Raw genomic sequence first — 72,089 nt, forward strand, 5'->3', positions numbered from 1 at the left:
TGTAGTTATATGATCATAACAACATGTATGATATATGTGTTGTGGAATGTATTTCTTGACTTGCAGTTGTGTGTTACAAAGTAAATGCAGTAAATCCAAGCATAGCATAAAATTCAGGATGTAGGGAAGAGGAAGAGGGAAGGGTGTTCTCAAGAATTTGATACTCTCCTAAAGTAGGTTTAATTTGAGGGTATAATCCAAATGATAATACTAGAAGATGAATATTGTTTAGGATTATTTTTTATAAACTTGATTACTCTGCTGATGTACAAAACTGAATTCTTCTTAGAGGGATGATGTGGTGCTTAATAAAAATAGTAGTAACTTTCAAAGCTTCCTTGCTTCTAAGAGTTAAGATAATCTTTTCTAATATATATTGCTCTGGTTCTATACATGATTCAGTAAGATTTTCAAGATTTTCTAAAATTCAAACACTTAAGGAAATAAACACTTACGAGTTGTTGTTGGCAAAGTTACCCTAGATTTTGTAGGTAAACTGAGGAGTTCTAAAAGTATTGAAACCTTTTGTAGATATTTATCAATCCTATTGAATAGGGTTTTAAAGTTATTAAGTACAGTATTCTACAACAGTTCAACAAATGCAGGAATCTAAATTCTCATGCATTAAGTTTTCCTGAGTGCTTAGTTCAAAAGTGTTTCTTGGTGTGTACATTTTATTTAGTAATTAACATGAAAAATTTGTTTTCCCATGTAGATCTTTGAGAGTTAAATTAAGAAAACTTTTTTTAAAAGTTCACATAGTTCACAAAGACAGTACATACGAAGTGTAGTCGCTTCTAATGGTCGCCCATCTCTGCAGTTAGTCAAAATGGTGCCCTTAAGTCTCCTGCTTTTGGGATTGTGCATATGTTTTAAAATTAATGGGTTAAAGAGGGCACTGCTCATGTTCTAAATAAACTCTTGTTTTTAACTGTTTAAGGTTATTTTGTTAAAATAGATATTTTATTTCAGAGTCTGAAACACAAGGTTTTTTTATTATTATTTTGTATCTGTAACATCTGATATTTTTAAAAGTAGATTTTCTCAGCAGACAAATAACTTTTGGAAAAGTTCTTAGACTAGTTTATCTGTTTACCAGAGGGGAATATTTTGGAAAATATGAAGTGTGTTAGACAATTGTCAGATGCAGTGTAGAGTTAAAAGCAACTAGCAGCCACCTCCACTGAAGTGATAGAACACTTGGTTTCAAGGAGATACTCTCCAAATATCTGCAGCTAGTGAAGATTTCGCTTGCATTACTTCCGAGATAAATGTACAGTATCTATGCACTGAACCACTAACCATCTTTAACCGATTACCAAATGTTTAGGTAGCCTTAAAAACTATTTTTTTTAATAATTCACATATGAGAACAAAGTTACATTTTGTATTGATCAGATGTAAAGTGTTTTAATTTCTGAAGTATAAGGGAATTTTTTTGCATTTATCTGAGCATCTCAATAATACAGAATTGTGTATTTTTCCAGTTAATCAAAAAATCACATCCAGCACTTAATTAAATGTGTATTGATTTTTAAATTGTGTGAACTTGTAACTTGAATGTAAATCACATTGATTAACTCTCATTAGAATCACTTGTGCAGCTTTCTATATTTAATTTCTATTTTTTCAAGGAACATAATAACCCTTTATCTGAAATTGAATAGATGTAATTACTGATGAATTTAAAGTGAGCTGTTGTCCATCAGGCATCAAATATGAAAAGCTCTAAGTTATACAGTTATGAAAACCTGTTATTGAATAGAATTGATCACCAGTACTGCAAGTTAAATTTTACTTTTATATAAACATAATTACTGCAAATTAAATTTTACTTTTATATAAACTGGCTTGTTAAATTATTTCTTGTCTACTTTAGTGTCAGTGTTCACCTACTAATATCTCATCTTATTAGGGATGAATTAGCAGAAATTAATAGAATTACATTTTTTAAAAAATGTTGACAGGACATAGCATACTTTCAAAAATAGTTATGTGATAACAGTTATAAGTGATGGGGCCTTCTCATAGAATATATTAAAATAGTTAGTATTTAAATAGTTCCTGGATGTCTTGTAAACAGTTATTGCAGGATGATGGCATTAAAAGTAACCACAGTATATAGTGGGGATTTGAAATGCCTATGTAATTACTTGAACAGTGAAGAGTGGGAGAGCCTATATAGCTATTCTCATGCTGAAGGAATAAATCAATTTGTATTACAATCTTCTCTACAATAGCTTCTGTTCCTTTTCTAATTCACTTGCTGTTCAGAGCATAGAGAAAAATTCTTGAATGTATTAAAATATGTGGTCATACTGATGGACTGATTTATGTATGCCCAAACCTGATGGTTTCTATAGATTTGCAAGGGCATGAAAAGAATAGAATATGGCACAGTGTACATAATTGTATTTTATTTATTTAAAGCAAAGATTTAAAAAAGGAAGTAAACTGCTGTAAAATTTAAAAAAATGAGATAGATAAAACAAATGAATACAGACAAATGTGGCAGTAATACACAGAGCAGTAAGTCAAAACTCTGAAATAAAATAGCTCAAATCCGTTTTGAGAGGTTGATTGGGAATCAGGAAAGCTAAACCTAGAATAGCCATCAAACACAATTAGAAATAACTATGTAGAGTAACTTGGAAAAAGGCAAAAGGTGGCTGTTACAGTAAACTGAATTGCTATAATCTTCTTTTGCACTTAATATGCTAAATACCTCTCTCAAAGGAGAATATCCCTAGAAATCAGATTAGAAAGTATTTAAAGGGAATTATTTGTCAAAGTTGTTTTTTTTTACTGAAGTTAGGATAACTAATAACAATCTCTCCCATATTGTTGTAAATAATGCTTTATTTGCTATCATTTAACTATACAGGTTGCACATTGACTATAATTTACTACATATTATACAGATAATTCACCTGGAAGCCTGACAATGTGTGTTGCTAACTTCCATCCTAAAAGTTTTCTTTATGGTTATGGGTCAGATTACGTTTTTGAGACTGCCAAATCAACAGTATTTCTCATGAAATAAGATGTAGCCAGCTGGTTTTGTCTTATTCCCATTTACTATGAATTGTCGTGTAATCAAAAGCAAGGAGAATGTGTCACAAAGCTTATCTGCTCTGTTCATTCATTGAGTAATTCGTATACTACAGGATATCAGATTTACTAGGGCATGATTTCTTAAAAAAGCTCTGCAAATCATTTGAATCTGAATTAATGAGATCTCATTACACTAACTGTTTTAACAGCAAAAAGACCCTGTATATGCAAATGAGAATATTTTACTATACCAGGTATTTGTCAAGTCTAATGAAACAGTGTTTGTTGTGTGGTGTATGTATTTATCATGAGTGTTACCTATATATATTTATATTTAAAGGCTTGTTAGGGAGAAAGTCATGTCATTTGAATCAGCTGTAATAGAGGAATTGTTTAGAAAAGAGACCCTTTTGAAAAGAAATCAGTGATCTTATTACCAAAAAAAACAAAAATAAAAAAAAAGGGGGGGGTGGGCAGAAAGAAAGATTCTGGCAGCATACTATTAAATTTCAATCAAGCCTGTATGGTTAGTAATAAAATGTTTACAAATGTGTAAATACTAAGTTTCTTCAAACTTATTGTCACATGTGGAGTTTTAATTTATAATAATTGTGCATTTAATACAGCTGCCTACATTCAAGGCTTAACAATAGTACAGTATTTATCATACCTAAGTAGAGATACAATATAAGTATGTAAAAGCAGAAATTGTCTACAGCCATTTTTACTTTTTAATAAGGCAGTACACTACAGAGGTGTAAATCTGTGCTGTTCGCTGCCTGTTACCAGTTACTGGAGCTCTTTTCCCCCAAAACATTTTAAGCAAAATGGGTATTAAACTAAAATAAAACAAAAGTAAAAATTCTTTCAGGGTTTTCTGCTCAGTTTAAAAATAAAGATTATTGAGGCTATTTTTTTTGTTCCTTGGATGTTACTGTGGTCAATACACATTTAATTCATCTCATCTAGGACATTAAGAAACTATGAACAAAGTAGCTTAAGAAGAGCTTCGACATTAGCAGGTAACAGTAGATGGCAGTTAATTTGAATCTGGTAGTTCTTTTCTTCTTCTTCTTCTTTGACTTGACACGGTTTGCTTTAGTTCTTCAGAGTGCTGAAATTGTGTTTAGACTAAACCACTTCTAATTATACCCCAATGCAAACATATAGCTTATGGCTATATTTTAATCAGTTTCAGAAAAAGTAATAAAAATATTATTGCATATGTCAAAGGATGGTGTTGCTACATGCTATTTTAAATGGTGTTTAAGTACAGTTAGAAGCATACCAGTACAATGAAATCAGTTCTATTCCTAAACACCAAAGTTACATTTTTTTGTTACTTAAGAAGTTACTCAGAATCATAATGTGTTAATTACCCTAATTATTCAGGCTGTTTTTAATATGTATTGAAATTCCTTTAAAAACTATGTATGAAATATTTATATTGAAATAGTTTAATTTCTCGTTACTTGTAAATGTAATGTTTTCCAGTTGTAATTTTTAAAGAATTTTTGTCTTAAATGCATGAGTGTATTCTTTTCTTTTGTATCGGGACCTAACTGTTTTTTAACTTATTTTAAACTCTTGTTCTCTCAAAATCAGTTTATGGCCCATTAAAATGTTGATATTGATCATTTTTTTACTACAAAAATTGTGCTGTGGAGTAATTAACTTATGCTGCTGATGATACAAGTATAAAAATAACATACCATGGAAAACTTAATCGTAGTGGTATTTGAATGATGGGAACAGCCCCAAACTGGGTGACTGTTAAACTAGCCTGTGAGGAAAGATGTCAGGCTTTGCAGTATTGTAGCACTAATCAAGTATGTGGTGAGCAGTATCACTGTTTCTCATAGGAAATAACCAAACACATGTGTAGCATCGATTGCTGTAGAAGGCAAACAGAAATCTAGATTATAATTTCAGAAATGATAAACTATGAAATATGTTTCTTTGGAAAAGATTGTTTTTAGAGATCTCCTCTGTAACACAATCTTATTTTACCTTTGAGAACTTAACTACTTCAGATTATTTGAGAACAAGTAAGTTAAGTCCATCTTGAGTAATACTTTTGAGATTTCAGTGCAGTTTTTATCTATGCATCATGTAAAACAAACTTCGTACTCTTCGTTATGGTTAAGTACTTGTACTGAAAGGGTAGTGCATTTGAGCTGATTAATTTGATTGGAGTAGAAAGGTGTTTTGATTTGGGAAGGGTAAATATATGTGATTCTCTTCTATTTTTCTGAAGTTAGCCTAATATCAGACATGAGAGGAGGCTGGATCTTTTCTCAAGCCTTGAGTGAAAAGGGAGGTGCAGTTAGGAAGGGACTCTGCTGACTTAAGTTGCTGGCCCTCAGTCTCTCCAAGTATCTGCCCCCTGTGAATTGGTAGTTTCAGTCACACAGCAGTGTTGCACCCTTGAAACGTGTCATATGTTCAGTTATCGTGAGATAAATTCCACAGTTCTTCTTTAGGCAGACTGAATTCACTAAAAGTTTTGTCTGAATAAGGACTTGAGCTTTGTGTTGCTTGTTATAATATAGGCAATGTTTCTATCAGGTGTTGAGCTAGAGGAAGTCTCATTTCTCTGAACAAACCCACAGAGACTTCACAGATGCCCTAAACTACCCTTTGAGGTCATTCCTGTTACAGTTCTAATTGTTACACTGCACTTGTAATCCTTTCAATAAAATCTCCATGTTTTATCATAAAGGATGGTTTTGTGTAGATGAGTTAACAAAGAAATGTAAAAGCAGGGAGAAGTTTGCTATCACGTTGGAAGTGCTCTGTAACTATTAAATTAATTAGTGTTTAAAACACATTTGTTTCATTGCCGTAGTGAGACCTGTAGTTTGAAGAAGGCAGAGCTTAGCTGATTTGTCATTTCTGCCTCCCAAATATAGGTTAAAATTTGTTACAGCTTTTGCTGCCTAATAGTGCTCTGAGTATTCTCCATACATATATAGGCAAACATTTTGTAACTTAGGCCTTTGTAGGAAATTCAAGAGGACTAGTGATGGAGCTCATGGGATGTTTGTATCCCTCTTGTGGATGAACTGCATTTAGCAACTTTGTAAATTCGTGATGTGGTGTTATATTCAGGGGTGTGTCTGAGAGAATACATAGTCAAAAATACATATATTCTCACTGTGTATAGCAGAGCTAAGTCTTAAGAAGTATTCTACCCTTCTGCTTTGGGTATTTAGACAGGTTACATGGAGATAAACGTTTATTCAGGTGTTGAAGAAGTCTATTTCTTGAGTTTTGTTAAGAAGTACATAAGAGTGCCTGGCAAAGTTATTAAATGGCCTAAACTACAGAATTGGTAGATGTAAGAGGGAGACTTTTTTTCCTGACCTTGATCAGGAAGAATTTTTGCATGGTTCCTTGGCCTCTTCAACAGTGGCTTGTTGCAAGTCAGAACAAAGAAAATTGAAGAAATATTCCAAAAAAACACACATTGCAGGTTCCTCTGGCAAAGCTTAAAAATCCAGTTGAGTGCTGATAAGTCCTTCTTCACTGTGACCTGCAAAATATTCAGCCTATCCTTCCTGCTCTCCAAATATGATCATTTCCATCTATCAATTTCTAGGTAGATCCTTAGTAACTTCTGTAGAAACTGCATATTCTGTATTCTGTAGACTAATAATTTCAGCCTGTCTCAGAACAGGAGATTCATGTTAGAGTTGAAACACTTCCCAGGAACAAATGGTTTCCTTTTCTTTTGTTTGTTTGTTTTTGTTTTTTTAATTGTTACATGTCTCCAGACTGAGGTGATTTCATGATGGCATTCATGAAAATGAGTGATCTTTCAGGTTGTCAAGAACGAAGCCATTCAGGACTTTGTAGGTTAAACCTAGTATATTTTAGCACCTTTTTGAAACTAGTCGTCATTCAGGATACATCAAGAACAGTCGTGTCATGTGCTACTCAGTGTGGCATGCTGCTTCATGATGGGACTGCAATGTCCTGAATTTGGAAGGAGCAGATCTGCACTGAAGGTTTGGTCACTCTCCATAGTGTGAGTAGGGATGTGCTTTACTGTGGGTTTTGCAACAAATGAATTCTTAGAATAAGATTCTTCACTCACCAACATATTTTCTTTTTCTGCAGTGTCAAAAATGCACATTTCAGGATGATTTTTACAGATCTGTGAGCTTAAAAGGGCAATTAACGTAAGCCCGTATGAAGTTAGAGTATTTGAAAAGCACAAAAATCCTCCAAGTGAAAATCCTGGAAAAATATTTAAGACTGTCTTTAAAGCAAATAAAAATAACTACCACACTAAAGCAATGATATTCAGCAACCGACTGAATAATACTTAGATGTCATGGGGGTTATGGCTTCATTTAGCAACAGCTTGAATCCCTCAGTAAGGGAATGTTTGTGTAGCAATACATTTATGAATATACTATATAATGTACATTTAGAAAAATCTATTTTTCAGTCATGAAAAACATCAGAACTAAATCAAAGCATTTTTATATGCCATTTCCATATACATTTATGGCATTTTTTGATGTGAAAAGCTTCTATATCTCAGCAGTGTATCTCAGGTACACTGAGATATTCAGAACCCTGCCCTGTTTGGTACTTGGAGATGTACAAACACAAAACTCTTACACTGCATCACTATATACAGATAGTGTATGATAATGTGCTTCCTAAGGTTAGTGAGACAGTTTGTTTTCTTTTTTTGTGACTCTGAATTCAGAATTAAGTGTTATGTAACAATATGTAACTGATTTAGTAACACAAAGCACTTGATAATCCAGTATAAGATGTGTATATTGCAGAGCTTTAATGTAAATATTATGTGGCTTTAGACTTGACTTTCTAGTAGTATAGATTGTACCCAATAACAAAACTATTTTGTTTTGTCAAAATTACTGTCTTCTTGTGGTGTACTTGCCTTTAATTGAATTCTGTTTTTTTTTTTTTCATAGACTTGTGCTCATGATTTTTCCTGCAATTGAATACAGATAGCATTGCGCTTCTGCTGTGATTATTATACTTAGCACCTCTGACTCGGCAGATCAAAAGTTACGTTTATTGAAAGACAGAATTGATATTTCATAATTTTTTTAGATCACTTAAAAATAGCTGCATCAAAAGAGATTATGCCTTTAACATACTAATCCACTAAGCCTTTATACATCATTCTCTAGTGAATGTTTTATACTAGGCAGCTGTCTCTTACTAGAGGCCATTTGAAAGGTTTCAGGTTATTACAGAAATACATCCATAAGCTTGAATTCTTAAGAGGAGAGGCTTCTTTAATATAATGTATAATATGTGCACTACCAAGTTGCAGCCTCTTTTTCCAAGAATTGCTTTATATATCAGTATGGCATGGTTTTAAGTACTCTGGACATTTGCGACAGATTGTTGACAAAAAATGACATATGCTGAAACCTTCTCTGAGAGCGTGTGTGGGAGGTAACAATTCCTAATTTTAATACAGAATATTATGTTGTGGTAACCAAATATCTGAATGGAGTGCTTTACTGATTATGTGAAAGATAAAGAAGGATAAGAATTTGTGTTAGATGCATTGAAGACTTTGAAGCTCATCTGAAGTAGTAGTTCAGTTGCTAATTTTGTCCCAAGTTTGTCTGCTGCTTTGTGTTTTTAGCAGTTGCATTTTCTTCATTCAGTTTTTGTAATTATATACCAGACTCTGTAAAAGAGTCAAGCAAACATGGAAAACAGTAATACTGACTTTGCAGAAAATTCTGTAAAGTGCACAAAAGAGCAACTGAAAAATACAGTTCTGTCTAATCTTTTGACTTCAGAAATCCTTGGTATTATTTGTAAGAATAGTGGATACAGGTATGTATTAGACTGACATTTGACTACAGATTGGCTGCCACTTTGTTCCTCTGTGACTAAAATCTTTTAGTTATTACGGATGAAGACAAATAATTTGCGTATATTTAGGTGAATTATGGTGTGATTACAGTGCAAAGCTTGCTGAGAGAGCTTAGCAATAACCATTTTCCTTTACTTTTACATATGCTAATTCAAAATGGTACAACACGAGATAAACAGTTAGTTAGTTATTACTACTTGATGTTCTATTCTGGCTAGTTGTAGAGCTCTACTTAGTGTTATCTGACAGGTTAGACTATTTAACTTGAAAATCTGCTGCTGCCTGACTGGTGAGCTGGGATATCACCTGCTGTGGTATGCCATAGGCAAGAAGTCTGAGAACATTTTGAGGCAAACTTGGCCCTACTTGAAACTAATAGTTAGGTAAGGATTGATACATTTCTTAGTGATACATTAAAACACCTTCTGCAGTTTAGGCCAATGTATTTTTGAACTGGAGAAGTGTGTTTCATATAATCTGAAAGACTTCTCGTCTTTGGTGGTATTAGCTCTCTAAATTGAAGTATGGTTCTTTTGTTACCCAAGTAGTCTATGAAAAGTACAACCACAGCACAACATTTTGTGTTGTTGATCGCTTACATGTACAGCCATCTGCAAGGAATAGTGCAATAGTGAGAGACAGGGAGTATGTGGGAAAGAAGATAGCAGGTGGGAACAAGTAAAATGAAACATTGTAGGGCCCACACTGAGTATACAAGAACAGCTGAAAGAGCATCATCCTAACTGTGTTCTCTCATAAGGCTGTGACTAGTTGTAGGTTAAGATACTTTCTAAAGAGTGCATATAGATTATATTAATAATCATAGTATTTTCAACAAGGAGTTATGTTTCAGTAGAACAACATACTGTGTGGAAGTAACTATGCTAATCTTTATGTAGATTGATTTTAAATAGACTGTGGAATAAGATTGTGTTCCAAACAGTCACAGTTTAAAATCCTGAAAAGGAAGGAAATGCTGTAAATTTTTTTTTTTTTTTCTGAAGCTATATATCCAGTTTTCCCAGCAGATAGGATACTTCATTCTTCTAAGGCAGTATTTTCACGGAATAATTAGCTGGAGTTACCTACATTCAAATTAATTTGAGTGAAAATGATAATGCTGAAAAACAGCACATAAATCACTTTTTGCAGCTGGGTTATTAACTACATTAGTAGTTAAAGATTTTTAACTCACCAGTTTTAATTAAAAAAAAAAAAAAAAAAAAAAAAAAAAAAAAGGCTGTTTTGTGTGTGATTAGGGTAGGATATTACTCAGTTTATATGTATGGCCGATACAGAAAAGAAGAATGTCTCTAAATTCAGCAAGTGGTGTGTGTTGCTCTAAAGGCAGCAAGTGACTCATGTGACTGTCTTAGCAGCTGGGCAGCAAGATTAGAGAGCCACTACGTACACACTCTCTTACTGAGGGGTCCAAGCTATTGCTAAATGAAGTTGTATTTCAGCCAACAATGGAATAACTGGCATAAGAAAATAAAGTAAATAACCTTATTTACCATAGTGCAGCACTTAGTTTAGATGGTCTTTAAAGTAAAAAAAAAAAAAAAAAAAACTCTTTCAAGATATGTATTTAGCAGATTTTTGTCCTTTTTGAAACAGCCTAACATCATATGTGGTTACATATTAATTGTCCCTTTAAATATGCAGACTTGTAAAAATCATCCTGAAATGGCTGTTTCTGACACTGCAGGAAAAAATGAAAATGTTAGTGAGTGAAGAATTTTATTCCAAAGAATTCATTTATTTGTAGAAGTACTAAAAATATGTTTGTATCATGAAGTATTTTGATTTGAACTGAAATTGGCAAAGCGTATACTTCTTGGTCACTTGCTAATTTGAAGACTTATTCATGATGTTATTCCTCATGTATTTCCTAATTGTAAGAATTTATGAAGTTTGTTCCAAATTGTCTTTAAGTTTTCCTGGCATGCCAGTATGGATTAGTGGAATAGTACTCTTTTTATTTTTTCTTGAGTTTCTCTAATCTATTTTTTTTACACAGATATCTACCTTTCTTAAGAAAGTTGCTAAGAATTTATGAATGCTTTGTCATTTATATTTACAGCTACAGAATGATTTATAACTAGTAGTCATGAATGTAAACTCAAAACTGTCACCCTACAAATACCTCTGTAGAAGTAAACTTCGTAAGAGCTTTCAATCTTGAGGACCAGAAGACATAAGCTTGCGTGTTGCGATCAAGTAAATTGATACAGAAATCAAGAAGACATGAATATGGAGCTCTTTGGTGCTATTTTTAGTGTCAACTTTCAGACCAGAATTATGCTTTAAAGATGAGAATGCATTTACTAAAGAGGAGTTTTTATATTTAAAAAGACAAGGCAGACAGGAGGTCAAGCCCTTGATAAATTCATTATAGTGAAAGAATACCAGAAGAGTGTGTGTTCCTAGCATTACTCACTGTGTCCTACTGCCCTCCAAAAGATTAAACAGTTTGTTTTTCTTTTTGTCTGCTTCAGGGTCTCTGGATTTCTACTTTCTCTCTTTTGCTGTCTAGTAATGACTTGTTTCCTGTATTGTTAATCTCTTTCATGTTTATTCCAAGTATGTGCAGCTTTCCATACTAAGAGTTTTCATTTGTATCTCTGAGATAAAAAGAATAACATAAAGTAGGGTTGTCTAAAATTGTCAGTGCATCTGAAAACTACCCTCTCAAAGTGAGCCATTATTTTAATAACATTATAAAAACATCTTGTTCATCTGTCCCTTTTATTTTTGCATATGTTTATGTTTCTTTGTAATTAAGTCTCTTGTTCATTAGTATTTTGAAATCTTTGATTCATAGGAATTCTTCCATTTCTTATTTCTTTTGATTCACCATTTTCTGAATCTTTCCTTACTACTTTTTTAATACGTACTATTTTCCTGTACCAAATTGCTTTTCTTTTTTTTCCTACTCTGCTTTCATCGTTTTTCAGTCACACATTACTCATCAGTTGCAAAAGAAAAAATGTTTGTGTTATTTCTGCACTGCTTAGTCTGATGGTGCTGTGTGACATAGGAGTACCAGGCAATAAGGAGATACTTGTGTATTGATAAGTAGCTTATGGATAAAGTGCTAGCATATTGTGGCCAAAGATATACCTGCAAAATATATTGATCCTGTGAAAACAGTAACTGCTTGTTTGCTTCAGTGGATTCTTGTGTGCTGTTCTTAATACTTCTCTTGAATTTAAACAACAAAAACATCCATCTCCCCAAAAAAGCTTCAGATCTTGGGTTTTGGTGTTCTGTGTTGTATGTGACAGCAGTTTCTGGGGCTTTGACCTCTCTGGCACAGTGGAGGAACCTCCACAGCTTGTGCTGAGCTGCTTTCCTTGCTTCTTCAGCACGCTCTGTTTGTTCAGCACACCTTTTGCACAGCTGGGAATATAATACACAAACTGCTGCCCTGAGAGAATATTTGTGTGAACTTGGACTTTGTCTTGTTTGCTTGTTTGTACATTTCAGAATTATGCACCAAATTTTTGAGCTACAAATTTCGGCTGAGCCCTGCTGAACCAAAGGGGAAGTGTCTTCTTGTGGTTCCCAAGGAGGAATGCTCTGAAGCTACGTGTAGCCAAAAGTACAGTATTTTCTTTAATGAATTTGATTTCCCAATGGCCAGAGGGAAACAGCCAGCCAATAAGAACAGCTCATGCTTATGTGAGATTGCCTCCTTTAAGCTGGCATCTTTTAAGAAAGATAGGAATTGGAAAGTATGAAATGAATGGGCAGTAGCTTACTCAATACAATCCTTTTCTTCCTCGCTCCTCATGCAACTCCATTCTTGAGGGGGGGATCATCATTGTGTTTCTATCTTAGAGCTGTTAAAAACCATGGATATTTTGAAGGAAGCTGAGGGGTGATTCTGAAGCTGGTTCTGTCCTCAAGAAAATTTTGTGAGTGTTTCTGTGATGGTGTGTGCCACCTGCCCAATATGCTTGCTGACAGAAGACCCACAACTGAGAAAAGGGAAAAAAATGGTTTGGGGAGAAGTTGCCAGCTGTTTTTGAAAAGCTCATCCTCTATTCTGTGACAGCATTTCTAAAGGCTAGAGCTGCAGTCTCACCACTTTCCTTGCACCAGTGGAGATCTGGCAAATTGGCTGAAAGTAATAAGCTGATCTGAAGAGACTCTTTAGCTCTTTAGTTTCTGCTATGATCGCAGTATCTGATCCTTTTAAGGAGTGATGAGCTTCCCAGTGACGAGAGAGAATTTCAGTAGCTGCCTTTGAAAAGAGAGAAATCTTGGTTGTGGTATCCTCTGAGAAAGCAAGCCTTCTGGGGCAAGCTTAAAAATAAAGCCTAGGAAGGATTGAGGCCTAGATAACTAAAGCACTCTTCTCCAGTAACTATAGATACTGTAGTCTTTCACAGGAGGGCAGTGGACAGGAAGAATGTTTGTTTCTAAGCAGTGATGTCTGTGTAAGAATAAATAGAACTAAAGGAGGCCTTGGGAGTTGTGTTGCTTTGTTCCTGTCTTTTTAAAAAATATGTATTTAGTGTCCATTTTTAGGATTCAGGGTACTAGGGCCTGAAAAAGAAAACACAGCAGGCATTTGTCCCCTGACAAGCTTACAGTGTTACTTTGAGAAAAAGAACATGAGAGGCATGAAGGCAAGGGGATGAAGTTAAAATGCTTGCAGTTACATATACACATACTGTTTAATTTTGGGTGTTAATTTAACAGCAGTGGCTGCCACTACTGCTGTTGTATCAAATAGTAAAATCAACTGTCCCTCACTTAGGCAAATCCAAGTTATATTACTCTTAATCATTGCCATGTGCACTCCTGGGCTATCCTGCTTTTCAGGCCCTAGATCACTGAAGGAAAATACAGAGTGGGATGCTAGTTCTCAGAGCTGTATGCATCCTGCAGATGGGAGTTCATAAGCCAGTTTGCTGGCTGGAAACTTATACATGGATCTTGACAATGGAACATATTTATACAGAGTTCTGGTATGCTCTTTAGTATGTTTGATGTTTTGCCTCAGGCTCTGGATACTTTAAGAAATCCTGCCCTTCAGCCAGTCTGTACCCTTGTGAAATACCTAGTTGCTTGTACATGGTTTCTGACTCTTGTGATGGAGAGGCACTGCTTGTCCAGCATACATCATGGCATTTGTACCATAGGCACTTCAATAACAAAACAGGAGAGCCTGCTCTGCATGCACAGGATAAAATGCAGCGTGAAAACAAAATAAATGGCTCTTGTGGTTTTCTGAGAATTAAGTTTCTGTGGCATTTTTCAGGAGAACCTGTTCTGAGATTACCAGGACTAGTTTCTGAAAACTATTGTCTTTATAATCCATTTAGAACACAGGAGCGGAGCAACCATATAGTGATAGCTTTCCCAGAGTAATCTCTCAGTCTCCAGCAATTTGCTGGTCAAGAGTTTCCTGAACCAGACATGGTATTTCTGTGCTCACTAATCCTTAGTGGACTTTTTCCATGAACTCTCCCAGTGACCTCTTGAGCCTTTGTAAGCTTCGAAGTGTCTAAAGACCTTGTTGCAAGAACCATAGCATAAAGATGTGAAGATCCAGCATCTTTTCTTCTTGAACTTGCATTCTGGTAATTTCATTTGATGTCTCCAGTTCTTTTATTGGAAGAGGCAGTTACTACCAGTCTGTTCACCTTCATCTGTCAGTCTCTACCCATTTTAATGCAGATATACTGGCATTTCAGCTGATACCCGTTATCTACATGTTTATTGATTCCTTCAGGGGACTCCACTTGCTTTGTGGAGCTTGAGATCCTATTCCAAAAGTTGAGTTGTCTCTTCACTAATATGTCATACTTATTCATGTGTCCCCGCCTATTCTTATTAAAGTTTTTAATGATTTGACTGATGTAGATGTTGAGCTTATTGTTCTGTAGTTCTTAATGAAAGTTGGGAGTTGTTAGGAAAGGAATAAAAACAGGCAGGGATCCGTGGTGTGTCAGTGTCTTGAATGCTATAAGTGGCTGTTGCCTTGTCTTGTCATAGGAGATATACCTAAAATGGAGAAAATACATGACAAGGTGATAAATACTATCAAAGTAGTGAAACAGCTTCCATCCAAGGAAGGCCTAAGTAGAGTTGGACCTTTCAGTCTGGAAAAGAGATTACAAAGGGAAAATTCATACAAGTTTCATACTGTAGGCAGAAGGTCACCGGGGAATCATAAGCAGTATAGATGGGATGAATGAGGAACAAAATCATTCACTGAGGGGAAGAACAAATCAGAGAATCACAGAATGGTTGAGGTTGGAAGGGACCTCTGGAGATTATCTAGTCCAACCCCCCTGCTCAAGCAGGGTCAACTAGAACATGTTAGACAGGGTTGCATCTGCGCGTGTTTTAAGTATCTCCAGAGGAGACTGCACAACCTCTCTGGGCAACTTGTTCCACTGCTCTGTCACTCTCACAGTAAAAAAAGTTCTTCCTCGTATTCAGACAGAACTTCCTGTGCTTCAGTTTATGCCTGTTGCCTCTTGTCCTGTGGCTGGGCACCACTGAAAGGAGTCTGGCCCCATCCCCTTGACACCCTCCCATCAGGTATTTGTATACATTGATAGGATCCCCTCTCAGTCTTCTCTTCTCCGTGCTGTTCAGGCCCAGCTCTCACAGCCGTTCCTCACAGGGGAGATGCTCCAGTCCTCTGATCATCTATGTAGCCCTACGCTGGACCCTCTCCAGTAGCTCCATGTCTCTCTTAAATAGCAGGTGACAGGTTCAAAACAAGCTGAAAGAAAGTGGTTATTAATAAAACATGTAAGGAAGCTGTGGAACTTCTTGCCATGGGCTATTAAATCCATCTGGCTTAGAAAGTGCCTAAACCACAAATGATGATACTTTCCCAAAATACCACATGCTTGCCCTGTCACACACTTCTTCCTTGTGATCTGCTGTTGGCTGTTGCTGGAGCAAGGATGCCGGGTGGATGGACTCCTGGTCTGCCCCAGTGGGACCATTGCTGTGGTCTGATGAGAATTTAGGGACTCAATCACTGCCACTGAGCCAAATGCCTGGCTGTCATAGGCAACCGTATCTGTCTGTCTGTTTGTAAACTTGCATAGATCCACTTGCAAACTGATTACATTTTTCTGCTCTTCACATCCTTATCTTTTGGCATGTGCACTTAAAAGCAAAGATTTTTTTTTTTTTTTTTTTTTTTTGGTTCAGAACCCTTTTAATTTCCAGCCTAAGCTTAGTCATAGTAAACTTACATTTATTCTTTATGCCGACCCTACCAGTTTCCTCTCTGGTGTATTTATTAAGACCTTTTGTGACTTCTGTCCGCTGTTTTGTTGTGATACACCAAATAAATCTTTTGTGACTATGTATTACCAGATTTATACAGGGTCTTTTCAGCAAGATCTTGCTAGTCTGCCATAATGGCATCTCTGTGTTCCCTTCTGCACTGGAAATACAGTTGCTTTTTTGAATCATCATATTTTCTTCTTTTCTCAGCCAGCTTTCACTAGTGACTTATATTAGCTGTTCATAGAATGATTATACATAGAATTTCTCCTTCTCTATTACTTCCAAGTGATGATTCTTCACCGTTCAGCAGAAATTATTGTCTCTAGGTGGTCTACCCTGCCCTTTATTGTTACTTTCCGTCCCATGTCTGTGTCAGCTATCTTTGGCATTTGTCAGTTTTTCCTGGAGGCTGTTTCAATCTGTGCCGTGCTGCTGATGCCTTGTAGTTTTGTATTTTCCACAGATTTTTGTATTGTTCATTTATGATTTTTTTTATGCCCTTAAGAGAAAATACTGAATCAAAAAGGGCTGAAGACCAATCTTGGCAAAATTCCAAAAATAACATCCTTTCACCTTTCAGGAAGAAATCTGTTCTCATCTCCTCTTGAGCTGCTGCTTTTCCTGCTTTATGGTTCTTGAACTAACCCCTGTCATCTCAGCTCAACAAACTGCTTCTCATGTGGTAGTATATCACCTTTCTTACTGAGTTAGATTAGAACTGTTGCACTTCTTTTGTCTAAAGAATATGTTGTCATGTCAAAGAAAGAAGTTAGATCTTTGACACAGTTCAACTCTTAAAAATCAGCTAGGTTTTGTTCTATTTTCTCTTTACCTTCCTGTTTTCATTCTTTCATTCTTTTGTACTCCAAGCCTTATGCCATGCTACATAATGCATTGTATGTCCAGATCCCTTTTCCCACCTTTCTTTAATATTGAATTGAGGCAAAATATTTATTTGGATCTGATGCTGTTCTGAGGCTCTTCAGTCTCATCACGTGACAGCCATGCTTCTTGTTAAATCAGAAGGTAGATCTGTTATTTAAATGTGAAAGGTAATGCTAATTGCTGTGGGAGCAGTGAATTAAAACAGTTGCCCACTGCATCTCTTTGTTTTTAGTAGTTATTCATTGTACGTATTTTGGTACACTTCGTTCTGACCAAGCTTATTTTGTTCAGTTAAATATACGTGCCTCTGATAACGAGTTTAGTCATTTAATACTCTTGTCACCGCTAGTTAGGTGAGGGCATCTTGCAGTGCCATGATGCTCCTCAAGGGCTGACCCGTTGTGCTCGCTCTGCTCTATGGGGACTGTACCCTTGCCCCGCTCTCGGCTCTTGTGTTCACGAGCCAGAGGTGATGTCAAGTCTATTTCTCTTTAACAGGTACTAACATTTCTGCTGTTCCTGACCCTGGACTGACACGCAATGTGGTCAGCGACAAGAGGTTATAGGAAATCCATAGATGCAGTTTCTTGGTGATTTACGCTTTGAGTTAGGGCTGCAGTAGGCCCTGCTTTTGCCTTCACCTGAAATGGCTCTTCTCTGTTCCTTCTCTCCTTCTGGCACCAGGCCACTTCAAAGGCCTAGGCTGTATGAAACACACCACGTTTTTTGTAGGGTTAACTCTTGGCTACTTTAGCTCCCCAACCTGGTACAGTGTGTGGTCAGACAACTGCCAGTGTGAGAAGGAAAGGGAGGAGAGGGGAAGCCCTGGAGCTTAGTTTAAACTGATTGAATGTGGAGGCAACTCCAAAATAACAATGTTCTTGTCAGCCCTTGCTCTGGGCTGATAGTGTGTCCATATCCAGCCCCAAAGCGTTAGCCAAAGTGCTGTGCCAGAGGTAGCAGAACCTGCCGCAAAGTCGGTTGTATTAGCGTGACCAAGCTTTCGCTGCAGAGCCCAGCCTTCAACTGAGCAGCAGTGGCTTGCACCCAGCCTGCTTGGGGTGATGGCACGGCATGTCTGCCTCTGCCCAGCAGCTGACCTGCAGTAAATAAGACGCTCACTTTAGGTGGAGTTAGCTAGTTGTGGAGATAGCGGCTTTTGCCTTTTTCTTTGGGGATTGGATACAGAGATGAGAAGGTAACTGCTGAGCGATTCTTTAGTGTTTAAAGAAAAAAAGGTAGTGTGGCCTCACAGTGCTGGTTTCTGTGGCCCTGTAATTAAAGTGAAGTGTAAATATGAGCCCTCTCCTTTGCAAATGCAAGCTTTTGGGGAAAAATAGTAAAGTTTTTGTGCCAACTGTGGTGGCAGTGAAATACACAAAATACACATAGCTGACTTATTCAGAGCTCCTATTTGGGACAAAGACCAGAAGCACCTCCCTGCTTCGGTAAGCTAATGATTTTAGAAGGAGACATGTTGAAATCCTCAGGCCTTTGTGCCTGTTCTTGTCAGCACTGAGCCTTTTTTGTTAGCCATTCTGTCCCATAACCTTAACTCTTTCTGGCCAATTTGTACTCATCCCATTAGCAGATGTTTCCCCCAACACTAGTCATGGTTTCAGCTTGTGCTAATTGGCTGTGCTGGGAGAAAACAGTATGTTTGGGGAGGCTGGCAGGTGACATTCACCAGAAGTAAGTGGAGTGTGTGTGCTCAGTAATGTGCAACAAGTGTGGTTTAGTAAGACGAGCTTCCAGCTCTGTGCAGGAGAAGGGGATGTGTACCTTGCTTTACTTCTGCACACGCCTGTGATATGATGGGGGCAGGAAAGAAATGCAGTTTCTGCAGCTGAGTTTGTGTGTTCCTTTCTCCTGAGGTCTTAGTGATGGAAGGCTTGGGTGGGTGCTGGGCTTGCAAGATTTTTTTGTTTTTTTTTGGATTGTTTTTGTTTTTGTGTGTGTGTGTGTGTGTATGTGCGCGCGCGCTTACAAACACTGATAGTGTGGACCTGAGTCTCCACATCTCCCTCACCTGCCCTCGGCTATTCAAATGTGGGACAGTTGCAGTCTGAAATTTGTGGTTATCTGTTATGACTTAAAAATCCTACTAAGACAAGTGGTGTACGTTGCACCAGATCCACTTCAGGTATGTCTATAGTTGCGTGCAAAAGTTAGACCAAGTGTGTTTTAAAGGATTAGAGGATATTATATTTTAAGAGACTGGTTAATGGTAGGAAGTAAGGCTGCTAGGGAAAATTTTTTTGAAGAGTCCAAATGTAAAGATCTTGTATTAAAATTTATCCAGTTGTTCAGCTTTTCTAAACAAAGTTCATAGGTCATAGAAACAAGTGCTATATGAAATTTCAGACTTGGTGATTACCTGCTTTTCTTTTACCGTTTCAGAAGGCAACACAAACTATTTATTTACTGTTCTTTACTGCCAAGATATGCCCCTATTAGTTTTTATTCATCTATATACTGAAGTGTTTGAGTTTTTGTTTTGTTTATTTTTATCCATGCAAGCCAGGACAGCCTTCAGAGGATTTCATTGCTTTTTTTTTCTGGATGCTTTCTATTTCTAGATTTTTTTTTTTCTTTTTTCCTAAGAAAAGGTGACAGTAGCAAGACTGTAAATAATCCTCTCTGTGTTCAAATACCTTGAACAGTGAATGTTACCTTGCACATCATTAGCATTGCTGCCTTGCTTCTGCTTTGCTTCACTTACCTTTTTAGGCCCTCTCCTCTTCTTCACAGTATTCTCTGGATTTAACCAACTTTATCTACCAAAGAAAATGGCAGGGGCCAGGGGTGGGGAGGGGGAAGAGATTTCTTTCTTATAATTGTCCAGTTAAGAGAGCCTTGTTGTTCATAATCCACCTATAATTTGTCTATGTTTCCTCTTCGTTGCTCTTCTTTTGCCCCTGTCCCAGCTCGTCTTCATCCCTGTCCCTCCTTCTTCTGCAATCTTGGTTTGATTTTGGGAGAAGCTGGGGAGATGTGGTTAGTTGCCAGAAGAGCTCAGTTATTACTTCTACAGGGAAACTTCATCCTGTCCAACAAGAATGCTATTCGTAGCCTTGAGGGCTATATCTAAAGGGCACAGAGTTTCCACTCAAAATTTAAGTAAATTAGGTTATGTATACATATTTGTTGTGACTTGGCAAGTATCCCAGTGCCCGAGGTCTTAAAACACACTCAGCTATATTCAAGGCAAGCTCAACTACATGTTTCAAAAGATGCTCTGGAGAGATGGGACACTGCTACTTGGAATTCACAAAAGAGTTATCTTCCGTAGATCTGATATGACATAGGAATTCAGACTACTGTTCTGTCTAGTCCTGTGTGTTGTCTTGATATTAGCTGCTGTCAGATGCTTCAGCAGTCAATATCATTATAAAATACAGGGAAGAAAAAATCTCTCTTAACTCTCTGTTGGTTTGGATTTTGTCCTGGAATAAGAGGATTTGTATTATTTTTCTGAAGCCCTCTTAAAATCATATTGTAATTCTGGATGATCCATTTATGTGTATATGTTGTCTATGTAACTGTGTATGTTGTCTTCTGGCAGTAAATTTCACAGGCTTATACTTTGTTGTTAAAAAATAAAGTGTTTGTGTTTATTAATTTGAGACTTGCTATACTGTGGTTTGATTGAATGTCTTTTATTAGAACAGAAGAAATAATGTGCCCAAGTTACCCTTCTGCAGGTTATTTTAGTAGTATTATCTTGTCTACTTGTTTTTTGTTGTTGTTGTTGCTTTTTAAAAAAAGGCAATTCCAAAATTCAGGTGCTATAGATATGTTGGAGAGAGTCCTGAAGTTAAAACAGCCGTATTTTATGAAATTCTGTTTAGTATGGCACTTCTCCTTATAAGGTCCAATGACCAATTGTTTTGATTATTTAGAGGGAAAAAATTCCATGAGAACTGTTACTGAAAATGACTAACTTGGCATTAGTGATCTGTCGCTCTCTTACAGCATTTGATGCAATACTGAGCTTAATCAAGATAGCTGAAATACCCAGTTAGCCGCTAAGCACTTCAGCTGATAGACATCTTAAGATTCGTATATGGCCAGTTTATTACATTTTCCTGTAAATTGCTAATGATATTTCTGAATAAATACTGGTTTTGTTTGTAGTGGTGTCTTCTTGACATCCAATCCTTAGTAAATAAAGAACAGCCTGTATAGAAAGCTTGAACACTTAATTCACAGTGCAGAACACTCTATGGACTTTTGCAGTAAAGAACTGAAGTGATTGCTCAGGTCTTGCCATCAGAGAGGTAAAACCTTTGAAGGAGGATTGTAATGCTGTGCTTGCTGTTGGACAGTGTGGAGAATCTGCAGTAGCAGCGTGGGTAGAGCTGTGTGTCAGAAACTAGGGACTGTCGTGTCAGATTGCAGGAGAAGAGAATGCTTGGCAGGGAGGGAGACGGATGTAGCTGAGTGGTTTTGCCTCTTTATTTAAGCAAGGTTTGGGAGTTGATAAAAACACTCTAGCTGATGTGCAGTAAATATTAACTCCTTTTGCTCAGAATTACAGAGGAAAATGAGAGAGATGGGACTAGGATTTAGTAGATCTGAAATATCTGTTCACCTGACCTGTTCTTCTGGCACCTCAGTGACTTTGAGAAGACATACTTGAAAACAACTACTACAGTTGCCAAAAAACATTTGTTATCTATTAGAGTAGGCTTTTAAAGTCAGAAGCTGACAAGTAATGTTTTGCTTCTTTTTTTTTAGCCTTCTGCATGATATTCTTCTTGTATATTGAAAGAAAGATTTCCACTAATGAAAGAAACTGCATGAAAGAAATATTACATTTTCTTATTTTACATCCTTTTTTGCTTTTCTGAGTATGGAAGCATAGTATTCACTTAAGCAAATAGTAGGTAGACTTGTTTCATTGTAACAAAAGGGAGGTAACGGAAAAGAAGTTCTAGGCTGTTGATCACTGGGAAATAATAAGCGCAACTTACTATGGCTTTGTCTACAGTAGGACATTACTTTGAAAAACTCCATGTGTCTCTAGGTGACACTCTTACGGTGTCTTGGGTCCATGCTGAACTTAGTTCTCAGGGGTTTATTAAGAAAGACTACTTACTACAGTAAGTGCAGCAAATGCAATAAATGCATTTTGCCATCATTTAATTTACACTCTGAGGTTTCTGTAAGTTAATTCCTGTTAATGTGATGTGATAGAATTTCTATACTGTATTTTTTTTATACCAGCGCATTACCCATGTCCTTCATTACTCTAAGATCATGTTGATTGGAGGTAAATGGTATATAAGTGTTGGCAGGCAGCCAAGACTACTCTTCCTTATGATGATGGTCATAATGAGTTACTACAATTATGAAGAGTCTGTAAAGACCACACACCTCTGATTCATGTATGTTTGACCCTACCCAGATAAGAATCATTATAGGACGGACTTTTGCAGGTCACTGCTTGTATAAAAGAAAGTGAAAGAGCACGCCTAAATCTGGCTCCAGGGATGAACCAACACAAAGGACCCTAAAGGAAATAGAAGACCAAGAAACACAACGGGATTCTTAAGCAGCATCATAAATTCTCTGGACTGTTTTGCAAATGACATTGCCACCAAATCCAGGAATGTGATTTTTTTCGGATAGTGCACAGTGCAACAGCAGGACCCCAAGATACGCGTGTGAATGCCCAGCAATTAAAGCTCGGTAGCATCACGAATGCCATGCAGTCTGACCAGGCTGGGGCCTGGGGCTGCAGGAAGCACTGTGACTCATCAGGTGGGAGCAATACCCAGGAAGTAAATACGGAATCCTGCAGAGGCTGGAGAAAGAAACCAATCCAGTAAGTATTGCATGCTCAATTGCACAATATTTTCACAGCAGGATTAAGCTACTTTTTCTGAGGTAGGGCTCTCTGGGTCAGGTAGTGGCTCTTCCACCTGCCATTGAGCTCAGCAGTCCTCCAGCTTAGATCAGATACCTCTTTATTTAAGTATTGGTTTCGTCCACACTTACACACAATCACTTCCTGGCCATCTCCAAACTTCTGTGCTCCAACTGCTACCCCGATGTGCCTTCATTTCTGTTACCCTGTCATCTGGAACGCAACAGCTTTTACTATGGATATCCCACTCTACCATCCCACCTCACCCCGATCTTGATGTCAAATCTAGTACGTTCTGTTTAGTCTTTACTGAGCTAACTTTGCCCAATTATGAACTTTGGTTTACTGAAGGATATCTTGAAATCTTTATTGTGTCAGCTCGTTTGTACCTCCATTTCTTTCCCTCCTTTCCCTCGCTACCTGAACACTCAATCCTCTGTGTAAGAGATCCATCCCATGGGGAAAGGCAGTAGGTTGTCTTCACTGCCTAAGTCTTTGCAGCTCCATCCCAGGGCTACCTCGCCCTATTTGGTAAGGCTGGAGTTCTCTAGACAGAGCAAAGTGACCCTGCAGGTGGTGCTGATGCAGCCACTGAGCACCTTGCCCTCTCATGATCTTCGCTGGGGAGCCCCAGGACTGCGGGGAAGGTACAGAGCTGGGAGGAGAAAGCAGCTCTGCCTGGCCAGCTAGCCTAACCAGGTGTCCTAACCAAGCCACAGCAGTGCTACTGCTTACCTCTAAGCCTCTGCCTTTCTCAAAGAAAGTGCTGCGCCCCTCACAGGGTGCAAGAGGAAGAGAATTTGGAGAGTAGGGAGAAGTGCGTATCCGGAGGGAGGCACAGACATAGAGGACAGATGGAGCTACATGGGACTCTTTACATTTCTTGCTCCTGCACCTCTTGTCCCTGCCCTCTGCCCATGTGATCAGTCCTTCAGTTCAAGAAATACAAATTTAACCTCTTCCTAGGGTCATCTGTGACATTTGTGCTGGTGACATAAGGTTCTGTAGTTTTATCTTTTCAGTATCTGACCCTGCAAATACCACAACTCTTGGCCACACTTCATGCTCATGCCTTTTTCAGATTGAGTTTCTTCTACTCTTGTTCCCCACTAAGTTGAAATAGTGTCCTTCTCATCAGTCTCATCTTAAAGCTTTAACGCTTTATTTCTTTGCAATGCCAGTTCCAAATATAAGTTGCATTTTTCTGCCTCCTTTCTCAGCTGGGTCCTCTCGTTTCCTTTTCACCAATTGCAGTCACCCCCAGTTTTGGCTGTGCTGCCCCCTGCTCCAGACCTTGGTCGTGCATGGGGTGTTTATAAATCTTAATGCAGTTTCAGATATAAAACCATGCTCAATTTTTTTCTGAGATTGAATTTCAGATTGCTCTACTATTTTAAAACTTTATAGTGGGATTCTGTATATAGAACTACTACCATAGAATTTTCTTAATTTTGCAGTATGGTTTACAGTAGGTGCCAGAAAATGGGTGAAAAGGGAATGTGTGTGTGTGTGTGTGTGCAGGCTTGTGTGGGGGAGGTTTGACACAAAAATTAAAAGGTAAAGCAGGGTTTTTTTTTTTGTTGTTTTGTTTTTTTTTTCTTTTGGAAATGTTCATCTAGCATTCTTAGACTAAGCTTGTTGATAGGTAGCCTTGCAGTGTGTTATCCCAATTTGCCTGTTGTCTTTATAAACGAGGCCCTTGTATCTCCCAGAAGTTTGACAGAGATTAATACCCTCCAGCATAAGGAACGGCAGTTATAAATGTAATGTCTTATGACTTTTTTTCTTTACGAAAAAAATCAACCTTTATTTTCAAATGTTGATCCAGCTGTCTTACCATTTCAAGTTTTAAAACAAAGCAACCAGCTTATCTTGCAACATACATCCCAGAAAAGCCTATAACAATATATGTAGTATGTGAAAATAATTTGAAAAGCATCTTGCATTTTTGAAGAGAACAAGGTGAAAAGAAAATTTGTGAGGAAAGAATTTGAATTTGGTGATGAGAGAAACTAAGTAGCATTTTAAAAATAGAGTTTATAAGGAGTGAGGTGACTAGTAACATTTTTTTTTCTGATTTTTCTTAGCATACATAATGATGCAGCCCATATGAAGAGGGGAATTATTAGCTAAAAGATAGCTGTCAGATTTCAGAAGATAAACGAAAGGTGGATCTGAACCTTGAAATTGTCAGCTCAGCTCAGAAGGAGCCTGCAAAGGCAAAGCTGTGAAAAGAGGGTTTCCTGGAGATTCCTGGAAGATTGAAATGGATTATGTGATTCTGGAAGGAGACAAGATGCAGGCAATACAAAGGTGCTAAACAGTTGTAACAAAACGCTGATCAAGCACTGTACCCCTACCTTGCAAAATGTAAAAGACATTTCATATTGAGACCACTGTTTCAGCCAAGCTAGTTACAAATGTTTCCTCACAGTATTCAGAATCTTATGCACATTATCTAAAGGAGCACTCCTTGTACTGCCTACTTTGTTTTTGTGGCTATTATTTTTTCATTGAAAAAGCACCATCAACTAAATAAATAAATTGGTTTCCTAAATGCCTGTCTGAAAAATGAATTCAGCATACAAATATTGTAATATTCATCTCTTCACAATGTTTAAAAAATAAAATTAAACTGAAATATACCTTTGTTTTGGTTGCAAATTTCTTATTACTGCAGAGCTACTTTCCTTTAGTGTAGAAAGAGCTCATGCATCTTGTTGGAAAGCGCTTTAAAGAAATACATTCTCTAGGACTCCAAAAAGCATCTCCATTTCATGTTTCCATCTGCCCTGCAGGATTTTTTCCCATAACATGCATGAAACATTGATGCATACCATACAGTCATAAGACTGTATTTTTATTCCATCATTTTTGTCACCATCTTCCTTCCACCTTTCTGGAATCCTGCCACACTGGCAGTCTGCAGCTGTTCAAGGCACAGTCTTGCATATGTTTTTTTCCCATCATTTAATGCAGGCTTATAAATGAGGGAAGCAGAGGATAAGCTAAGTTGCTTAAGAAGGGAGAACTCTTCATTGCACTAATGGCTTGGATTATAGAGAGCAAAAATTACCTTGCAGAACAGAGGTCTTTGATCACATACCACGCAGTATTAGTACTGGTGAATGCCTACTGTGATAAACTGTGTCAGGAAGGACTGTTGTTGATGATGTCCTAAGCCTGTGTGTTTGGGGGAGGTGTAGACAGGATAGGGGGGGCAGGTTTGTGTCTTGCAGGCTGTTTTGTGCCAATTGGGAACCCTATCCCTTCAAAGCTATCTGTGACTGCTGGTACAGTGACATGACATGGAGCAACCTCCCTGTGCTACTGTGAGCCTTCCTGATTCAGTTGCCCTGCCAGTAATAGGCTGATTACTCATGACTAATGGTAAAGATGTTTGGTGACTATCTACGCGGTTATGACATTTCATCACGCTGATAGGAGTTCCCAGATTAGTTTTCTATTGGTGCAGCTCCAGGGCAAAAGCTGTACAGACTTCTAGGAAGTTCTACTTTTGCTGCCTGAACCTAGTATTTATTGCCAGTCACCTGAATCAAAAAATTATGCTCCAGGTGACTGTTCTGGATACTAACTGCCTGGCTTCATCTCCTTCCACTATGTTCAATCATGTGTAGCTGTAAATCATGCATGACTGCTTTTAACCGTCCGTAAATTTGACATCAAATCTCAAAATTCTTATAGATTCTGGCAGGCATCCCAAAACACGCTGCATGACAAACGGGAACGAAGCGCTGTGAATGAACCACTTAAAGTACTGAACAGGAAGCTGGAGCCAGTGCAGGGCTACGTACTTACCTCCTTAGCAAGGATGCTCTCCTAGCAGAATGGCTTGGAAATACTCTGTGAAATCTTTGTGATCAGAATAAAGTAATTACGTGTACGTTAAAATCATTGTGTAGACAAAGCTGGTACATGTGACTTGAATTGAAAGTATATTCCATACTGGAGCTGTGCAAGTTGTGAAAGGCCTGTTAATAACAACTTTGCTGCGCTTACCGACCAGTTCAGAAAGGATTTTGTTCTGTCACTGGAGATTGTCCTTTACTCCATGCTCTCTGAATGCTGTCTGCCTGTCTGTCTGTCTCTCCCCCCCCCCCCCATGTGCACAAATAATGGAGTATTACCTGAGGCTTAATACAGCAGAACCCATTGCATCTATCTCAGAATATATATTTTATTTTTACTCTAAATATTCTGTATCTCCAGTTATCCTTTCCTAAGGTTTTTGTATTTTAGCTTGTAGCGTCATTTGATACAATCATCCAGCATCAGAGCTACAGCAGTAGTAGCAAAGGCCATCTTGACTAAATGTAAGTGATGCTTTTTATTTAATGTAAAGCTATAGTAATCTATCAAGTTATTTTCTTTTCAGATAGAGCAGCAGTTTCTCAACAATAGGGTGTGTTAGAAGATTTGCTGCTGCTTGGAAATTGGACATTCTTTCTTACTTTTTGTCTTTTTTGGGGGGTTGGGATGAGGGGCAGAGGAACCGCAGAAATCAAGACCAGCATTTTAATTGGAGTAGCACCAATAAATCATATGAAAATCCAAGGTTACCAAAAAAAAAAAAAAAAAAAAATCCTAAAAAACAAAAAAAAAAAAAAAAAAAGACGGGGCTAAACCTTGTCACAGTTTTCACCCCCAGGCAGTGTTGTTCAGACTGTGTGATTAAGGGCAGGACTGGGCTTCTGCTACGTTCTTTGGACTGCTGTATAGAGTTACCATGTAAACTCAGTATGTGGCATATGTGCTGGAAAGACTCCCTTTTCTCTCAGTGACTTTATATCTCTCCATTTTGAGTTGTATATTTGTCTCAAATGTGAGTCTCTGACCATCTAGCCTAACCTCTCTCCGGCCTGAATGTGCCACTGCAATTTTTCAAACACTTCCTCACATCATCTTGCCCTTTTGGGGGCTTGTGTTAGCGATACAGGTAAGCATTATCCTTGTTTTACAGCAGGCAAAAATTGAGGTAGGATAGAGGATTTGTCCAAGCCCAAATGATCAATCACTAGTTGGATTATTGTAGTCCAATATTTTCTGACTCCTAGTCCATGCTTATTTTACAGACTTTGCTATTTAAAACCTGTCCCTGCCTTCTGGCACCCCGTTAATTTCTCCAGTACAGCCAGTTCCTTTGTGCTGTCTGCATAGCAGACCTTCAAGTGAAATTACTGAGCTCTTTGGTAAGTTTTACTTTTCCAGCTTAACTTGTGAGCACAGCACAAAGCCGTATGACTGGTGGCTGCTTTTTCCTGTGCTATGTCAGCTCTGACTACCTCTAGAATAGAGATTGCTAGCTGTACAAAATTATGTTGTATGCTGAAATTTGTGAGTGAGAGCTTGAGTTCACGAAGGTCATTGTGATTTCCACCTACCAGACTTGAGCACCAGAACCCCTTTTTCTTGACTGGTTATTGAAACTGTTAAAAACATCTTATGTTATAGTTCAAGTTACAGGACTGTCTCAAAAAGCAAAACTTACAACCAGCTTCCTATTCTATCTTGTCATGCTCTACAACCTAATTATATTGTTTAAATTGTACATCCTAAGGGGTGCACATTTAGAAATATCTTCTGAAATGTAGTATGTAAGATCACCATTTCAAGAAAGGCCAAGGGAACTACAGGTCCGTACTAGGCAAATCTGAAATCTGTGTAAGGCTATTTGGTAAAAACTATGATGAAGAATGGAATGGTGGCCACTTGGGCAGGTATGATTATTTGGGAAGAGTTAAACTAGCATTTGTGAGAGAGTCTCGCCTTAAGGTTCTAGTGGAGTTCTTTGGAGGCATCAGCAAGAACGTGGATACTTTGGTTTAGAAAGCCAAGTAAGTTGCATCAAAGGCTTTTAAGGAAACTAAGCAGCCATAATGCAAGTGGGAAGGTACTTGCATGGATGAGTGACATTAAAAGATAGGATCAAAAGGTGTAAATAAAAAGTCAGTTCTCAATTAAGGGAGTGTCCCAACTTTGTTCCACAGAAGTCTGTGGTAGTTCATCCCATTTGTAAATAATATGGATAAGGGGATGAACAATTGTGTAAGTAAGTTTGCTATGAGGAAGAAAGCCAGCTACGAAGAGCTGTAGAAGGACAGTGCTAAGGGACTGAGCAACAAAGTCAGAGATGAAATTCAGGCCAGATAAGTGAGGAAGAACTGGTCAGAACAGTCCAGATTTCTCATATGAAATGATGAATTTGAGCTGGAAATTACCACTCAGGAGTAAGATTTTGGGATTGTGGATGATGATTCTGTGGGGTAATCAGCACACTGGTCACCAAAACACAGCCTAAATGTTAGGAAGATTTAGGAAAGAAATAGAGAACAAAATGGAGAATGTCATTATGACAGTGTATAAACCTGTGGTTCACATGCATCGAATACTGTGTGCCATTTTGGTGCCCTCATCTCCAAATGAGTATGTTAGAGATGGAAGAGGCTCAGAGAAGGGTTAGGTCAGCAAGACTGATGAGCTAAATGGTTTGGCTTCCTTGTGGGGAACACTTATGTGAACTGGGACTTCTGTCTGGAGAGGAGATGACCTGAAGACGATGACATAGAGATCTGGTGTTTGACCAGAGACCTGCAGAGGAAGGGAGAGGATAGTCTGACCACTGCCTTTCAAAGCAAGATCGTGTAGTTACTTAAAGTTAGCTTCAGAGCCTACAAAAGGAAGTGGTAGTGTGCAGGGTGACCTGTGAGGCTCCTTTCTGGAGAGTGCTGTAGGTGTTAGAAATTGATGCGACTTCCAAGGGGAGCCTGAACTATTGCTTGGAATGGTGATTTGCTGGGAGTTGCTGAATTAATAGAAACCGCACCTGGTTCTGGAAGTCCCTGATGTCAGAATAGTTGAAGGAGGGTATTAGAGAGAAATATTAGATACTCATGACCTTTTTCTAACTCTTCCCTATGTATCTACAGAAGATAGAAGACAGAATATTGGGCTAGATGAACCTTTAATCTGGCCCATACGCCTATTCCTGCGTCCTTACAAGATCCTAGGAGCGCCTTGCTTTACTTCTGGGAAAATGGAAAATAATACTTCTCACTTATATCAATGAATTCATCTTCATGATAGTGGTATATAGTCTGATGGGTACCTTTTGGAGGTTTGTTATGTTTACATATCCATGTACAGAATTTGCTTTTGGTTAGGGTTTATAATAAAAATGACATGTTTCTAGATGCAAATTATATAGTAACCAAAAGTTTGCTCTCACAGAAGCATCATCAGTTTAAAAATAGATTTTGGCAGGTTATTCTAAGGGGTTTTTTTTTGATTCAAAAGTATATAAAAGCCCTTTTGCAGATTTTAAGCATTCTAACAGTAATTACACCACTGACGTTATTTGTATCACAGCCTCTCCAATATTTTTAGGAAACACATCTATGCAGTGCCATAGAGATTCTTAAAAAGCCCATAAAACCGCAAACATCAGATGGGTTAATTCTAGGGAGCTCTTGTTTCCTTTAATTTAGTATGTAATCGGGAATCCTTTGGAACATTTATTAACCAAAACTGAGCTCTCAAGCTTTAAAGTGGACCTAAGTAATTTGAAACATGGAAAGCCTACAAAAAGATGCTGGATAGTATTGTGATTTTTTTTTCTAATTACAGAGTATTAGGTCATGATAAAATAAACTTTCATAAATTCCTGTTCTGCATTTCCAAAAATTAAGAAGAAGAAAAAAAGCAGACATGGTAGAGTATTTTTTTAATATTCTGAAAAGGTTATGTAATATTCCTTGTACTGTAGCATTTTATAAAAATAAGTTATTTTCTAATATTCACATACTAGTAATCCAAAATTTTGTGACCTTAGTACAGCTTTAAAAATTGCGAATATTCTTATGATCATGAAAAAGAAATGTTGTTTTGGAGGAAAACCTATATGTATTTTCATAGAATGGCTGTCCCATAGCAGCTTTTTCTTTTTTTTTTTTTTTTTTTTTTTTAGAAAGCAGGCATTGGTTTGATAAATTACTGTAGTTCCCTTTAACCAGATGCTCGTTTTCTTAAATAGTAAGAGGTATGTATATTTTTTAAAAAGTTTAGCAGTGGAACCTGTATACTTACTGCCCAGGTAAAAAATGGTATGGGCCATTTTAGTCCATTCATTTCCCTTGGTACCCCTGTTTGACACTATTTTGAAAGAGATGGATCAGAGTCCCCCCCCCTTGATTTTATGCAATTCCAGAAAGTTTATCTGTTTTGCTAAGCAACAAAGTCTTTGGTAAAATTTTGGTAAATATCTTAATTCTTGCATTTTTCTACTTCATACATAGTACTCTTTACAGCATAATCACTGTTCTGCACACAAAAGAGATTTGTACTGTGCCACTAACAGAAGACTAGAATGATTGCATGCTTCTAGTTTCAGTGGTTATGCTAATTCATTGTGTTTTAGCTGTTAGGCAGTCTACCTGGGGGCTAAGTCTGATGTGTTATTATCTGTAAGTCATTCTTATGTTTATACCTAAGATCACTGGGTAGATATTTTCATTGTTTTGCCTGTATCATTCAATTTTTTACGTTAGTTTTCTTAGGCAATTCTCCTGCTATGTTCTTGATTTTTTTTATATTTTATTTTCCTGCAGTCTGTATGTGCCCTCATTGCCATCCATTCACACTCACTCAGCTACTTATGTATATTGTAGACTAGAATTTGAATCCATGGAAAAGCATTCTTCTGAACCCATCTTCCTATACTCTAAGGAGAAATACTGAAGTTCAAGATAAAATATATACAGCCTTGTAAAAAAAAAAAACAAAAAACAAAAAAAAAAAAACTTTCTTTTTCTGATTAATTTGCATATGTGAATGTGCCCACTTTAAATGAAACACAGCACTGCTCTACAGTAGGGCCAGCACCTGCATCTTTGAACCTTTTACAATAAATGTTGTCCAAAAATCCAAAAGACCAAGTGACTTCACTCATCTCTCAATTCTGTCTCACTACCTCCATGACCCCAGTGTAGATCCTTGGGTTTTTTCACATCTCTTTGTAAACTTGTGAGAGAACAGCACGTAAGAAAGCTCCAGCTGATTCTCTGCTAGTGTAAGGTAATATATATGTTAGCTTCCTTCTTCTCTTTACCTCCCATACAAAAGTCCAAGATGGCCAAATGCTGGGCTCCAAGATTTGAAATCTGTCCCTTCTGCCATTTGGCAGTGCCTCATTTATAGATAGTCGTGCCAGGTGTCTTCTTTGCTTAGGGGAGAAACATGTGTGTACATGTTGCTTACTGTTCATATTTCTTTCAAATTACACAATAAAGCAGGGAGAAAATTAAGTAAAGTACTACTTTGTGAAGCTGTAAGTGCAAGCCTCTTCTGGCCTAGGTAAGGCCACCTTCTTGCTAACAGTCTCACTCCAACAATGTCCTTTCTTCCTCCTTCAGTCCTCCAGGGTCAAAGTCTCAGCCTGGGTTTCTGTATGTAGCAGGACGCAGATCCTCCTATTACTCTCCCTCCCACTGCCTCACTCCAGTGAGCAACAAATTGCAAAGAGTACAACATCTTCCTACCAAAGACTGGATCATCCACCTAACCTAGGCATCAAAGATGAACAGGGTTCACTGACTGTTTCTATTAAAAAATGGCATGCTGTTCAAATATCAGGCAGCCAGTTGAGAACAAATAGTGACATAGACCCCTGCATCAGAAGGGGTCATCAAGACTGAGAAATGAACTCCTAATGTCATCAATACTTCAACATCTTTGCTAGTCAAGCATGGATTTTTCTCATCTGCTTGACTGTCTCTGTTAGTGGGATCAACTTTTCCAGTAGAGCTCTTCCCTTACTGAAAGTTAGCTCTCAGCTAAAAGGCATTTCTGAAAGTCCCAGACTTGGCAGCTAGAACTTGTGCTACCCATAGCTATTTTGAGATGAGCCTTTTGCTATGGAAGTCCAGTATTTTTCCACGAGGTCAGAGGAACTAAGACCTACTGCTTCAAGGTAACATCTGGCTCAGTGCAAATGTGCAGTAGGCACAATGGTCCTTGATCTAGGAGTGATCTTTGAGCCTTTCAGGGCAGTATGTCCTAGCATGCTGTTCTGTAGAGACGTGTAGCTTGCCATTTGTGCCTTCAGCCCTTTCCAACAGTTGGCCCAATAGAGGTGTCCAAGAGGATCGGAGTCAAATCTTCACCTTCCATAAACGAAACTGCCTAATGGGAGGCATGGAAAGCAGCAAGTCCTGCTGTTGAGGAGACTGAGTGGTGCTCCTTTTTGGGTTGCCTTAACTTGTGAGTAGCTTCCTTGATCTTCAGTAATTCTGATGACATTTGCACAATTTTTGATAGCCCTGGTTGAGACACGCAAAGCAAGTGAGGCGTTTTTTTGTTCACTTCTGCTGCTTTCTAATGAGGAAACTGTCTAACTGCCCTTTTGGCTTTTCTGTTCCAAAGTAAACAGTCACATTAATTAACAGTTTCTTTCTTCACTTTCTCCTTCTCCAATATGGCTTCTCTCTTCCTCCAGTTTATCTGCCCCTGCTGTCTCTCACCACTGCTGTCACACTGGCTGTTCGTTATATCACAGAGCAGATTTTCTCAGTCAGTATTCTTGCTGCTCTCCCACCCTAACAGTGTATGGCTTATTAGTCACCTGATACAGAAAAGAAGAAAAATGGTTATTTATGCTATAGTAGTTGTGGTTCTTCCAGATGTATTCTCCATAGAGGTTCCACAAGTGATCTTTTGTCCCTTATTCTGAAGGATACTTTACTAGTGGCAAATTTTAGACAGATTAGTTTGGAGCTGCCCAAACTTAGTTTGCTCCATTATCACTATAGCAGCTGCAGCTCCTGGCTTTCTGGTTGCACATGTTCATCTCCTGTCTTCCCAAACCAAGAGGTCAGTCTGTGTTTCCACTTTCCTATCTTCACAGCCAACTTGCAGGTAGGACATCAACCCCTGCCCATTTATTTCCCTCTTTGTGCCAAAGTAGGACCTTGTCCCTTACAAGAGGCACAGCGAACTTGCCTGGTCCCTCTCATCCAACATCCAAAATCCTGAGACAGGAGCACAGGTTCAGGACTGCCAGGATTACAGCAGACACTGTTTCCATGTGGGAGCAGGCACTGAAGCTGGAAGCTGCCACTTCTCAAAGCAACGGGTTGATGGTAGTCGCACATATAATCACATATAATGGCTCTTACCTGCACAAAGGTTAAAAAAAAAACAACAAAAAAAAAACCCAACAACAACAACAAAAAAAACGGAGTTTGGAGCTGCTGCTGTTACACACCACATTAGGTGCCCAGACATTTGGTGCCAGGTGCATTAGATGTGCGTAGCACAGTCTGGGAGCTGCACATCCTTTGGTCTTCTGCCGTTGATTGTAATAATCATGAGGGTTCGCAGTCACGGCCTGGATGGACATTATTGTCTTCAAAGAACTTGATCTTGTTCATGTGAGTACATGCTCACCGGGGATCTGTGTGGACAGCACTTCTTAAAGAATCACAGTTACCATAGGGTAAGTAATCGCTTTTCATTTTGTTTCCTTAAAGAAACATATAAAACCAAGAATGACTCTGTAATGCCATTGATATCTTTAATTCTATCATTATTATGACTGATGTTTCTAGGACCATTACTCTGGTTTACAAACTGATTAATTTCAGTAGTTGAAACTAGATTTGCTCTTCTGTATAGAAGATTCAATGACACTAACTGGCAGACCCTATATACCCATTACAGCTGTCTTTGAAAGAACATAACTATGAAACTAATGTTTTCCTCTATTGTGATTGGATACTCTAAAGAGGATATGAAATGCAAGCTAAGAGGAGGATTGTTGGTTCTATTCATTTGATGTCTTATTATCATTTTACTTTATGTATCAAATCATGTTTTAAATCATTTTCAAGTGCAGCTGTTGTTTCAGATTCTTAAAAATTACTTGCAAATTTTGGAAAGGGAATATTCCTCCTTATAATATAGAAAGTAGGAATAACTGATTTTGCTTAGGACTTTAAGGATTTTTTTTTCTTTGATTCTTTAGATGTAGAAAATCAGGTACTGACTAACCTAAAATTAGTTGGAGAGTTAATGAAACTATTGCCTCATAGATAATAGAAAAACTGGCAAATTACAATCTCATAAATTATAAAACAGAAGAGTAGAAGAAGTCTCTTTTGTTATTAGTTTCCATGTAGGTTTTAGGCATGTACCTGTGACAATGCATTTTGCAGTGTGATCCTGCTCTACTTCATGTGGAGAATAATCCAAACTTTGGATGTCATTAAAACTTGTTCCTAACTCATCTGGCTGAGAAGAAAAGTTAGTAATACTGTAGCTATAAGCAGTTATAAGAACGGTACATCTTTGTCCAGCATTCTGCCTCAGAGATTTTTCGCATCAAAAGCTTCTGAGAAGGGTGGTCTAAAAAATGTAATTGTAATAGACAACTTTGGTATTCTGCCCAAAAGAGACCGTCTTTTAACCAATAGTTGGTTTACTGCTGCAAAGCATAAGATTTTTTTTTGTCTTCTGTTTTTGTTTTATCCCATCAAAAGTAGCAGATGTTTTCATTACTCATATAATCTTCTCCTCCTCTATGTGTATCTTATTAAGCTCTTTGATTTAATAATGGTCCTGAAGAAGCTGGGCCCAGATCCTGGGCTAATTGTGGGTATATCATTCCTCTTATCTGGATCCACTGCATTGCAATGTTGCTGTATTTCTAAGGTGGTAAATATGAGCATCTGACCTTCCTCCTTCATTCCATTCAATGCTTTAAATACATCTGGCCTTTACCTTACTTATTTACTGATTGGAATTGTTACAGTTTCTCCTGGTATGATAGTCTTTCCATACCTCTGATGGCTCATCTCTGAGTCCATCTGTTTTTTTGCTCAAGATACCTTAGATATGTGGTGAGAATTTAACATCATAAGCATTTAAGAGAAAATGTTCAACAGGGTTGATTATAGCATCTTAAATAGAATTTATTTATTTATTTATTTATTTTTCAGGAAGTACTCTCAATACCAGTAGTGGAGGGACTGAATCTATGAGAACTTAGTTCATTAAATTTATGTGGCATTTTAAAATATTGGCTATTTATTGTGGACTACTTGAGTAGAAACATCTGGATAATTAAGTTTTTCCTTTTTGTTGTGATAATGGGAGATGTTGAGATAGGCATCGTAGGGTAACTGATTTATAAAGGTTTTGCTGGGAGAGGGACTGAGGAGTCATCATCATTTTTCTCCAAAATAAAGTGAATTTGGAACCTTCAGAAGAGTAGGTGAGTGTTGGGTCCCGTCTTGTATGTTCGTTGAGAACAAAGGTTTCAGGTTTCTTTGGCTGCTGGAGCTGTTTGTACTACTTACCTGTATATAAAAAGCCCCAAATAACTGTTCTTAGCCGTCAGTAAGCTTCCCCCAGTTTCTGTGAAGCACTTTTGCCTTTGATATGTGTTCAAGCATGCCGGTTCACTCACATACATGCTTACCAGCAGAGGAGATTGGGGCTGTGCAAAATTGAACTCAATACCAAAATAAAGAATACTTTACTGGAGTGAATGGGAAATAAGAAAGTGTTGGGGATGAGGAAATGCTCCATTATTTCAAGGCTTCTGCCACATATCATGAGCCTAGGAGATGCGCTTTCTTTGGGGTTTTGTCCTTAGGTACCTGGAAGAGTTGAAGGAGATAAAGCTCTCCCCTACAATGAGGCACTGAACATGTTTTCAGTATATACCTGTGTTATCCAGAAGGCCTTCTAGCAAGAAAAGGAAGACATATTGCATATTTACAAAAGAATAGGAGAAGGGAAACAGGAGAAATTATGGAAATTCCAGCAAGGCCCTCTGGATTTGCTCAGGCACACCTAGACTTGCCCTGTGTTGAAATTTACCTGTAGCACATACATCGTTAAGTGGCTTTTTTTTTTTTTTTTTTTTTNCATACATCGTTAAGTGGCTTTTTTTTTTTTTTTTTTTAATTAATTTTATTTTCCTTTGCAGGTCACCTTTTAAGCTGCTATTTCCTGTATAATTAAGCAGAATGAAGGCATTAGGTTCTAGTAAAGTTGGGCCTAATCCAGAAATCTTCTCTTATTCAGTCTTTTCTGAGTAAGAAACTCAAGTCTGGGCCTAGCATTTTATGTGTTTTTCTTATTATTTCTAGATTATTTGTGATCTGTGAATTTCTTGGTTTGTTTTTAACTTTATTGAAAACTCCTTTGCATTTGTCTAATTTTATCTGTTTATATGTTACTATCCAGCATAGCATTAGTTGAAATGATGTAAGTATACCTAAAGTGCATAATTGCTACTGATAATGCAAGAACAATTGATTCATACTGTTTATAATTAACAGTATATAATGTTTTGTGCATGGGTTGGATCTATCCCTTTTAACTTTTCCTTGCTGATTCTTTCTGACCCCTGGTCTTGCCGCATCCCAGGCTTTCTGAACATGCTGGTTTCACTAGAGTCTAGTCCATTCTTCCTTTTGTTTTTCAGACCAGTAAAAATGGGAAGTACTGGATTCTGGTTTCCTCCAAGAAGAGTCAGCGGAACTGGTTAAGACCAAAATCTGAGGACTTTAGTGGGCAAACATCAGGTGTGCATTAAACAGAAGCTGCTTTAATCGTGCTTTAAGTATATGCTTCTTTAAAATGGTGTTATATATGAGCTTTTGTGTAATGTGCTTGCTATATTTGATACTGCATATAGTCATTCATCCTGCAGTTTTGAAAGCACCAATAAGATTGAGGATTGTAAGTGATAATATGTTGAGACACAAACAGGCAATATTACTCATAAAATTCTTTCAGCTGGTCTTTGGAAAGTGTAATATTTGAGGATCAGTGTTTTTTTAAGTTTTATCTCCATTGCTCAGTCTATACATCCACAAGAAAAAAAAAGAGTGGTTACTTGCTATTCAGAGATCAATAATGAAGTTCTTAATTACCTCATCTGTAGAGAAGTGATACTGAGATAATAGTGCATACATGTTTTTAATAAAACACTATCATTGTCAAAGATTGAATCTACATTATATTTGTTGTAATAATGCATTTTTAAGGACACTTAAACGCAATTCAAAGTCAGCTTAATTAATTTTGATCACAGAAAAACAAACTTGAATTCCTTATCCTCATGAATGTTCTGACTTGCATCTGATACAGCAACTAGGTTACTTGAAGTTTTGTAGCAGGTGAAAATAACATTATATTGGCCTGAATATAAGATGGCCTCAAAACTGAGGTGTGATCCTCATATTTAGAACAGACACAAAAAGTTGTCCAAACTTTGACAATTAAATCTTCTGCGCTGTTCCACAGCAAACACTGCTTCTGGCCTCGCATCAGACCCTGCCCATTGCCCTTCTGCATGGCCTAATATCCTGCGTCTGCCCAGCTCGATGCATGCTCAGTTCCCGGCTGCCCTACTACAAGGTCCTACAGCTTACCCCGTCCTCCCGTCCTTGCATGTTCCCAGCCCCTGTGCAGTGCTCCCGCACCTCTTTGGCCCCACAGCTGCATCCTCGTTGCCTGCGTTGCTGCGCCCCGTCCATGTGGCAGCTCAGCCCTCCGCCATGCCTCCTGCCCCTGCCATCTCCTTAGCACAGCGATCGCTTGCTGCTGAACACCGGACCCGGCGCCGTCACGTTAATCCCGCTAGCCCAAAGCAAACCGCGGGCTTTTGCTGCTCCTCCTGCTGCCCCTTCTCAGGCTGGGCGTGCATTTGGCAGGGAGGCTAGAGGGGGATCCTGGCCCTGCCTTCGCCTGTTGACGCGGTAGGTGGTTTCTGCTTGGCTGACAGCCGGAGCTGCTGCCCTGGCTGCGCAGGGAGGTCCGCTCCCTGCGGCCGGTCTCCTGTGCGGTACAGCTACGCCACGTGCAAGCATCAAGTGAGCTGGGTTTCCCCTCGCCAGGGTTTATTTGTCAGGAGAGGACAGGCTAAGACCTGTTCATTCTATATTCAGGCCAATATGTGTAGAAGACCAGAGTGTTAATTTGCAGGAAAGTACAATTAATTTCTATTACCAGATTCTGGTTAAAGTGTACATTGAAAAATCTTTCAATCTGTAAATTTGTCAAACTTTTACATGGATCATATCCTCCTTTTGACTACACCTATTTTTGTTGCAGAAACACATTTTGGTCTCAAGTTTCCAAATAACTGTTTCATTTCTTCACTCACGAACTAGAAAGTTCCTTGAAAGACAGGAACTAAAATTAAGCTGATTCTTTGAAGGCTTGTGCATGTTCCCACTCATGGGGTGGTTGTCCTCGAGCTTCATCCCATGAGTTGGAACAAGTCAGAAACAAGACTAAAATAATAAGGGTCCTTAAAGAAACACCTTTTCTGTGTCTGGATATCTTTAAAAAGATTAGTGGTTTCATATAAAATTTGGGGGGAGGGGGAGAAGGGGGTCTTACGAAATGTTTGTGATTTAAGAATGTAGTGTAATCTGCTATTCAAAGATTATAGGGTTTGAAAAGTAGCAGATTTCCATCTTGATCTGCCAGTATTTCTTTCCTCTTATTAAGACAAGGGAAAAGTTATGGGGAGGCGGGAGGAAGAGGCACAGACAAAGACATACTCTGTATATGCGTTTCAAATGGAAATCTCAATCCGAAGCATTCATAAAATGCACAGGCAGATATTAAAGAGGCACCTCCCCTTCCCCCCTCGCCCTCCCTGCCCCAGCCCTCCTCGCCTCCCGCACACCGGGAAGCTCGCGGCCTTGCCTTCCTCGCAGCCCCTGCCAGGCTGGGGCTATCGCAGCGATTATTGATTTTCGCACCGCTTGCACCCGCGCGGTGCCCTCCTCGGCTCCTTTTCCCCAGCAGTTTGCTCCCCGCGTATGCACCACGCGGAGCCCGGGCTCCGCGGGGCAGAGCGGGCAGCTGCAGCAAAGGGCCGCGAAGCCGTCCAGCCTCCCCTGGCTGCCAGTGGGGAAGGATTTGTTTTGTTTTTCGGGGCAGTGGCGTGAGGCTGAAGCAGCTGTGGCCTGGTGCTCCTCGCCCGGCTCCGGCCGGCCCCGCTCCACCTGTCCCAACAGCTGCCGGCTTCCCCGGCGCTGCGCGGGGGCAGCCGGGCCAGCACGGGGGCCACAGCCCCGCGCAGCCGCCCGGCCCGGTTCTTGCCAACGGATCGTACACGATCGTCGGACACCTCCTTTAGCTGGGAGTTTGGCGCGCGGTTCGTCACGCCCCGCGCGGGGCTGAGAGCCTCCCTCCCGAGCTGAGCTAACCCTCCCCACGCGCAACACTCGCATCTTGCAATGTAGTGTGAGGAGCACGGGTGCTGCCAGGGTTGCGCTGAGAACCTAAAAACTGTGAGATTTCTGTTACTGCTGTGACAAGTATTCATTAGCCGAGCATAAGTTTAGAGGAGAATTTAACCTGTCATTAAAAATTATTGGAAATGTGTACATTTTGTTAGAATACATACATACATGTATATACAGTAATCAAAATGAGCTGGTATACCAGAGAATATGAGCTGCACACCCCTCAGACAGACAAAATGTGTAACTGCTGCTTTTCATGTAGATTTTCAAGCCTACAGTCATATTTCAGGACTTAAAATTTTTCATTTTGATAACTGTGTATGTGCATGTGTTTGTGCATGTGTGTGTGTATGTACAAACACCACAGGCACAGCTTTAATTCCTTTGAAATCAGAAGCTGCCAAAAGCCATCTTCATACGTTCTGCAGTAAGTTCTTTGTTTGATGCCTCCTGTAATCTGGCAGAAACTTTGCTGTTCTCCATCAATGCCTGAGGGGAAAGATGTGAGGTGTGATTTCAGGGCATATGTGGATCTGTTCATCCTGAGCAATGCGTTTTAAAAGTTGCAGCAAATAGTGTAAAGAAACCTACAGGTATTACATTAGACCAGCTGAACCTAATTTTATTTTTAAGTTTTATTCAGAAGCATCACATAGCAAGTAAACTTCAAAATCTAAGTTTAGTTACAAACTAGTTGTTTCTTATTTTTTTTTTCCAGTCCCCTTTTGCTTTCTTTTACGACCACATGAAACTTGAGAAGCCATCTAAAGCTAAATCATTTAGTGGAGTTGGGCAATTCCCAAGTGTCCAACAAGAAGGCCTGGTTTAGGCTGCGATGGCCACTGTCATTCCTGGTGATTTGTCAGAAGTAAGAGATACCCAGAAAGTCCCTTCAGGGAAACGTAAGCGTGGTGAAACCAAACCAAGAAAAAACTTTCCTTGCCAACTGTGTGACAAGGCCTTTAACAGTGTTGAGAAATTAAAGGTTCACTCATACTCTCACACAGGAGAGAGGCCCTACAAGTGCACACAACAAGACTGCACCAAGGCCTTTGTTTCTAAGTACAAATTACTAAGGTATTAAACTCTATTTATCTTTCAGATTATATTATCTATTTTATGTTGGCTGTGTTAAGCCTTGTAAAAGTATATATTTGTGTACGCCTTCAGCTGATTGCAGAGAGGATATGTTAATTAAAGTAGACATGGGATTGTTTCTAGAATTCTAAATTGCAGTACATAAGTTTACAAGCTAATGTCTTTGATTTTGTTTCTTAATTTGTTTTCTGTTTTTGTTTTCTGTTTGTTTGTTTTTTAATGAGAATAGAATTTTCATTTGTATAAGGAATTGTCACGAGAAAAGAGTATGGACTGAAAAATTTTTTGGCTATGGACTTTTACACAAGTACTGTCATACTTGCCCGTATACCCCTGTTACAGTAGCTAAAAACCACCAAAAACTAAAGTGTCAATTTAAGAGAAATGGCTCGTGTTTTGCTATATTTTAATTTGTCAAACTGTCTTTGTAGTGTCATGCTTTCAGTTAAAAGGTTCTGTTGCAAAGCAACCTTAGTGTAGTATTTAGCTGCCATTAAAAGATGAACACATGTGTCTTTTTGATCAAAATAATTACTTACAGAATATATCTGTGTTTAAAGGCATATGGCTACTCATTCTCCTGAGAAAACCCACAAGTGTAATTATTGTGAGAAAATGTTTCACCGAAAAGATCACCTAAAGAATCACCTACATACACACAATCCCAACAAAGAGGCCTTTAAGTGTGAAGAATGTGGAAAGAACTACAATACCAAGCTTGGGTTCAAACGTCACCTGGCTTTGCATGCTGCAACAAGCGGTGACCTCACCTGTAAGGTATGTTTGCAGACTTTTGAAAGCACAGGAGTGCTGCTGGAGCACCTAAAAACTCATGCAGGCAAGTCATCGGGTGGAGTGAAGGAGAAAAAACACCAGTGTGAACACTGTGATCGTCGGTTCTACACCCGAAAGGATGTCCGTAGACACATGGTAGTGCACACTGGAAGAAAGGACTTCCTCTGTCAATATTGTGCACAGAGATTTGGGCGGAAGGATCACCTAACACGCCACATGAAGAAAAGTCACAACCAAGAACTTTTAAAGGTCAAAACAGAGCCAATGGACCTTCTAGATCCCTTTACCTGCAATGTTTCTGTGCCTATTAAGGATGAGCTGCTTCCAGTGATGTCTTTACCTTCCAGTGAACTGACATCAAAGCCATTTACAAACACTTTGCAATTAAATCTCTACAACACTCAGATTCAGTCCATGCAGAGTTCTGCATCTGCACACCAAATGGTTGCCACATCATTACCATTGGGAATGCCTTGTCCAATAGATATGGAATCTGTCCACCCTTCTCACCAGCTATCTTTGAAATATCCGCTCAGTTCTACCTCATACGCAATTTCTATGCCTGAAAAAGAACAGCCATTAAAAGGGGAAATTGAAAGTTACTTAATGGAGTTGCAAAGTGGTATGCCTTCTTCATCCCAGGATTCTCAAGCATCTTCATCAAAACTAGGGCTGGATCCACAAGTAGGGCCGCTAGATGATGGGTCTGGGGAGGTTTCCCTTTCCAAGAGCTCCGTTTCTATTAGCGAACCTCTAAACACCCCATCATTGGACTTTTCTCAGCTGTTCAACTTCATACCTGTAAATGGCCCTCCCTATAATCCTTCCGTTTCAGTGGGAAACCTTGGAATGAGTTATACGCAAGAGGAGGCACATTCTTCTATGACTCAACTTCCACCACAAACACAGGATCCACAAGATCCTAGCAATAGTATAGGTCTTGGGTCTCTGCACTCATTGTCAGCAGCATTCACAAGCAGTCTAAGCACAACCACCACCCTACCACGATTTCATCAAGCTTTCCAATAGGATGTACAAAGCTGGCTTATTACTGTCTATTTGTAGAAATGCCTTAGGTGACCATTTTTAACTTAGTGCCTACGATAAGACATTATAAATTCTCTACTTTTGTACAGTACCGATCTCATGAAGCCAGTAAGAAATTTAAATTAACTTTTTAAAAATGTTTTGAAAGTGTTTATTCTCAACTGTTTACTTTGTTTTTTAAAAAAGTCTCATTGTATTGTTTTCATTTTCACTGCCAATTGACACACTTAAAATATTCAATAGAAAGTCATCCCTACCAAACTTTTTACACTCATACTTTTAAAAAACTTTTTCAACTGTATCAGTCCTTCTGTTTTGTGGATTTCAGTGGTAGAACTACCATTTTTACCTTTTATATACTTTAATATTTTCTAATAATCCAGTTAAAATATATATCGCACAGATTCCTGAAGATTTGGGGAAAAAAATGGAACCTCCATCCCTAATCCCTTTCCAAAAAAAAAAAAAAAAACCTTCCCAAATGGCAACATCTGATCTGTTCTATTATGACAAATCTAAATTTTTAAAAGAGATATATAAATCAGATTTTTCTGAAAATGTATGTGTATATATACACGTCCATATATACACATGTACATATATATAACATTTTGACTTGTATTGAAGTCATTATAAAAGATGTTAAGAATTTGGCCATTTTCTGGCTTAAATTGCTGGGGCCTGTTAGAAATATTGGAAGAAAAGACATTTAGTTTAATTTTTTAAAACCATGATATAACAGGATTTGAGAGAATCTCTGCTTGCTAAATGACAAATGTTTCCAGTTGAAATTGGAACTGTGTTGTGCTTTCAAGACTCTTGTAGAGGGAAACAGGCAAAAACAATGGCTGATCTTGAAATATAAAAGTGTTGTAATTTAGTAATGCAGAATATTTTGTCGCAGTTTTTGTTTTACTTCTTAACTTGCTGTTTTTCTCTTTAGTAGCATAGAAAGAGTACTGCATAGGAATCTTCCAATAGTATATTCACATTTGTAGGCATCAGTCTTCTCCCAGCAGCCACCGCCAAAGGGTGGATCAAGTCCAGCCAGAAAGTGTTTATCTATTGTCAGTTCAATACTAGTGTGCAGTCAGAGAGTGAATGTAAATTTGCAAATACCATTTTTTTTTATTGGAATGATTTTTTCAGTTGTGTTACATGGTGTGTTATGTCCTCCTAAGCAACAAGTTAGATGTTAATCACGCTTTCTACACCTGGGTACTTGGTTAGGGACATTTTTCCCGTTGCCAAGATTTAAAGACAGGACTCTTAGGAGTGAAGTAAAAGCATATTGCTTACACCACTTTTACCTAATACAATATATTCTATTCCCCAACCCCTAATAACCAAAAGAGGAGAAAAAAAAAAAAAGTGCTACATGAAGGCAAACTAGATTTGCTGTAATTCAATACTAACGTTCTTTTCCTTGTCATTTTTGTACAAGGAATTAAAAAATAGAAACCAAGTACATTAATATCTCTCAAACAATAATGAGTATTCGTATAAGGTTTTAAGTGGTTAAACTAAATATATACTTCACAGAAACAAAAGTTGTTCCCATTTAAGGAGCTTATGCTCCGGATGTTTTATCAGTAGCTCCTACTTTTTTTTTTTTTTTTTTTTTTTTTTTAATTCTAGGAGCAATATGCAGGTGTAGTTTTACTATTTTATACATATGTGTATTTAAATTTTATTACTGAAAGATAACATTTTTATAAATGTGTTTGTGTTCCAAAGGCATTAAAATAAGGATGTATTAATAAGGAAAATACCTTTTCAAATTTTGCAAACTACTCCTAGATTTTGAGCTTAGGAGCATTTTATTTCAAAGTGGGCTTTTAGCTCTGCTTCAGGACTGCTTCCTCTGGTTTCTATGAAACAGATTGCTTGCTTACTTACATCTTTAGTTGAATGATTTGTTCAATATTGCTTTTTTCTTGTCACCTTTTTAAAGGAAAGAAAAACACTTACAGACAAACAGAACACAAGGCAAATGGAACAGAATGTAATTCTAGTTTAAATCAGCAACCACAAAAGCACAGAGGAGGAACTGGGTTTTATTCTCGATCTCTCACATCAGTTGGAGATGAAGGTAAATGGACTTGGTTCCTCCAGTGGGCTATGTCCCGTGTGGAGCTGAGCACCTGCCGCTGCCCCTGGAGCCCAGGGGCGTAGAGAGCGCTCGGCATCTCCCGGTCTGCCCATCGTGTCCGAGACTGTCAGGCAGGGGAGGCGTTTGCAGCCTTGATGGACAGGGCTGTTTGCTCTGGGCACCATACGGCTGCACATACACACGTCACAAATTTCAGATCTGTCAGGAGTTTCTGTTCTGGCGCAGAGGAAGTTACTTCTTCAAGTGTTGCAAATTAGTTTAATCTTTGCTGCCACTGCCAGTGCAGGATATTCTGACAGACTAATCGCCACATTGCTGAAGGGATTTGATGTGGTGTATCTAACATTTAGCGAAAGACAGTGCCATCTGTTTATCAGTCTCAGTTGCTGATTAGACTTGATAAAAAAAAAACAACAGACACTTTGCCAACACCCATTTCTTAGTACATAGCCAGAATCTCTACTACTTTCTTAGTGCCTTAGCTTCCTGAAAAGGGATTGACATTTCACTTCAGAGTTAGACAGACATTTCACTTGAGAAATAGGGACCTCAGACAAGATATTGAACCTCATTCAGTCAGGGTTTCGGTTGGTGGCTACGTTAAGTATGTTTGCCACTGAACTAGGATGTATGATTACGTGGAAGCGGATCGACACTGTAAGCAATATTCACATGTTAGTGCTTTCGAATCTTACTTAGGCGAAGTCATTATTGGCCACTACTAAAATGTCATTTTTTAAACCCTGTTTTCTAGATTTCAGATTGATTCTTTGAGGGAGGGGGGAGGGCTGGCTGATCATGCACCACTCTTTGTGCAACTTCTAAACTTCTAGTAAGGTTTTTTTTTTAATATATATATTTTTGTGTACTTGTTGCTTGTGCTTTATTTAGTAGTAAATTGTGGAATAGAGTGATTTATTGTTAATTTGGCAGTAGCGGTTTTTAAAAACCATATACTGACTGAAACATGAGCCAGAGCTGATTGCTTTATTAAGCTAATAATGAATGTTAAGAGTACATATCTTCAGGATCATTTGCCTAGTGAGCTAAACATGTATTATAGGCCAATATTTTTTAAAATAAAGCTTGGTCAACCTCTATGTTACACATATTACAAGATATAGCACTTTCAAAAAGAAAACCTAAACCTTTTAAGAAAATTTCTTACAGGTTATGCTTTTTATTATAAAACCTTTTATTATAATTTGTTTCAAGTGCCATTAGATTACATATATGTAGGCCTTTGGTATAATGCTTTGTGTACAAAATGGTAGACATTGTAATTTTAAACAGGTACATTTTTACAGTGTTTTCTTATCAATTTGCTATATTGCACAGAACCAGTGTGTCTTTCTTAAGGGTTTTACAATGGTTTTTACTAGGTTTACATGTTTCAAACTACACTGTCTTCTACTGCCATTTTGAATACCAGTCAAAAAAAAAAAAAAAAAAAAAATCAGAAGTTCATCCTCACCAATGTCCTCTGGAGTTTCGGATGATAAACTTGCAAAAATCCTTAACGTGCAGTATCTGACAAAGATTTTTTTATCATATCTTATCATCACTATGCTGCTGTCTGAAGTTAACTTAGGGCCTGATCCTGCATCCGTAAATGTCAAGGGGAGCAGGATTGCATCCTTGGTTATGTCTGTCTCATACACTGGTTTAGCAGCTCCTCCTATGTTCTTCTCAGTCTATAGATAAGCCTCTAAAATACATGTACTTATCTGCTATGAAGTAAATTGTATAGACTTAGCTGTCCATCCTGCATTCTCCCAGTGTAGAAGTAAAACCACAGCCTACTTAGAATTACACCCAACAAAGAAATAATACCACAGTAATTCAAAGTGTGTTTGGATAGTCCCAAAGTTTTTATGTAATAAGGGTGTCTTATTTTGTTGGAAGGCAGTGTCTTTTGATAACAGTTATCTAGCCCTGGAAGTGACACAGAACTATTGCTAATCATATGTAAACACTTTTCAGTATAAGCTTCAGTGGTACAGTTGAACCAGAGTGAATGTTTATCTCCTCAGAAACACTCCTGCAATATTGTTATATTGGATCATGCTGCTAATGTAACTTGGGATACAACTCCTCTCATGGTGCTACAAACCTCCCTGTCTCATTCAGATGTATTTTTACCCATAGAAAAAAGGACTATACTAGACCTATAGTTGTATGATATATTTTTATACTGTGACTTAATTTGTCATTAATGAACTTTGTACAACACCACAATGTATTCATATGCACTTGCAAAAGTAAAATTTTGGACATGCAAATTTATACGCTGACAGCCCAGCTCTTGTTCACAAAAGTAGAAGATGACTGTTAGTTAAAATAAAATGTGGGCTTTTTATATGGTGTGGAGTGAAGAACATACTATATGTTACTAAAAGCCTTTGACTTTAGATAAAAACTGGGAAAGTATATTGGGGAATGATGATACACCCAAACCAGACTCGGATTGCTGAAATTATATTTTTAGCTAGTGAAAAAATTGTTTGGACTTGTATGCTAAAATGTTTTAATGATAAAAGTTTTGAGTCAAAAATAGAGAAAAAAGAACACAGAAAACCCTGCATTCCAGACTGAATTTGTATATGTTTCTTGCATTTAAAATTTGCTATCCTGTGATATGGGAAATTGAGTTGCTTATCATGTATATGTACTTTAAAATGTATTCACAAACTACTGTTGTATTTGTATAAAATATAGACAAAAAGATTGCATATATATTTTTGTGTATAAGCTCTGTAAAATAGCAATCACATTATGAAGCTGCAGCAGAACTTCATTTTAAACATTCACATCCAAAGAAACAGACTATTTATTGTCCACATACCCTGATTATAAAATATACCTTGCTGCTATTAAACAATAGTGCTGCAGCTTCTTGTGGCCTACAGTGTTATGTTTGCTGTACAAAAATATGTGAACTCCACAAAATATATCAATAAAATTACAGAATGGTTTTAGTTAATGAATAACTTATGCCTGGCATTTTAATAGATAATCTTGATCTGCACGTTTGGAATTACAATAAGTAATTATAGAGTACAGGAATTACAATAGTAATAATAGAATATACTCAGTTTGCTGGGTATAATTACTTTGATTTTGCAAAGGTATAACAGTATTTCTAATTTATGACTGGTAAAATGTCAGTTTTTCAGAAAATCTTACAGCATAAGTATCTGCATTTCATGATTTCACCAAGGAACAAATTGGATGATGCTAATTTATCTGTGACAAGACAGATCTGAACTGAAAGACGCAGTTGAGCTTACCATCAAATCGCACTTTGAAACTTGCTGTGAGAAACTGGAAGGTGAGTTTGGGGTTTTCACAGTGGGACTGGTCATTTGGAAGAAGTAGGTAAGTTATTCTCCATCACTTTAATGGAAGTAATTTATATTGATTATTACAGTTTTATGGTAAATTATGCAGGTTTGGCATGTGTTGGACACAATGGATGTGTCTCTGAAACGTTACTGGGAGAAACTTCTTTACGTTGCCTTGTCCCACAGACCTCCTGTCTGCCTGGATCATTGCAGTTGAAGCCTAAGAAGTCTGGCTCCGGTGCGTGGAGACAAGAGCAGCCTACACAGAACTGCAGACAATTGCCTCTGTGCTGGTTCCATATAGTAGTTTCACTATCGTAGACTGTTTGACTGGAAAGTAAGAGACTAGCATTTGCCACGTGGCTGTTTCAAATTCATTTGCTTTTGTGACTGTATTCTGTTAATATCCTCAGCACTGTCTGTGTTTTCCTGCTTTTGGGTTCCTCTATTCAAATTCTTTATTTTTTAGATTCTTCCTGTACCCTAGTCTGAGATAAATTATTGTTGTAGAGAATTGTTGGCTTTTGCCTTCTCCCTACAAGGAATTTTTCCTTCCATGTTTTCCCTACCTTTTTCCTCTGAACAAACTGAGCACTTCTGTGTCACAGGCTTCTAACTTATTTGGGAGGGTTGGCCAGATTATATTAAATATGAGTCTAAAGCTCTACAAAAGCTCTAGAGCTTTCCCTCTTGACTTCAAAGGTTTCTTCCAGGACTTGTTGGAGGAGTTATACTGTCTAAAATTCTAGCCATGACTAGAACCTTGAGTCTTCTTATGCAGCATGTGAACTGGCAGGGCCCAACAGGGAAGGATATTTTGTGTATTTTCCTTTCAGCATATTCTTACTGCCTAAAAGAACAACTAAATTCTTCTTTCTCTAGTAACCAAGTGGGTACAAAATCCAGGTGTCTCATCTCTATTCTTGGAAGATAAGAGTCAAATAAAATGGTAAGTTAAAGGTTTTACTTATGTGGTGAGAGACTCTTAAGCTCTGTGAGTTTATTTTCTCATCTTGTTTCTTCCTTAAGGAAGGAAAGGGATTATGCATTGTTGAAAAAGACATCTGGAAAGATCACTGGAGTTGTACTGAACAACAAGCATTTTCCCCCTCTCTTGCTCTGTTCTAGCCACCCTTTCCAAAACTCACACTGGGAAGTACATTAGACAGGCAACATCTTGACTAAAGCTGTGAAGAATGAGATCCCAGTATCCTCTGTATATCTGCTCTCACTGTCCTCCAGCAATGGAAGAGAAAGACTACTCTAGTTTCCCCCTTCACTTCCTTTTTTTTTCTCCTTCTCATGTATCAGCATGCCCTGAGATGAAAAATGTTTATCAGAAAAGTCTAAAGCAGTGATCCAGAGCTGCTGCTGGAGTAGGAGGAGCTGAGCAACCTACATGGTGTTGGCTTCCCTGCTTTGCAAATCAAAACATTGTATTAATCAGATAGAAATTAAGTTTTCCAAAGTGGCAGTTGCTGTAGTTGGCACAATAAGACTTTGTGATCATAAACAGGCAGCAAGTAGGTCAGCAAGATAAGCTCTATAAAAAAATTAAGGCTGTACTTAAAAGTGTTTTAGAAGATTAACTGCTACATATCATTATTAGCTATATCCTTTAGCAAAGAAACAGCCACTCTGTATTTCCATTTTCTAGCACGGTGGATATAGTGATGGTAAAAATGCCAGACCATGGAAGTGGTATGAAGTAGTATGTTCCAGCTCACGTGTTATATGCCAGGCAATTCAATACAAACTTTCTCTAACACTAAACAGTATGGTGTGTAACACCTTGCCCAGTATTTTTATTTTACATAATTATACTTACTTGTTTTAAGGGCCTGTATGTCTTTAAGGACTTAATGTTTTCAGAGCGACCTGTATTTTAAAAATGCAGTTAACAGTTGTGCATTTCTTCAATGTCATTCTCACTCAACAACCTTGTCTTATTCAGGGATATTTGTGCCGTAAGGTCACCAGCTACCAAGTTAGTTTGCCTAAGAGTGGACTGAAAAAGATACCAGCTAACAGCTGAGCACTCTGAAAACTGGACTATAACAATACATACTGTGGTTAGTTTAGAAATCATTTGCATGGATCCTTCGTAATTTGTGTATGCCATTAACTGTTGCACTAAACTGCAATGTACAGAGATGAACGATTTGTTGTGTCATTTTCATGATCAGTCTGAACTCTGCTTGATGCATGTAAAATAATGAAAAGTACTAGAATAGTGACAGTTTCAGAAAACCAGTATATTGCTTAAGCTTTTATGTATTTATGTGTGTATATATATATGGGGGGAGGTAAGCAATCAAACCTACAAAAGTTGAGAAATTAGTTTTGTTTTGTTTTACATCAAATAGTTTAAGTCAAAAGCTTTTGTTTCCTAAGTCCAAAAATGGGTCATGTGGTTTGTAAAGGTATTTCCTAGTTAATACAACATTTAGTTTCCCAAATAAGTATTCTTCCAAATACTTGATTAATCTATGAGAGACAGCAATTTATCTGCAGAGCGCACAAACTTCTACAAGGAAGGTGTTTGTCAGCTATCCTTATGTAGTATTAGATACAATTTCAGTAGAAAAGTTTTGTAGGCTGTGCAGTTGAAATTAAGCTTATCTCAGGCTTTTGTATTAAATTGTGACACACAGAGTCATAGGTAAGTCCTTAAGTTTCCTCACAAGTACTTAAATTGAAGGTGAAAGTAAAACAGAATCTGTATGGGTAGGGAAGCATGCCATAATCAAGCAACATCCAAGCTATAACATATCAACTATCAAACAAACACTAATGACAAGTAAACATTGATGTCTGTCACCTAAAAAATGTATCTCCTCTTTTACTTTGTCAGTGCATGGCTTGTTACGCCAGTAAGGTACTGCAGGATTTTTCAGTAGTTTTCTGTGCTTCATTCAGTTTAGGCACGTTTCTCTTCAGCAGTATTTTACAACAAGCTTCCTTCTGTTCACCAGTGCAAACCATGTAACCATGTAATTGAACTGTATTAAACATTTTAATCAGGCAGATTTAATACCCTGTAACTCATGGCAGCCTCTGATAATTTGCTGTGGCCCAACTGAGTGCCCAGATTATTATTTCAGAGCCACTGAATTTAGCTAGTCCTCCTACCTCCTCCCCTGTTTGCAACACCCTATAGTTGTGCTATAGTAGGAGCTACTGTGCTTGCTGTGGCTGTGTGTTTTAAATAGTAGTGGAACTAGAGCTGGGTATTACCTGTGTTCCCTGGGACTGTGTGAGCTGTTGGGATACTCTGGCCCTCTTATACATCATATGATCAGCATCCTCCCCTTCAACATAAGAATTCAGCCCTAAGCATCAGCATTAAGTCTGTTGTACCTGGGAAAGCAGCTGTCACCAAGTGGTAGACTAGCACTAACCTTATCCCCTAGGCCCTTTGTTAGACTGGTCCATTTTTCTTACTAAGCATTAAAGCTGTTTTCTAGTCACTAAGCTACAAGTCTCAAATTCCACCATTACTCTTTATCTCCCTGTGACCCAGCAAGGCTATTAATCAGCTTTGCTGCAGGGGCAAGACTGCAAAAACAATCTTGGACAATTTCATTGAAAATACTGCGTAAGCGGCCAGCCATATGACAGCTGTAAACCTGCCTGGATAGGGACTTGCCTAGCCAGAAAGTATTGCTATGCATCAGAGCCCGTATTTCATATTGTATCATCTTTAGTTTAGATTCTCTTAGCTTGTCTCACAGTGCTCTTTTGCAATTGTGATATTAATGCACAGCAGCAGGTCCCAAATTGTGATCCCTGGTCCATTGGTGGTCAATGAGGCCACAGGTAAGGTGGCTGTGAAACCTCATCTGCCTTGCTAGTGCCTTCAGTTAAAACCTCAGTGCATGGTGGTAATGAGAACCACTGCTTCCTACTCTTGAACACACAGAGTACCTTACTGGGGAGGAAAAAAGTAACAGGCAACTGTTTGGCAATGTGTGTTTGAAACTTGATCTTGTTATTTATAAACTAGGGTTTAATCTTTGTAAGTGTTTTTTATTATGGCTCCGTTCTAAAGATCAGCTCTAAAATAGTGTCACAATTCTTGCAGATGTAGTTGTTCTTTGCATTCTGAATTTTTTAATGAAAATATGTTCATATTTGCTACTCCAGGGAGCCATTTGTTCCACCAAAAAAACCAAACTCTACATATGAACTGAATTCTTTTCTGCTTGTGCTTTTAGTCAAAAAATGGTTAAGCAGTGGCCTAACCTCAGAGCAAGCTGTGTGTATGGACTGGCTTCAAATAATGGTATCACTTTCACCTGTGCAATTGATTATATCAGAACTGCTTTCATGCAAAGCAGAATATCATCTGAGGTCAATGAGGTGTGTCTGGAAGCAGCATTTGGACTGTAAAATGCTATATGAGTAAGAAAGAATGTAACCTGATCATCAAATCCTAAACTGAGATCACAGAGACTGACAGTAATGGAGAAAAAAGAAAACTTTGGTTTAAAACTGGGGGGAAAAATCCTAGAAATCACTAGGATACAGGCTGAGGAACCCCCCTTTTTTTTTCTTTCTTTCAAAGTAGGACTGTAATTGAAGTACTTAGGAGATAAATTTGAATCCTTTAGCAAGATTATAAAGTAAGTTAGTAGAGACACAATACTATCTTTATACTGTAAAGCAGTTCCTAGAAACCATTGAATACTCAGGCCTTGAAGGGTTTGGTGTATTGTACACCAAACAAATGCCCAAAGAAATAAAGTAATGATTGTGGAGAAGAATACAATTATACACCCTTAAACTCTTTAAAATCAGTTTTAGATTCCAGTTCTGTCCATTTCATATTTTAGGCAAAAATCTTCCACTTAAGAACCACAATAGTAGTGTACCTTGATCAAAATCAAATTCTACTTTAAGAGCAAGGGATATGTTTGGTATGTATCCTCTGTTGTACCATGTTATATCCATATAGTTCTTTAGATTGTAAGTCTCTCGGTATCAGCACCATCTTCTGTCATGCAAAGCAATGAATAATAAAAGTAACTAACATTAATAGCTAACAAAGAGTTCTTGGTATATGATTGAAATATAAACAGGTGTATTCAGCAGGACTGATTCTGTGTTCCTTCTCAGCTTGAAGCATAGATTAGGTTGAGCAGCTGTTGCAGCATCAGATACACAGATACGTTTTACTTGTAGAAATACGACACGCAAGCCTGGAACATGCCCATTGCAGCCACAGGTTGTTGTGGCTGTGACATACATACTGCAGCTTTGGGGTTGCAGACTGTATATTCCCGTGTTGTCATTTTTAAAAGCTGCTGTTATCCATTTGTTCTCAATGACATTTTAGGCAGCCAGGGAGCTCAGACATGCCTGTTTGCTGCTAATGTATTCTGGTTCATACAGCTTCCTTTTTCCTTGCATTGCTGTTGCAATAGTAGTGACATGGGAGCTGCCTGGTGCTTTGCAGTGGGTGGCCCTGGGAAGGGAGCTGCTCCCCCTGGCAGCGCAGGCTTGCAGCCCTACTCCGCTCCACAGAGGGCTGCACTGCAGCCCCCACACCAAGCCCACAGTAACGTTGGAGCTGAGCGTGGCTGTGAAGTACAACAAGGCCATCCTGCAGTGATAATGTCTCACGGGACATACTGTGCCGTATCATTGGCTGCCTTRCAGGGAAGTCACGTTTATTAAGAATATAAGTCTGGTTGGTTTTAAATGTGCTTTAATTGCATTCACGTTGAAAGAAATTCCATGTCCCCCTGCTCCAGCCTCCAGCAATCAGCTTGAGACAAGAGAATAAGTTGAATCAAGTCTCTTTAGTTCCCAAAATATTCCCCTCTTCATGTTCAAAATTGAATTCAGTAGATTCCCAAAGAACAATGCAACACCCATGCCATAAATTCCTTGCTCTCTCCATGACTTGGTTTAGGAGTCAGCATCACTATAGGCTGAAACCTGAGATAGGAACAGAAAGGTTTTTAGCAGAAAAGGGTAACAAGAAAATTACTTTAAAAAAAGGACAACCAGAGGAATGGGAGGATGTGGATTTTGAAAAAAATGGTATGAAAAGTCTAGTCTATCCTCCCAAATGAGACTTCAGACAAAGAAATCTGGGAACAGTCCTAATACAGACCCTCTGTTTTATGAGCTTATATTTTATTATTGTGTTCTGTAGCATTCAAAATCCCTACGTATACTCCTATAATTGTCTGCCTGCTTAACAGCCCCACTCTCAGACCTTTTCTCCATGCATCCTTCTTCCCACTCCCTCAGCCAACTTCCCCTGCCAAGCTTCTCCGCTACCTTAATCTAATGAAAAGAGGCTGTAACAAGTACACTTCTCCCACCAGAAGGCTGAAGTTATTGGCGAATTTATAGCAGGGATTGTCTTTCTGCTGTTTTTATGTAGTATATGTGGGCACAGAARCCTATGCCAGAATTACTGCCCCTAATCACTCTCAGAAAATAATGAAGAAAGCTTTCCTCTTTCCAATACAGACTCATCTGTCTATTGCAGCCTGTCCTTTTCATCACAACTTACTCCCCCAAAATACATTTTCTGTGAAATTTTAAGTGCAGACTTTTGCTTAAAAATGTAAAATGACAGTGCTGCTCAGAAAGAGTATAGAATACCCACTGCCCCCATGGCTGCTTACTTTACTGCATTCTTAAAATTACACTCAGGTTTCTTTGGTYTTTTTTCCCTCAAAGTGTCCCTAAGTAGCTTATGTTAATGCAGTGCCTTGGGCAGCAGCAGGATATTGCCTAGTTGTGCCTTACACCTGTGATGGCTGATCCCTGAAAGATCCCAGGGTGGGATAGCACCAAAGGAATCCAGAGACCTTATTTACTATTAGGTTCCCTTCTGATAGGGGCTAGAAAAGGGGCACCTTYTGTTGTCAGGAAGCCCCACTGGCAGCAAGGGCTGTTGACAGCCCCCTCACATCCCTAGRTCTCTGCACTCCACTATATAACAACTTCTATAATGTATTATTAACACCTATTTATCTAAATCCTTCCCAAATAACTTGTATCACATTAACAGGTGATAACACAGATTCGCCATCCTCATTAATCTCTGCTCCAAGTTCATAAGCTTGTTTCGCTGTGAATTGCAATAACAGTTTTCTCTCCTGACAGTCTCCAGTCTCAGTACCAGATAAGRTCGCCATCTCTGAGTTGCTATAGAATGATGTGTTTGAAACCCTCTGGCTGAGCTGATCTAGAGTTCAAATAGGGTCAGAAGATGTCTTTGGGACATTAGGCTTTCTCATTTGGGTAAACAGCTGAACCCTTCCCAAGGCAGAGGACTTTCCAACTCTTCTCTGCTTCTGCATGTTTTGAGTGCTGCTGAGACTCCTCTCGAAGCATCCGCACTGCATCCTGCTCACCAGTGAAGGAGAACAAGAGGAATAGAGAACAACAGGAAAACATTGCAGGAACTGTCTGCAGAGCCACTGCTGCCCAAAGGTAAACTCAGGAGGAATGGGCACCACCRACCTTTGAAGTCCCATGAAAGATCGGTGTCAGATGTCAGCAGAGCTGACATCCAACTGAAAGTGGTGAGGGGTGAGGAGGTGGGAGGTAGTGTCAGGTTTTCCAAGATACTTAGTTGTCTAAAGTACAGAAAGATACTTCCTGAAAWGTTCAAACTATTTAGCTGCATAAGTCCCAAAAGAGTGCTCCAGTGCATGGGCAGTGCAGCAGGTAACGTAACACTGAGGCAGTTAGCATAAGCATTATAAACCTGTGAAAACAGAGTCAAGAGAGCAAAAGCCACTCTGAAAAAGTATTGAATACAGGAGGGCAAAGCTATGTTTGTTTGATTTCTACCAGAACGGCTCCGTAACTTTAGCAGTAAGTTTACTAAACAGATTCTTGAAATAAAACACCCATCTGTACTGACCGCATGGGATGTGATGGGAAGACAAGACAAAATCTCTATGTACAATGCTAGTTACTATATCCAGCAGGTGAAACAGAGCAATCATTTGTCTTTGTCCTGCTATTAACCTGGCTGCTCTCTGTGGACAGACTTGAGCAGCTAAACCGGTCCCCTTGTTCCAGTCATGTTTAAGTGACAGTTCTCTATGAACTCACTTTAATATATGTAGTTATTCCTGCCACAGGCTAATCAAATGCTAGCACTCAGTATTTCAGCTGCTTCCTCTGACAGTGACTTTGAGTTGCTTAATGCATCTGACAGTGATCATTCTTGCTTGGAGCCATGTGAAATGCATTCACCAATCTCTGTGGTTCATTTACTGCTGGGGCATTTTACTGGAGGCATTCAATAGATAGAGTATCTTTCTTTTCTCCAGATCTGACAAATTACAAGAAATACGTGTGAGTTAATATATTTCAGTTTAGAAACCATTTGCCTTGATGTTCTAGAGATCTACTTAAGGGTTGGAGAAGAATGTTTACAGCTGAACCTGGTTGGGATTTAACTAGTAGTGACAGATGCAATTCATCTGGCAGATGCAAAGAGAGGATAAAACAGACTTGGGACGATATTGCAGTTCTTTCTGTCAGGGGGACTTTCAAGTCTTTTGTCCTAGTGATTGCTTGTCCTTTTCTACATTTCACTATGCCATCACCTATCCCTCTCAACCGCCTTCTTCCTCTGGAGTTTTCCCCACCTGTGGATTTGCGACCCTGCAGCAGCCCCTTAGTGATCCCTGATAAAGGTGGAAAAAACTTCTTGGGGGGAGCCCCTTCATGCCGGACTCGCCGCCTGCCCCCTCGCCTGGCCTGGTGCTCCATAGACTGGGACCAGCTCTRCCTCCTGAAGCCCCTAGGCTCTGGGGGCTTTGGCTCTGTCTACAAAGCTACCTACCATGGTGCAACTGTGGCTGTGAAACAGGTGAAGAAGAGTAGCAAAAACAGGCTGGCATCACGACAGAGCTTTTGGGCTGAGCTGAATGTAGCCCGTCTGCAGCATGCTAATGTGGTACGTGTGGTGGCTGCCAGCACCTGTGCTCCTGCCAGCCAGAACAGCCTCGGCACTATCATCATGGAGTATGTGGGCAACATCACCCTGCACCATGTAATCTATGGTACTAGTGATGTATGGAGGCAGGGTGAGGATGATGAAGGAGGATGTGGCAAAAAGGCCCTGAGCATGAAAGAGACTGTGTGTTATTCTTGTGACATTGTGACTGGCTTAGCCTTTCTTCACTCACAGGGCATTGTGCACTTGGACCTGAAGCCTGCAAATGTTTTCATCACTGAACAGGGAGTGTGCAAGATCGGAGACTTCGGGTGCTCCCAAAAACTGGAGGATGGCTTGTCCCAGAGTCCCCAAGTTTGCCAACAAGGGGGCACATACACGCAYCGTGCCCCTGAGCTCCTCAAAGGGGAAAGAGTCACTGCCAAAGCAGACATCTACTCATTTGCTATCACTCTCTGGCAAATTGTCATGCAAGAGCAGCCCTACCTTGGTGAACGGCAATATGTCCTCTATGCTGTGGTGGCCTATAACTTACGCCCTTCTCTGGCTGCTGCAGTCTTCTGTGAGTCACCTGTGGGCAAAAAACTTCAGAGCATCATTAGCTGCTGCTGGAAGGCTGATGTCAAGGAACGTTTAAGTGCAGCCCAGCTGCTTCCTAGCCTGAGGTCCCTTAAGGACAGCCTCTAGGAAAAGCTCAAGATTCTTAGCATCTCTTTTATTGTTGATTTTTTTTTCCTTATCCTCCTGTCACCACTGCCTGAACACAATGAATTTAGCCTCTGTGTGGTCTAAGAGCTTTGTTGCGCCTCCTTTTTATATATATATAAAAAAGGAACTGCTTTGTTATGAGAAGATTACAAATAAAGAGATTAACAAAATTGTTTTATTAATGTGGGAAGGGATAGAATCAAGGATGAAGATGTTGGCAAATATRGCTCTGATTATTTTGTTGTCTGCTGCCTCGCTCAGGAAAAAATGGGGAATGCAGAAAAAAAGCTATTTTCGAACAAGTGGTAAAGGGAAAAATCTGTTTCTGAAAGGTTCTTGGTACATAAAAACTTTGGTATTTCCAAAATATGAGATATAAGCAGTACTTTAGACTTGCTGCATTTGTGCATTTGAACCTTTCCTCTTCATTTTCCAGGGAACAATTATGCATTGTGAAACAGTGGATGCACCGAAACAAATGCAGAGAGCCAGTGTTTCTCTCCTGTTTTTAGATGTATTTAATTTCAGAAAGTATGTTGTTTCTGAAATGGAAAAATGTAAACTATCCAATCTCGCTTTTGAAAAAAGGAACCTTTTCATCTATGACTATTAAAGGTAAGAAGATGGCCAAATTAACAAGCTGTGTTATATAAAAACTTCTTTGCTGTCAGGTGTCTCTGTCACAAATTGCTAGTTGGTATATTATAAACTATTATAAACTGGTATATTATCTGAAGCATCATAAGAGTATCTTGTATGAAATCAGCTTCTAGGTTTTGGAGATAAAGAGGGAGTTTAAAAAAAAATCTGTAAAACCCATGAACTTGAAGTGAGATATGTAAATATGAATGCCTCAGCTCTTGGGAGTTGGAGAAAGGTTGTTTGCTCTCCTTAATGCAGGGTCAGTACTATAAGTAGTCAAAAGGAAGGTCGCTTAAAGTAGTAATACTGATATTCTGCCGGTGCTTAGAACTTACACTAATGAAGTATCCGTTGCTCATGTCATTGCACCTGCTAATGTTTTATCTACTTGCTTTTCTCATTTGGTTGTAAAGTGTTAGAGACAGCAAATACTCTAGGCAATGCTAAAGACAAAGAACTCTGATCCTTGATCTGTCAAAAATTGTAATTACAGATCTGTGTAGATCACAACCCTTATCCAAAACTACAGATCTGGCTGCTCTAGTTCATGTTGCCATTCTTCTTAGACTCTGCTCCCTTTTAAGATGAGAGAAAGAGTGATGTTTCAGTTAAATTCTTTTTCATCTCCACTCCCCATACTCTCATTCTGGGAGGAAAAAATCCCAAAAGAATTCAACCAGTTTCTTGGTTTCTGGCATGCATCTGTTCTAGTCCTGTGAAATCCTGGAAATGAACAATGGTGAATTTTAGGTGATTCTGTAGGTCTTTATTTGGGCTGTTAAAGTAAATGCTTTATAAAGCTTAACTATTTCTTGAGTGCTGGAATTAAAAAAAAAAAATGAGGTAAACAGGTAAATTTTGGAATAGATTTGTGCTTTCCCCTTCAAAATAATTATGCTAGAGAACAAGAAAGTTTTTCACATTACATAAATTTTTTCAATAAACCAGGACTATCTTATAAAGTTATGATAAGCCAGTTGCCTTTTAAAATGATTAAACAAAGGACATTTAAAATAAAATTTCAGATAAAGTCACTGGTGTGCCTTACATTAAACAACAAGTCTTCAGTAGTGCTATTTCTCTATTCTTATGAGCTATATTGTGTTTTGTCATTCTAGACAGCTTATTGCTTAAACTGCTAGAAACCTAGTATCTTGGGGGCTTATCTAGGCATGTATTTCTACTGTTCATTGTAAGTTAATAGAAACTTCTATCTTGATATATCAATGAATTCCTTCCTACAAAGGTATGTGAAAGACATGTTTATACCTATGGCCTCATAAACTTGYATTGCTTGAATGTTAGAAAAGATTAGTTGGATCTTCTCTCTGGAAATTCTCTTCTCTTATTATAGTCTATCCATTCAATGGACAGAACTTCATATCAGAAATAGCAGTGACAAACCCTTTCCCTGTCTTTTCATAGATTCACAGAATCAGTAAGGTTGGAAGGGACCTCTGGAGATCATCTAGTCCAACCTCCCTGCTCAGCAGGGTCACCTAGAGCATGGTAGACAGGGTTGCATCCAGATGGGCCTTGAAGATCTCCAGAGAAGGAGACTCCACAGCCTGTCTGGGCAACCTGTGCCAGTGCTCCGTCACTCTCACAGGGAAGAAATTCCCCCTCACGGTCAGGCGGAACTTCTGTGGTTCAATTTCTGCCCATTGCCTCTTGTCCTGTCACATGGGGCAACTGAAAAGAGTTTGTCCGTGTCCACCTTGACACCCTCCCTTCAGGTACTTGTACACATTGATGAGATTCCCGCTCAGCCTTCTCCTCCCCAGGCTGAAGAGGCCCAGCTCTCRCAGCCGTTCCTCATAGGGCAGATGCTCCAGCCCTCTGATCATCTTTGTAGCCCTATGCTGGACTCTCTCCAGCAGCTCCATGTCTCTCTTGTCCTGGGGAGCCCASAACTGGACACAGTACTCCAGAKGAGGCCTCCCCAGGGCTGAGCAGAGGGGCAGGATCCCCTCCCTCCACCCGTTGGCAACACTCTCCCCAATGCACCCCAGCATACCATTGGCTTTCTTGGCCTCAAGGGCACATTGCTGGCTCATGGTCAACTTGTCATCCACCAGCACTCCCAGGTGGTTCTCTGCAGAGCTGCCTTCCAGCAGGTCAGCCTCCAGCTTGTACTGGGACCTAGGGTTATTTCTCCCTAGGTGCAGGACTCTGCACTTGCCCTTGTTGAACCTCAGGAGGTTCCTCTGCCCAGCTCTCCAGCCTGTCCAGATCTCTCTGAATAGCAGCACAGCCCTCGGGTGTGTCAGCCACTGCTCCCAGCTTGGTAGCATCAGCAAACTTGCTGAGGAGGCACTCTGTCCCCTCATCCAGGTCACTGATGAAGAAGTTGAACAGGATGGGACCCAGTACTGAGCCCTGGGGGATGCCACTAGCCACAGGCCTCCAGCTAGACTCCATGCCACTGAGCTCTGCCTTTCAGCCAGTTCTCAATCCACCACACTGTCCACTCGTCTAACCCACATTTCCTGAGCTTGCCTAGGAGGATGTTGTGGGAGACAGTGTCAAAAGTCTTGCTGAAGTCAAGGTACACAACGTCCACTGCTCTCCCCTCATCCACCCAGCCAGTCATTCCATCCTAGAAGGCTATCAGGTTGGTTAAGCAGGATTTCCCCTTGGTGAATCCATGCTGACTACTCCTGATCACCTTTTTTTCTTCCATATGCCTGGAGATAACATCCAGAATGAGCTGTTCCATCACCTTTCCAGGGATGGAGGTGAGGCTGACCGGCCTAGAGTTGCCTGGGCCCTCCTTCTTGCCCTTTTGGAAGACTGGAGTGACTTTGGCTTTCTTCCAGTCCTCAGGCACCTCTCCAGTTCTGCAGGACCTTTCAAAGATGATGGAGAGCGGCCTGGCAACAACATCCACCAGCTTCCTCAGTACCCCTTCCCTAGGTGTCCCTACAATGTCACCCATCTACTTCTAACATTGCATAATTGCTATTCAATCTACTAGACCTGACTTTGAAATACATTGCCAGTCAAATATATAACCCTGAAAATGCAGATTCCTAACATTATCATAAATTTGTCACAGAAATTGCATAAATTTTTCCCTTGTAACCTAAATGCATTAGGGATATGTTAAACTAAAGTGTGGAGTTAGACTAACTGCTGCTTAAATAATGTGCTTGGGACACAGTTGTCTAATCAAGCAAAAATCAAGCAAACCAAAATGATACTTACTATGCTACTAAAGCAGAGACTGACAAATATAATTCCTAAGCAATACAAAGCTAATGCTCATGCTCAAGTTATAAACTTCAGCCATGATATATCTTTTAGCAGAGGAATTCATAACACTGTCTCAATATGAAGAACTAGAATGTTTGAACAGGATACAGGCAGAGGGAAGGGCTATGGTATATTAGGTCTATGGAGAAAATAAGACACAAATGCAGAGATTAGCTCCTTTCCCTCGCCCCCCCCACCCTGGAAAGGGAAACAGTCACCTTGAAAAATCTCAATAAGCTGCACATTTCTCTCAACAGTGGATGTCAAGTGATAGGCTTTGAGCTRAAACTTACTAGCTATGGAAGTTATCTTTCAAGAAGCTCTAGTAGATATTCTCAAATCTATTTAGTTGATCTTTACTTTAGAATGAAGTGTTACCTATTCTCCTAGTAGCTAACTGGCTGAGCTTAAAAGCCTGAGTGATTTTAATGGCTATCTACCTCTGATCTGACTTTGTATAGCATAGCTGTAACCTAAAATATTCAAGGAATACTTTAGCATCAGTAAGTACTATTTGAGTCTCTGAAAGATCAGGCTTCTTTCAAATTTTGTTACACTTGATCAGAAGAATATTGGGTGGCCTAAGATCCTCCCTTGCAGTATAATCAGCTCTGAAGATGTCTCTGTCAATTTTGCTGGATGCTCTTCTGAGATGAGAATTTTGTACAGTAGAATTGATACAGGCACACCATCTACTGTCACAAGTGTTCTTTTTTAATAATTTTAATAATTTCTAACATTTGATTTGATCTTTTGGACTGCTACTAAGAACTGGTTTCATACTAATCTCAGGCCTGATATGTCAGAGTGAGTCCATCCTTTATATGCATTAGAGATTGTTTTACCTGTTTGCATCACTTTACCTCAATCCGTCTTGAATTTCATTCTGCCAATTTGTAGTTGGCCCTTGCCCTTACTGTCCTGAATAACTTCATCATCTTGCTCCTCTTATGGCTTACCCTCTTGCACTTCATTTAGCAATATGCTGAACAGCAAAGAACTCTGTGAAAAACAGTAGTGGAGTTTGCCTAGGTGAAAGAACTAACATTTTACTTTCACCCTCTGTTCCTATCTGCTAGGTTATCCAGTCCAGGATTTTCCCTCTTAGACATGGCTGCTCCATTCCTTTAAAAGTTCTCAGTGAAAGATTTTTTTTTTTGAAAAGCCCCTCTGCATGCGGTTGGCTCTTCTAAAGAATTCCAATAAAATTAAACACAATTGTAAAGCACAACTCCTTTCAACAAAATCAATGCTGACTCCAAAACAAATCATATCTGTATGTGACTGTTAATTCTTTTAATATAATTTCCACTAATGTACCTGGTCCAGATGTTAATTTCAGAGCTATTTCTAAACTTMCTAAGAAGGTTACTGGGAGTAGTCAGCATGGATTTATGAAGGGAAAAACATGCTTGAGCAACCTGGTAGCATTCTACAATGAGGTGACTGGCTTTTTAGATCAGGGGAGAGCAATGGTTGCTATCTCAGCCTTAGTAAGACTGAGATAGCATAGACTGAGATAGCCTTAGTAAGACGGAGAATGCTGTCTCCCATACCATCCTCACAGATGAAGTGATGAAGCAAAAGCTAGACAGACAGTGAGATGGACTGAAAACTGGCTGAACTGCTGAGTGAAAAGGCAGTTATCAGTGGCATGAACTCCAGCCGGAAGCTAGTCACCAGTGGTGTAGCCTGAGAGGGGTTGATACTGGAGCCAATACTGGTTAGCATCTTCATGAATGACGTCACTGATGGAACTTAATTCACCCTTAGCAATTTTTCAGATGATACAAAATTGGGAGAAGTGGTTGATACACCGGATATTTGTCCAGAGGACACACTGGAGAAGTCACCAATAATCACAAAGTCAGTAAGGCTGGAAGAGACCTCTGGAGATCATCTAGTCTAACCTCCCAAASATTTCCTGGTGCTGGTTCCACTGTGGCTTGAACCCAGGACCTTCAGTGTGTAAAGCAAATGTGATAACCGCTACACTATCCCTCTACCCCCAAGTCAGCTGACAAGAATAGTCAGAAGTTCAGCAAAGGGAAACAGAGGAATAACCCTATGGACCAACACAGGCTAGGAGCTGTCTGGCTGGAAACTAGCTTTGCAGAAAAGGCTCTGCGGATTCTGATGAACACAAAGTTAAACACAAATCAGGAATGTGCCCTTCCAGCAATGWAGGCCAACAGCCTCCTGGGCTGCATTAGGAAGAGTGTTGTCAGCTCATCCAGAGCATTGCCAGAAGTTATTATTCCCCTCTAATCAGCACTGGTGACACCACACCTGGAATACTGTGTTCAGTTTTGGACTCTACTTGAACAAGTGCAGCACAGGGCCATGACGATGATCAACGAATTGGAGCATTTGTCATATGAGGAGAGACTAAGAGAGCTAGGGTTATTCAGCCTTGCGAAGAGAAGGCCTGCAGGGAGGGGGGTCTTACAAATGTGCATAAATAGGTATTAATGGGAATGCGAGGAGGTAAAGAAGGCAAAGCCAGGCTCTTCTCAGTATTTTTCAGTGAATAGACAAGAGCCAGTAACCTCAAGTGGGAATAAAGGAAATTCTATTTAAAAATAAGAAAAAAAAAAAAAACATAAGGATGGTTGAATACTGGAACAAGTTACCCAGAAAAGTTAGGAAGTCTTCATCTTTGGAGATATTCATAACCTAGTTAGACATGGTATTGAGCAACCTACTCTAGCTGACCCTGCTTTGAGCAGGGGGTTGGACTAGACGATCTCCAGACATGTTTTCCAACCTCAACAATTCTGTGATTCGGAAGTAACATCAATAGTTTTTTGACTTTCAGATAGTTCCTGAGTCCTCCTATAAAAATGTTTCTAGTATGGGACTTTCTCCAGGAATAGCATAAATGCAAGGAACACTCTTTGAGTCTTTGTAATGACTTTGTTGTCTGGGGGGGGGGCGGCGATTTTTCATGCTCCAGTTCTGAATTCTGTGTTCATCCAGATATTTCCCTAAGTCTGTCTAGAAGCTATTTTTGCTCATTATCTCTTCTTCCCTATACGTATTTAACACAGCTCTAGATTAGTTAGGTTAGTAAGACATGGTTGTAAGTCAGGAAAGACTTTAAAGGTTATACATCCCTAATTTATTCTCGTAATTCCTGGAACTGATCACTAATGGGTAAATGGCCTAAACAGAGCTATCAAAGACCTGGAGAAAGTGCTACAACCAGGTARTTAGAGTTTCTTAACATCTTCCAGTGCTTTCTGAGCCTGAAATATTTCTGAAGTCAGTGCTGCCCCAATCATCCAGCCAACCATTTCTAGTTTTGGGGAGAGGGAAGAAGGAAGGGGGGGAGCATTCTTTTTTTTACCCCTGTCTGTGACTTCTGAATGAACTAAAAATATGTGGTGATGGAATGAAGGCACAGAGCATAGGTTCCAATAACTGTGTAACCTTGCCATGATACAAAGTATCGAAAGAGACCTCACTTTTTCTATGGTCTAAGTTCTTGTCTTGACAGGGTTTCCACATCAAATGGAGGCAGTTGTGCAGGCTTCATGAAAATGATTCAAGGGGAGAAAGGGGAGAATGATCTGCTGGAAAAGATGCATAATGAGTTTTGCTGGACAAGCATTCTTCTCTAGATCAGCTCTATAGGGTCCAGAAATTCTGAAGTACGAGACTCAATCTTGCACAGATTTGGATGATGTAGTAGTACTGTAAATCTAGCACAGTGGTATTCTAATGTGTCTGTAAACAGTGCCCTCTAGCCTTCTGCTAGTCAGTGTGCAAGTCCTCTGATACTAAGGCAGAGAAAAACTGGCTGGACTTCCTCAAATAAGAGTGACCGAGCATCTTGAGTGTGCTCTTACAAAGAAATAAAGTCTCATTTGTCCTGATTGGTAAATGTCAGATCTCTTCATGTCTTAGCAATAAACTTGCTTTTGTAATCAGGTAAGTAAGTGCCACAGTTTGCCCCAGTCCACCAACATATATCCCCAGATGGGCATGTGGAAAACTTTACAGGATATGTTTAAGAGATTTTATCTAACACCAAAAGAACTGAAAGCCCAATAAGAGCCTTCCTAGTTAGTGCTGAAATGGTTTTATATCAAAATTAAATTACTTTTTCTCTTTGTTCTAACAAAGAACTTCCATGTGTGCATGGAATTCAAAAATTACCCTAGAAGTCAAGTGGACAGAATATAAGAAAAGATGGCTACAAGCTACTGTACAACTGTAGTAACAAAAAAGTAAGTTTCTAAGAAGAATGAGAAAGAAGGAAAAGAAAAAGCAAGGATTTGGAAGTGTAATTAATTTTATCATTCTGTATTACTTTTGATTTACTGTCCTACAGCTGTTACTGAAGGTTTAGTGTCCCTGGATCCCCAAATTAAATGTTCAGTGGATTAAGAATAACAAAATTGAACTTAAAAAAAAAAGAAAAAGAAGTAAGCATACTGCAATTCTGACTCTACTCAGAATTCTTTTTTTGGGGGGGAGAATCATAATTAAACACATTTGCTAATTAAGGGGGCAGGGCTATCTGATTCACTTTTACATAGCKTCTGATTTCCCATCTCTATAACCTTGCCTTTACCTAGTTCTATTGTATGCCGCTCTTTCCTTGGAGGCTTTTTCTGTGTCCACTTACTTCATATTCTGTTTTGCGCTTCTCTAGTGTGAGAGAAGCCTTATCTCAACCCAAAAGGACAGAGTTACCAGTATCTTCCAATGATAAAAAAATACTCCATAATTTGGAGCTGGAGAYGTCCTTAATTCAGAGGGTAAGATGGGGAGACATGAAGATGATATATGGGTTCCTTCTGTATACTATGGGAAGATATGAATTACAGGACTGTTCTGAAGTAGACTTTTTCATATTATTTTCCGCAGAACTCAAATGTAAATAATTTCAGCAATCATGTAATCCAAGGTTACTTTTAAACTGTTTTCCACTTTCATATCTTTTATGATTATGATCTACACATAGGCATCTACCTTCATTCTATGTAGTAAAAAAAAAAAATCCACAAATACTTGTAAATTCAGCGGGACTACTCTGATGATTGAATTAGACTCATGTATCAATTTCTGTAGTATTAGCATTTGGGTTTATAAATTCATCACTGGAATTGAGGTGAAAATGGAGGTAAAAAAGTGATGATTATTTTTAAAATTAACTTGGCTTTGAACTTTTTACTTATATTTTATTTTAGCTAGTTATCTGCTACCAATACTCTACATAGTATTAAGATAGCTGGCTTTTGTGCTTCAGCTGCCAAATATTTGTCTGCCTCTCAAACAAAAACACTTAAAACCAGCTCAAGAAAGAAAATGGAACAAAAAAGGCTACTGATGCCTATCCGATTATTCCATCAGCTAAGGATGTCATGGAACAATGTGATAGTAGAGGCACCATCAGACCCTTGACTTCCCAGAACATATGGTTGAGATACTATGCTACCTACACAACCTGAAGTTCAATAGCCTGAGTGTTCAGCAAGGCAAGGAAGTGATTGCATTTGCCTTTGCAGGGCACTTGGGATAATAGGGTAATTCATAACTTAATAAATATTCTGCTGCACGTGTGCCAGGCTACAAAGAGCAAAGTAGGCTGAAAATTGGAAATGTAAATGTCCAGCTCTTTTTAAGTTACTTCCCCCCCCCCAAAAAAAAAGGGGGGGGGGAGAAGACAAACATTTTTACTTTCAAGTCATGTATTTTTCTCGACCATTTATTTAAAAAATGGTGAAAAGGTTTTGACTCAAATATGCACCTGGCCTCAGAGACAAGTATGGAAAGTTGTGCCTGAGTATAAAGCTGAGTTTAAATATGGGAATAGATACACTATGGATGCTGAATTTTTAAAATAGTAGTTAATAGTACCTATTATGTATTACAGTATGTTTAGAGGAATATCATGCACTTTTTTTTAGCCACATCCTTGTCTGTCTGTTATCAAGTAGTTCTGTTTAAATGATTTGCAGGTAACATACATCTATACACAAAGCTTTCAAAGGTATGTATCATTGTATTGCTATGCCACTGGATGAATGTCATCTGAATCTCTATTTTCATAAAAAGTAAYAGAGCTTTTCCAAACTTCAGTTAAAATCATCAATACTTATATAGCTTTTAGAAATTAAATGTTTGTTATTAGATATTTTCTAATTTAATGTGGGGGAAAAAAAAGGATATTCCTGTCAAAGGCTGACTTTGGCATGGAATCAATTTCTTTAATTTTTTTCAAGTATTTTTCAGCTTTGAATACTTTMATGTTTGCATAGTTCTTTGGAAAAGTTGTGTGTTGAATTGCAAGCAGCATTTGAAAAAGCACCCCAGCCATAAAAATTAGCACTAACTGACAAAACCATGATAAGGATAGTAGGAAAAAGCAATGTGTGCAGGGAGATGGGGGGAGGGGGGGGTTGCTGGGAGAGGCAATAAGATCCGCCTTAATCAGGAAAAGGGGAGTCACTCCAAAATTGAAGGCACTTGCTACAGCTCTTCAATCAGGAAAGCTGTCTAAAAAATAAGTTCATGATGGCTCTTGAATTTTTCCTTTGTGTTAGAGGCACCTGCCACATAGACTAAGTCAGGCTCTTGTATAACTTAAAGCTAAGGCTTGAAATAGCACTTAAAATTAGACAAGAACACCAATTCAGCGCAGATCAGTCAGATAGAAATGGTCTCCTGTCTAGTTAAAAAGCACAGCCTTTTCCTCTGGTCCCCTCCCCCTACACACCCCCTAAAAAACCCACAAATGTCCTGGCTAATCAAAATGGCAAATAATTGGCAAATTTTAAATACTCTGTATATCACAATCAAGAAAAAAAAAAACCTCACAGATATTTTCATAGAATCACAGAATCAGTAAGGTTGGAGGGGACCTCTGGAGATCATCTAGTCCAACCTCCCTGCTCAGCAGGGTCACCTAGAGCATGGTAGACAGGGTTGCATCCAGGTGGGCCTTGAAGATCTSCAKAGAAGGAGACTCCACARCCTCYCTGGGCAACCTGTYCCAGTGCYCYGTCACTCTCACAGGGAAGAAATTCCCCCTCACGGTCAGGYRGAACTTCCTGTGGTTCAATTTCTGCCCATTGCCTCTTGTCCTGTCACACGGGGCAACTGAAAAGAGTTTGTCCCTGTCTCCTTGACACCCTCCCTTCAGGTACTTGTACACACTGATGAGATCCCCCCTCAGTCTTCTCTTCCYCAGGCTGAAGAGGCCCAGCTCTCGCAGCCGTTCCTCATAGGGCAGRTGCTCCAGYTCTGATCATCTTYRTAGCCCTCCRCTGGACTCTCTCTGGTAGCTCCTCATCTCTCTTGTCCTGGGGAGCCCAGAACTGGACACAGTACTCCAGATGAGGCCTCCCCAGGGCTGAGTAGAGGGGCAGGATCACCTCCCTCGACCTGCTGGCAACACTTTTTTGGGGGGGTTCCTTGATGATTGCACTATTTCCAATTATGATGGTGATTAGACATTTGGGCACAGCTCTTTACTGTGATACTTTATTGAGACAACATAAGTGATTTAACAATGCATASTAATACACAAATAATATTGGATCTTTCACTGAAGAGCAAATTTTCTGTTATATATACAGAWGATTTTACAAGCTGGGAGCTCATTTCTGCCTGTTGAAGCTGTGTTTTTTGTTACTAAGAAATAAGAGAATCAAGTCTTGCATCCCTAAATATTTGTATATGTATCTGTGCCCACAAGAACAAAGTGACTGGCTTTACCTCACACCAGGAATAGTTCACAAGAATATATCAGAAGTGGTCTTTTTCTAAAGAGAAATGGGATTCTCAAGCTCTGGAAGTTTTCAGAAAGTGAGACACTGACAGAATAAAGTACATGCTGCATGGTCTCMGAACTGTCTTTCAGTAATTAGACTGTTTCAATGTATTTTGTAATGTAAGTATTTTGTACTTAAAAAGAAAAATCTGAGATCATAATGATGAAAAAAATCCCCATTTTTTTTCCCCAGGGGTCATGACCACCATGCTTACATCCACCTTCTATGCATACTACAAGAATTAGCTTCATTTGCCTAAAAAGCTGAATACTTAACCACAATCTTCCTAAGCCATAGCACTGTATTTCCTCAGTTTGAACAAGGAGACAATACCTTGATCTGTGCCTGGAACACCTGTTGCTAGTGTTTTCACTGTGCATAGAGAGAGGCATGATTGGAAAGGAAGAGCAATTGTTCGTGCCTACAGATAGTTGTTCACACAACAATGCAAGTGGTTGTTGCATGGGGAAATACTTCTTCATATTAGAGTGCATTTCCTGGGAGACTAACCAATCCCTATTCTCACATCTCATAATAATTGATCATTTGCAGACAGTTTGTACATTTCCTTTCACAGCTATTTTTTTTATTACAAGTGAAATAGGAAATTCTGCTGTGTATTTAGGTCACAATTTATGGGAGACTACAGCAAGTCTCCTAAACTTTTCTCTTAAACAGAACTGCTCAATCTTCTATGAAAACACATTACAAACTCTCCAGTTGTTCTTCCTGCCCCCCCCAACCACAACCTCTTAATTTCTAAGCAGCAGGCTGCAGCTGCTGCTTTGCCATATTAACTTTTTTAGAGAAGTTAGCAAGCCCTTTGAAATGAAAACTTCTTAATATTTGTTGCCTCTTGGATCACTTTCATGTTACATTGTGCATCTGACCAGTTGTTCTGAACAATCATAGTGTAATGATTTCTTCAGTAGCTATTAAGKCCCATTTCCAAAGCACATCTTTAATACCAGAGCATCTCCTTTAGTTCCAGGTCCTAAATTTTACATTGTTATTCCTGTTCCTGTCAGTTTTTGAGTAATTTAACTTTGCTAGTTCACACAGGGTCAGGTCACAATAGGAGAAGCACTACTGAATTGGCTTCAGTCTTTCTTTATAAATAGATTCCAGAGCTGGGAAGGTATCTCTTCTTAAGTCCCACAGAATTCAACCTGACATCTATATGTAAGCTAAAGAAAATTGTGAGATGCAACCAATATCCTGCTCTAATGGTCCCTTAATACCAAGATGGTGATAATATCTTGCTTTAAATCTCCTTCTCATCATCTATGACAAGCATTTGCCAACCTGTTCCAGTACTCAKAAGTATTCATCAGCTAAAAGCCAGCTGGTTCAAGACTTTCATGAGGAGGGAACTAATCTTGGTGGGATGAAGAAAAACTTAAAAACTCTTTGAGAGGAAAAAGAAAATGTGATCAGTGACTTTATAACAGGGCTCTAAAATGGTAGACAAAGTTATAAACTACTTTCCCTTCTTCAAGGACAGACTTCTAAAACCGTACAAACACCCTGCTGTTAGTAGCTTTCCAAAAAGTCTTTACAAGAGGCAGACATAAACAGGAAAGACAACTCCTGAAGTTTTTATGCACTACTATATACTGCAAGTTCCTAAATGCTCCACATACAAAGAGTCTGTGGTGAAGCCAGTGAAGTATGTGCAACAAGCCTCAGCAAACCAACAAGTATCCTGGAAGCCATTTCCAATTCACCTGTTAAAAAAGTTTGGTATATTCAAATAGTTCAATTTTATTTGAATAATTGCAGGTTTTCAACACTTCAAACTATATAATTTCAGTGTTTCAAACTACCACAGAATCTTCTTGAACTGTATTTTTCCAAAATAAAACACTTAGTGCTATGTCGTATTGCCTAAAGTGGCAAAATCTGGGTTAGAGAAATCTATGTAGTTTGGAAAAAACTTTTTATATGATTAAACTTTCCACACAAAAAGACTTCCAAAGTGATTTCCAAAATGATAACTGGATGCCACAATACCAGTTTTGCTTGTATATACACTACTTCTATTCTTACTTGACTGATGTTAGGGATTTTTTGTACAAAAATTGCATGGCCCCCTCTTGGTAATGTGGCCTGG

At 38.9% G+C, this 72,089-nt stretch overlaps 2 protein-coding genes and 1 long non-coding RNA gene across 7 annotated transcripts in view; 2 read left to right on the forward strand and 1 right to left on the reverse strand.

Annotated features, from left to right (window-relative positions):
* The first annotated feature begins 12,457 nt into the window (after positions 1-12,457).
* Positions 12,458-44,782, forward strand: PLAG1 (PLAG1 zinc finger). 5 transcript variants are annotated; one of them, XM_085313573.1, is made up of 5 exons: positions 12,458-12,539; positions 22,531-22,919; positions 37,468-37,567; positions 40,968-41,326; positions 41,908-44,782. In XM_085313573.1, exons 4-5 carry the CDS (start codon positions 41,085-41,087, stop codon positions 43,169-43,171), a joined length of 1,506 nt encoding a protein of 501 aa, XP_085169699.1. In that variant the 5' UTR covers positions 12,458-12,539; positions 22,531-22,919; positions 37,468-37,567; positions 40,968-41,084; the 3' UTR covers positions 43,172-44,782. The 5 variants fall into 5 exon arrangements, 4 of the variants coding, with proteins under 4 accessions (XP_085169699.1, XP_085169698.1, XP_085169702.1 ...); XM_085313572.1 differs by lacking the exon at positions 12,458-12,539 and having other exon boundaries at positions 21,883-22,919; XM_085313575.1 differs by lacking the exons at positions 12,458-12,539; positions 22,531-22,919 and adding an exon at positions 37,018-37,074.
* Positions 44,783-53,427: 8,645 nt separating this feature from the next.
* Positions 53,428-72,089, reverse strand: part of LOC146591045 (uncharacterized) — a 23,888-nt gene continuing 5,226 nt past the window's right edge. Inside the window, exon 2 of the long non-coding RNA XR_014896881.1 lies at positions 53,428-54,589. This is a non-coding gene — a long non-coding RNA (uncharacterized LOC146591045). The remainder of the gene's footprint in view (positions 54,590-72,089) is intronic.
* MOS (MOS proto-oncogene, serine/threonine kinase) lies at positions 57,139-58,389 on the forward strand. Its single transcript, XM_085313577.1, has one exon. It carries the CDS (start codon positions 57,225-57,227, stop codon positions 58,272-58,274), a length of 1,050 nt encoding a protein of 349 aa, XP_085169703.1. The 5' UTR covers positions 57,139-57,224; the 3' UTR covers positions 58,275-58,389.

This window comes from Rhea americana, unplaced genomic scaffold (assembly GCF_003343005.1).
Source record: "Rhea americana isolate MKP2758 unplaced genomic scaffold, rheAme1 scaffold_39, whole genome shotgun sequence".
In the NCBI taxonomy this organism is placed as follows: Eukaryota; Metazoa; Chordata; class Aves; order Rheiformes; family Rheidae; genus Rhea; species Rhea americana.

What these genes read in the sequence shown, in the direction of transcription:
- PLAG1 (XM_085313573.1), top strand. Translation starts at nt 41,085, where the DNA reads ATGGCCACTGTCATTCCTGGTGATTTGTCAGAAGTAAGAGATACCCAG. An exon ending in TCTAAGTACAAATTACTAAG is followed by an intron (nt 41,327 to 41,907) that starts GTATTAAACTCT and finishes CTGTGTTTAAAG; the next exon opens with GCATATGGCTACTCATTCTC.